This window comes from Staurois parvus, unplaced genomic scaffold (genome assembly GCF_062004578.1).
Source record: "Staurois parvus isolate SC_StPar_1 unplaced genomic scaffold, SC_StPar_1.0 ptg000665l, whole genome shotgun sequence".
NCBI classification, from domain to species: domain Eukaryota; kingdom Metazoa; phylum Chordata; class Amphibia; order Anura; family Ranidae; genus Staurois; species Staurois parvus.
The window spans coordinates 963-71,314 of NW_028318461.1; the positions used below are offsets into that span (position 1 = coordinate 963).

At 41.6% G+C, this 70,352-nt stretch overlaps 1 protein-coding gene across 1 annotated transcript; it reads right to left on the reverse strand.

The window, feature by feature from the left end:
* Positions 1-4,417: 4,417 nt before the first annotated feature.
* Positions 4,418-59,245, reverse strand: LOC149447909 (E3 ubiquitin-protein ligase UBR3-like). Its single transcript, XM_089651866.1, has 6 exons — positions 58,695-59,245; positions 40,625-40,764; positions 27,760-27,912; positions 12,313-12,447; positions 6,409-6,458; positions 4,418-4,495 (listed from the first exon to the last, which is right to left on the reverse strand). Exons 1-6 carry the CDS (start codon positions 59,120-59,122, stop codon positions 4,418-4,420), a joined length of 984 nt encoding a protein of 327 aa, XP_089507992.1. The 5' UTR covers positions 59,123-59,245.
* Between the last annotated feature and the right edge of the window lie 11,107 nt (positions 59,246-70,352).

Sequence of the window (70,352 nt, forward strand, 5' to 3'; positions counted from 1 at the left end):
TGGAAGGAAGGAAGGAAGGGAAGGAAGGGGAGGAAGGGGAGGAAGGAAGAGGTGGAAGGAAGGAAGGAAGGGGTGGGAAGGAAGGAAGGAAGGAAGGGAAGGAAGGAAGGAAGGGGTGGAAGGAAGGAAGGGGTGGAAAGAAGGAAGGAAGGGGTGGAAAGAAGGAAGGAAGGGGTGGAAAGAAGGAAGGAAGGGGTGGAAAGAAGGAAGGAAGGAAGGAAGGAAGGGGTGGAAAGAAGGAAGGAAGGGGTGGAAAGCAGGAAGGAAGGAAGGAAGGGGTGGAAAGCAGGAAGGAAGGAAGGAAGGAAGGAAGGAAGGAAGGAAGGAAGGGGTGGAAAGAAGTAAGGAAGGAAGGAAGGAAGGGGTGGAAAGAAGGAAGGAAGGAAGGGGTGGAAAGAAGGAGGAGGGGTGGAGAGTGGAAGAAGGGGGGAAGGAAGGAAGGAAGGAAGGAAGGAAGGGGTTGAAAGAAGGAAGGAAGGAAGGGGTGGAAAGAAGGAAGGAAGGAAGGAAGGAGTGGAAAGAAGGAAGGAAGGAAGGAAGGAAGGAAGGGGTGGAAAGAAGGAAGGAAGGAAGGGGTGGAAGAAGGAAGGAAGGAAGGAAGGAAGGAAGGGGTGGAAAGAAGGAAGGAAGGAAGGAAGGGGTGGAAAGAAGGAAGGAAGGGGTGGAAAGAAGGAAGGGGTGGAAGGAAGGAAGGGGTGGAAGGAAGGAAGGGGTGGAAGGAAGGAAGGGGTGGAAGGAAGGAAGGGGTGGAAGGAAGGAAGGGGTGGAAGAAAAGAAGGAAGGGAGGGGTGGAAGAAAAGATGGAAGGGAGGGGTGGAAGAAAAGAAGGAAGGGAGGGGTGGAAGAAAGTAAGAGGTAGCTCAGACTCACATGCTCATTCAGAAGCATCAGAACTGTTGGCTGCTGTGTTCAATTTCCTGCCCACACATCCTCTGCAGCTGCACGGACTGGAGTGTGGGCGGGCACAGGGGGAGGCAGAGCAGATTCAGTCTCTCCGTCTCCTCCCTCCTTCTTCAATGAAGCAGCTGAAAGCCGCAGGAGGGAGAGGAGGAGAATCAGATTCCAGCTGCTTCATTGAAAGCCATACAGGAGATCGCTGCTAGTCATCGCTGCACAGATCATACCTGATCATTCCATTTCTTTCCTGGCCCCCCCCCCCCAGCTGTGTTCTCCTCAGTGCCGAGTCTCCTATTGGTGCAGTGGATAGGGGGAGGGACTGGGGGGGCCAGGAAAGAAACGGAATGATCAGGTATGATCTGTGTAGCGGTGACAAGCAGCGATCTCCTGTATGGCTTTCAATGAAGCAGCTGGAAGCTGTTTCTCCTCCTCTCCCTCCTGAGGCCTTTAGTTGTTTCATTGAAAACCATACAGGAGATCGCTGCTAGTCACCGCCCCCCCACACACACACCCCTAGTCCCAGCACTACTTGCACCCAGCTTATTTCCACTCGCACAATTGGAAATTTCTAGGGCTGCTCTTCTGTACTCCAATATGGAATTTACAGGCAAGTTAAAATTACTCTGATTTTATTCACACAGTACAGGATACAGACAATTTACTCATAAGCCATAGGATATCACTAAGTAATGAATACAAAGGGTGGGTAAGAAACGGAACTGTGCCAATGGGTCAAAAAGACAACGGAGGATAAGGAACCAGGCTCAGAGTGCAGCTGCAAGAATCTGGCTTCCAAAAGCTGCATCCAAAAGAACATTAGACATCCAGCAGGTAAAACGCTGAGAAAGTACGAACAGAAGACAAGGTGGCCGCTTTACACATTTGGGCAACATAGGTAGGCTTGTTGCCTAAAATCCCAGGACACTCCCTCAGGTCTAGTGGAATGGGCGAACAACAGCAGAGAAAGAGGTTTTTGTTTGAGACCATAAGCACTAGCAATGAAGTTCCTGATCCAGAGTGTAATGGTGGAGATTTTGAAGCAGGGTGACCCTTGTGAGGTTCCAAGGAATAACAAGCAGAGAATATATTTTTCTAATAGAAGTAGAAGCTTTTAGGTACATTGTACTAGCTTTGTCTATGTCCAGACAATTCAGAGAAAATTCCTTTGGATTGCTTAGGAAAAAAAGCACAAAGGATGACAGGACAATGTACTCATTGAGATGAAACCTTCAAACCACCTATGGAAAATAGGATAGTCTAGGGAAGTGGTCTCTAAACTGTGGCCCAGGGGCTGGATGTGGCCCTTTGCTTGCCTTTACCTGGCCCTTGGGGCACCCTTCATCCCACTGAAACTAGACACTATTCTGCCCACTTGCACCAGCAATGGGCATAATTCCTGCTACTAAAACCAACAGCGGGATACTATTCTTCCCCCTAGTATTAAAGATGGGGCACAGTTTACTCCCACTGATGGCAAGAAAATTTCTATTCCTGCTAGCCACAGTCTGGCCCCCCAAAAGTCTGAAGGATAGGAAACTGGCCCTTTGTTTAGAAAGTTTGGCGACACCCTGGTCTAGGGCATAAAATAACTTTGTTGTTGTAAAGTACAACCCCAAATCCAAAAAAGTTGGGATACTGTAAAAAAATCTACATAAAAACAGAAAGCAGTGATTTGTAATTCTCAAACCCATAGTTTACTCACAATATAAAATAGAAAACAGATCAAATATTGAAACTGAGAAAATGTACCAGTTTAAGAAAAAATTAAGGTAATTTTGAAATTGATGACACTCTGAAAATATCTGGAAACTGATTAGACCAGTTACAAGAGTTCTGGGAAAGGAATGTTTTCCCATTCTTGCTTGATATAAGATTCTTACTGCTCAACAGTCCTGGGTTCCTCAGAAAGGAAAAGATACTCCAATCAGAATAATGTGTAGGTATAACCAATACTTTGTTTTTTGTTTTGAATAAAGTAGAACAGGGTTAAAATAGTTATTTTTGTGGTCTGTGTCCTATTGTGGAGACTTATCTTTACTTCCTGTGCTGGAAACAGGAAACGAGAGAAAAATTTCCACAAAGCAAGGGAAATTTCTCTTTTAGATAGTTGTCATTTGAATAAGTGTCTCCACTGGAAGTTTACCCCTTATCTCAGTAGTCACCATGACAAATAATGAAGGTGGATCCATCTAAGGCAGTGCTTCTCAACCTTTTTTTTTAATCAAGGCACCCTTTAAAATTCTGCACAATCTTAAGGCAGCCCATTCTAAAATGTAAAAATAGAAAACTGACAGTTTTACATAATGCAGCAACATCCACATACTTAGGACACCCAACATGAGAGTTGATTTATTCTTCCAAAGCAAACATAGCTTTGAACACTGGTACTTACTAGCATTCCTCTGTTTCTCTTCTCCCCAGTTTCTTTCCCTCACTCCGCTAATGTGACCCCAATGCTGACGGAGAGGTGCAGGGAAGGGACAAACATGGATGCTGTACAGGAGCCCAACATCCTCATCATCATCCAATTACATAATTGGCTGTTAGGATGCTGGCGGATAAAAGATTGCAATAGTGCACCATGAAAACCTGTGGCTCTGAGTAACTAAAAGGCAGGCTTCATCCATCTGCTGGCTTGTAATCAATTTTGGGCAATTTTTTTGGAATTTTTCCAAGGCACCATGAAAAGACCTGAAGGCACCCTGGTTGAAAAAGGCTGATCTAAGGGTCCTTCTCTACTCTTTTGTTTTTTGTTTTTTGTTTTTTGCCCACAGAGTTCAGTTCATTAATCTTCCACTGAGTGGATAGGTGGACATATTGCTTTGTTATAGGGATGTTATTAGTCAGCTGTGTGTTAAGAAAGAAAGTGTAGGGGTGGCAAACACCAATTTTTCTGTAGATTTTATTGATTTTTAATTATATTTTTCTAATCAGCCTCTGTTCTTTCAAACACTGTAAAGATACCTCTGAACAAGTCAATGCCCATTTCCTTAAACATTACTGCAAAACTTTAAAGGTAAACAGTGCTGTTCTAAAAATGATCTACAGCAGCCATCACACAGGTGTAATAAAACTGTCTGAATAGGTTATTCTCTAATACAAACACTAGCTGCCTGGAGTTTGCATATTATCCCTGTGCTTGCGCGGGTTTCCTCATTTATACCGGTTTCCTCCGACACTCCAAAAACATGTTGGTAGCTTAATTGGCTCCAGTCCAAATTGGCCTTACTATGTGTATTTGTGAGAAAGGGATCTTAGATTGAAAGCTCCTTGAGGGCAGGGACTGATGTAAAATGAGTATGCATGTAAAGTGATGCATACATTGATGGTGTTCTATAAATACCTGTAATAAAAACAAAATTAGGTACTTCACAAGGTACAGCGACTTGATAAGAAACCCATACTTAAAGCTTTCCAGACCGCAAAATAGAGTGCTCCAGGCTGTGTAACCCAAGACACTTGACATTCACTTGTTTGCTTTCAATGATGTACTGTTAACAAGTCAGTAGGGCCATGTGAACTAATACATACCTTTGGCGCTACTGCTTAATTTGACTCGTTTTCTTTTGCCCACAGATGGCCTATCATCCTGGTCCTCCTGCGACACACAGAAAAAAAGTTATGTAGACTTAAACACTATAAAAACTAATCTGTAACAGTATACCCAGCAAACAAACTTGGATCCTGTACAGAAGTCAGCATCTCTGGGTGTCTGTGCTAAGATTCTGTTGCTAGTGTACAATGAATGTCTATACAGTAAATGTAAAGTTAGAGGCAATTCAAATATCTCTAACTTAAAGTTAGAGATATTTGAGCTGTCACTGCTAGTGGAGCCAAAATAAATTAAAACAAAAAAAATACAAGTACATTAGGATGTGTCCCCTGTGCTGATGCCTCTTCTATTATGTGAGGTCCTCCTCCATTTAGTTTGCTTCACTTTGATACAAATTGAAAATTTTCAAAATTGTCCCAGTAGGCAAGCAGTTAAACAAGTAAGCAATGGCTTCCACTATGAATCACTGTAAGCTTCCTTTTAAATATTATGTCTCTGAGTAATTGGCATAAAAATGTACGGAAGTCAGAAGTACCCACCTCTTAAAAGAAAAAAAAGAAAAAAAAAGAAGAAGAACTTAGGAATTTTGAAGCTGGGTTTACTGTACTTTTTTTTTCTTCGTTCGACAAGCCAACTGAACCAAAAAAATAAAAACCTGACAGATCTTCATGTGTTATGCAGGGATCTCTCCCACTAAGCTATTGTACTCACTCCCCCCCCCGGTTAGAATATACTGATCAGTGCTTGCAGTCATTTGCTGCAAGCACTAACTGAATGCTGGTTTTACAGCAGGACCATTCAACAAAAGCTGATCCAAATGTCAGACAGTTCCTGATGAACCAGACAATTTTCGTAACATGTGTGCCTGGCTTTAGTCTCACAAGAGCTTGCTGCATAACTACACTGGAAGAGTGGCCACATGATCTCTGCTAAAGGGGAGGAAACATTCAAGAAAACTGACTGCCCTGAACATCACTATCACTAACAACATTCAGCTGAAAACATGTCCAATGCTCTCTGTATATGGGCACCAGTAAAGAGAAGAATTGAGGGTACCATATAAACCAGCCAAACTCTAGAATGATTTGTTTTAGCATGCACTTTGTGTCCATTGTGTAGCAGCCAAGAATTGTGTTTTACAACATAAGGCACTACTAAAAGGCAAAGTTCACCTTCGGAACATGCTACATGTTCCAACAATATTTAGGGTGCAACATGTAACATGTTCTAACTTCTGCCTCCTCTCCCTCCAATCCTGTGACACCAGGAAGAGAAAGTTTCTCCCCACACCTGCTGTCACAATTTAAAATCAGTACAGCCATGCAGGGCTCTGCCACATGACCGCATCATCCATTCACAGTTTCTTGTGTGAATGAATGCCTACAAGTACCATCATCCATTGCGGCTGACAGTTTGTGGCTCAAAATGAACTGCAAGGGCGCTGGTGAGAACTCTCGTAGTCCACCGATTCTTGCTGCTCTCAGGTAACCACCTGACTGTACAAGGTACGGGCAGACAGCTTACTGAGTTTCTGCAGGATCCAGGCATTGCATTCGCGATCTGCTGATCTTGGGTGCAATGCCTTACAGACTGCAGTACAAAACAATAAATGTAAAAGGCGAACCTAATCATTTAATGCACTTTATTGGAAGTGAACGGTCCATTTAGGTCTTTACACAGTAGCGCAGTGCCATTCAGTGTGCTGTGGGAAAAAAAACATGTGGCATTTTCCTGTGACTTACATCATACCAGCTCTGCAGTGTGAACAGTGCTCTAGTGTCTCAGTCAATGTGCTTTAGTGGTGACATGTGTTGAACCAGTGTGAATGAGCCCCAGACAATTTCAAGGGAGAAAGTAAGCATCTCAACCCTCTCTACATTTGATGCTCATTGCTGGGGAGTGTTCGGAAAAAAAACTATACAAAATAGGTTTGCTTTAATGAAATGGTAATTACTAACCTCGTCTGACGAATCAGATGCAGCTGTTGCCCCTTTTGCACCTGCAGCTTCTGCAAAACAAATTAACTGTGTGAAAAACTTGGGACACGCTTCCAAATAAGATCTGTGGCATTCAAGCACCAAGCTAAACAAATGATTATGGCAACAAAAGAGGTCATATATGAAAAAAAAAAGAATGTGATTTGTGTGACCAGTTTTAGAATCCGGTTAGCTATAAACAGATTGAATTTCATCCAATTCCTGCTGAATTGGCCAAAATTTGGGACATGGGTGACTGTAGGCACCACCCAGCTTGACAAACTTCGATTTAAAAATAGAAAGGATCTAGGTGGAAGATTTTCATACAATAGTCCAATAGTTGGGGTGTCGCAGCTGCTGGAATACAATAGCTAGCAGCAAGGATTCCTTACACAAAAGAACTATGGTTTTCTCGTAAGCCAACATCAGAAAGCAATGTTAGAAAGTATATTACGTTTTATTTACTTGTTTTTATGCATACCTTCTTTTCTCTAAGCACACCATAGCCATATACCAAGACAAAAAAAAAACAAAAACTCCCATGATGCTGTGCAAACTTTAAAACAAAACCAGCTATCAGAGAGTCATGGAGGCTACCATTACTAACCATAGCAGGGAGTTCAAGTTACCTGGATGTCATTCTGACACTTAAATGAGTTTAGTCACTGATTCTAAACAAGTATGTAGGTAGAGAGTCCTGATTTCACTTTGACTTCCCTCTGATTTACTGATCTACATACCTGTAGTTGTTCTAGATCAGCAACTCAAGAAGTACTGAAGCAAGAGAGTCAGCATGGCAGGCAGACATCTAAGCTGTTCAGAATGTGGTTATCAGTGGTAATTACAGAAGATCAATAGTCAAAGCATACACTTATTTTTTATCAGCATTGTAATAGCAATAAAAATGAATGGACAACCCAATACGCGCTTACAAAAAAATATTAAAATGTTTGGGTAAGCTGTAAAATCTTTTTTTTTTTTTTTTTGCAGTACATCATAGGACAAAGGGTAACCTCATCGCCATTATGACAGTTATGCTGCCACCTTTGGGTGACTGGACACTAGCAAAAAAAAAAAAAAAAAAAAAAAAAAAAAAAGAAGAAGGACAGGAAATCCCCTTTAGACAAGGCTTCAGTTTTTGTAGCAAGCCATACACCACAAAGTAGATTGGTGGGATCCTTGTATCCTGTGATGTACTTCAATAAAATTATTTTACAGGCAAACCAAACATCCCATTTTCTTCATCGTACCCAGGACACAGGGTATCTTCATCTCCATTATGAGAGTGATCTCCAAAAGCACTAAATAAGAGAGAACAATATGGCAACAAGCCAACTGACCCCAACTAAAACAGAATAGGTTAGAACCTCACGCAGCAGCATACAAAATACAGCGAACAAACATAGGAATGAGTGAATCAAAGATCTCTCCTGTCCCTAAGGACCCTGACTTCAACAGGCGTGACATTAAAGCCAGCACCCGTAAAAAAGAATGGAAGATCAGGCCTTGCAGCAATAGTCAGGACTATCCAGAAGGGTTGTTCACAGACATTATCACAGTTCACAAATGTTACAGTGCCGAGATTTCCTTGCCCAGGCCGAGTGATTAGAACCTCCGGAATTCCTTCCACTCAAATCCTTCACAGCCCACAAGGTAGAAGGCACAAGATTAGGGAGAACTGGTCCAACGGTCACCAGAGCATCCACTGCGAATGCTTGATAACTAGTTCTGGATACAGATCTTTCCAGCTTCACATTGAATCTGCAATCTGAAAGACCCACATCTGGGGTCCCCGTACACCACATGGTACAGAGCTCCTCGTACACCACATGGAACAAGATCAACTTCCCCTGGGCTACTCAAATTCTGGTGCCTCCCTGATGATTTATACTACACCACCACCATGGTGTTCCCTGACTGAACCCTCACAGGTAGGTCCATTCAGCTGCACTGACCAATGAAGCAGGGCAAGACTAGTCACCCTCAATTTCAGGATGTTGATGGGCAACAATCTCTCCTGCAGTGACCAAGAAATTGTCCAGGACTCCGCTCCAGCTCTCCAGGCTGGCATCTGTCATCAGGATCCTACAAGAAAGACAAATGATCTTCCTATCTCCAGAACCCATGAGGAGAACCACCAGTCCAGAGACTGTATTGTGCCAGGGAGTAATAGTATCAGGGAATCAGACGACAGTGTCCTCCTGTCCCTTGCCACAAGACATTCTGTTCGAGAGACCTGGAATAAAACTGGGCAAATGGAACTGCCTCGGAGGCAACCATTTTTCCCAGAACCCTCATGCAAAAGCAAAAATTGAGGGAATTGTGAGCATCTTGAGCAAATCCTTAGAGCAAGAAATTTGCCCGGAGGGAAGATCACTATCCTTTGAAAGGTATCCAGGGCCAGACCCAGACATTCTAACTTATGGAGTGGGATCAAGGTAGAATTCTGTAAATTCAGAACCCATCCAAACATCTCCAGACTTCGCACTGTATGAAATATGTTGCTCTCCAAAAGCAAAGCAGATTGTTCCTGCTGAAGTAAAAGTCATCCAGGCATCCTATCACAAGCATATTTGAAAAGAGCCACAGAAAGAGAATCAGAACATGGATGGACACTCTGGGAGCCATGGACAGGCCGAATAGCAGAGCCACAAACTGGAAGTGGTGATTCTCCACCGCAAACACTTTTGGGGAGCTGGAAAAATCAGAACGTGTAGGTAACCATGTTTGATAGAGAGGCCACCATACATCGAAATAGTTGAACCTTTGAGGTCCAATCTGGGACATACAGCAACCGCTTGGATTCTGAATCATGAAGAGCTTTGAGTAGAAACCATGAAACCTCTTTGTTCCCTGGAACTGAAATGATCACACCTTGAGATACATGATCACAAACTTGCAAGAGTGCAAATCTTTTGTGTGGATTAAAAGAAACATTTGAAGCATGAAGCTCAGAAGGCAGTTCTGAAATTTCAGTTGGAAGCCTGCGTGAGCCACAATGTTGCGGACCCACTCGCCAGCATTCCGAAAAGGCCGGCACACATCTGCCTCCCTCCTCCACTAATGAGTGGACATGCCCCTTCATTGTGAAGAGGCGGCTTTGGAGTTCATGTTTTTTGCAAAATTGGACTGGAAATTGGGCATAGAATCAGAGACCTGACACTAGCAAAAGGAATGCTTCTTGGAAGTAGAAGCTGCAGGTTTTTGAATGGTAGCCTTTGCCTTTTATTTAAGCTGTAATAGAGTGCTCTTATCCACAGTCACCTTCTGGATATAATCAACCAAAACAGGGTCCAACAAATGTTCCTTGTGAAAAGATAAACATTTCACATGTTTCTTGCAGGGTAATTCCTGCTGACCAACAAATCTGCCATGATCCTATGCATGTGCATGGACAAGACCCCTAGCTGAAAGTTGCTGTATGGAATCCTTCGAGAAATCCACTAAGGGAAATCCTTTCATATCACCACTAGTAGAATCCCATTTCCCCCACCCATCATGCAATGAGTTCACACCTTAAGGCTTTGGCACAGCCACAATTGCTGGCAGTAAAGCTGCCACCTACCAGAGCAAACTAGGATTTAAATAAAGCCTCCAGAAATAAGTCAAAAACATGCTGCTGCCTCCTGACTATTAAGAGCTTGTAAATGCTGGGAGGCAGAGGCGGGCATTCAAGTCATGTGACTGCTTTGATTGACTGTCACAGAAGTCACATCATCAGAAAGCTTCCAAATTGCAGGTATGCATCGGGAGCTTTCCGATACCCGCCAGTAACTGTGCTTAAAAAGCGCAGTGCGCACACTCTCAGCACAGAAAAGTGTTACGTAGGGCCACATATATACAGACTCACTCATATATGCGTACCTCTGGTGAGAAGAGGAAAAATACTGGGACCTCAACCACTGGACACATGAGGGTCTTGTTGAGAGAAAACAGTGGTGGATCCACCAAAGGCATACGAAATTTCTTAGTGAACTCATTTTTCATGGGGTATTGCAATGCAAACCTTCTTAGCAGAATGAACGACTTGTTAGGGCGAGCCCAGTCCACATACAAAACATCACCTGAGGATGTACAGGAAAAGATTGATGATATTGCCATGTCCCACAAGGCACTGCTTCTGTGACCTGTAATCCCACTAGGCAAGCTGTCCCCAGGGTCTGTACTGCTGATCATACATGCAGCAACCCCACTTTGTACAGAGTGAAAGCATGGGGCAGAAAAAAACAACTGTCTCCTGTATTTTTTTTTTGCCTTCTGGATGGGCCCCAAGCTTCACTACAAAGACCCCCCTAGGGGGTCCAATTTTCACACACACCACAGCAGGCAGCTCCCAGAGGGCCTTTAGGGACTCGACTTTACTATAGCATTCAACCAGTCTGCAGGACAATGTATAATTTTGCAGGGTTCAGTTCTGTCTACTCAAGGCTAGAACAGGGTTCAAGTACCATTCCTCTGAGTGTTGAAAAGCCGTAGACAAATAGATCTGGAAAGCGGTACTCTCCAAATCCCAAATGGAACAGTCAAACATGACCTTTTCATGCAGAGACTGCACAGACACCTAAGACACTAGCAAAGAAACTGGAGCCTTGCCTAATGGATATAGGTTAAAAGGGCAAATCCACTTTTGTGGGGGGAATAGCAAATAAGAAAATATATAATACAGCATATACTGTACAATTGCTAGACAAGCCATACTGTAATTGCAATAAAATTACCTTTCCTTTTCAATATGCAGTGCTGCAATTTTCTATAGCATGCAATGCAATATGGCAACCATTGGTGTACAGAATACCTCAAGAAATTTAATTTTCAGCTTGTGTGATTGATTTACTGATTTTGCTAGAAATCTAAACTATGATGCAAGCCAGATTTGGGCATCCTCGGCAAGGGATAATCATCTCTAAAAAAGGGCTTCAGATCCTGCAGCTTTCCTCATGATTGATAATGAAACGTAACTCCCATTCAGAATCAATTTGCACATTGACATAACCAAACAGCATTTTCTCCAGAACAGAAACAAGTAAGAATCTGCAACAAAGTTAGATGTAATCCTTGCAAGGTACATAGATCACTCAAGAGGGGAAAGTTTTTTCTTAGCAAAAGTTACTTTTTAAGCCTAGGAGGGGACTTTCTGTATTTGTGCCAGTGTCAAATCACCTGAAGGTGGCAGCAAAACCCCGTCATAATAGAGATGAAAACACCCTGTGTCCTGTGATGTACGATAAAGAAATATTTCATGCAGTGAATGCTGCCTGGCTGATGGCCATATCTTTCTAAATCAAATCAATTAGCTCTGCTCCTAAAATACAAATCAGTGCTAAAGATTTATAAATGAAAACTATAAATGTGCCAGTGCATATAAAACAAAAAGTAATTAAATCACTTAAGTGAACTGTGACTGCTGCAGCTTCTAATATGTGCTGACAGTTGCACAAATAGCTGAAAAGAGATAAATGAAGATCACACATGTCATTCCTAAAAAAAAAAAAAACCCTGTGACCACATAACATTATAATGCATTCATTAAAAATTATAACCAAAATCAGTTTGATTTTATTTAAAATTTTGATTTTATTTCATATTTGGTTATAATATTTAATGAGAACATGAGGAGGCAGATACAAAATCAGTCACCCTGCACAAGCCGAGAGCAGCAGTGACCAGTCTTTATTACAGGAAGCTCCCGCACAGAGGCAGTTACACACTAGATAACTGAACAGATCTGAAACAAAAATACACAAAGCACTCCAAGAAATAGAACACACATTCACATCTATTTAGATCATACTTGCATATTCCAGAGTTCAGCTTTAAGTCTGCGTATTTTTCTGGGTTTAATCAATACAGTGAAATGTTACTGAAGTGTATAACTATGGCAGTGACCTGATAAAGCACTTGTACTCGGTGACTGATCCGGGGCCCCGCTGGAGTGTTTTTCTTCAGGAAAGGTCAGTCCAGAGCCCTTTAGGGCAATAAGGTACTTTTCATGACTTTTTGCATATGCACTCTCTGCAGAACCTAACAAAAAACATACACATCATTTTTATTAGCAAGAAAATACATTTTACAGTTACAGAGAAACCTGTCTCAAGAGAGTAAAGGTCACAATAGTCTAAGACAGGGGTCTCCAAACTTTCCAAACAAAGGGCCAGTTTACTGTCCTCCAGGCTTTAGGGGAGCTGGACTTTGCACAGTAGAAAATGCCCCGTCAGTGAGAGCAAACAATTACCTATCACTGGTGTCAGTGAGACGAATAGTGCCAAATCTTTGGTGTCAGTGGGAGGAATAGTGCCCCATCATTGGTTTTAGTGGGAGGAATAGTGCCTGATTGTTGGCATCAGTGGGAGGAATAGCGTCCCAATATTTGGTGTCAGGGGAAGAAATGGTGTCACATAATTTTGTGTCTGTGGAAGGGATAGTACGCCCAAGGGCCAGATAAAGGCAGGCAAAAGGACCACATCCAACCCCCAGGCCACAGTTTGGAGACCACTGGTCTAAGACAATGACAGAAAAAGATATATTAATAGTAAAAAGGGATTTCTGCAAGTACTTTACAGTGAAAGATTTTTTATATAGAACCAAAAGTCTCTCTGCTCTTGGACACAAGGTATCGATTCTCTATAGTAGAACATGTTCTTCTAATTGGTTGCAGAGATATTTCTTATTTTTAGGTACACGATATTAAACATTTTAATATCTGAAAATATATTTAAAAAGCATGAATAAGTAATACATGCATTTAAATGAAAGGATATCAGACACTAGCTAACCTACATCTAGGGTAAAATACCAAGGGGAATACATTAACAGGATCTAAGACATTCTTTAGAATTCCGACATACCTCTGCATGACAAATGGGTGCTGGCAACAGATTCATGTACCTGTTGTAAGCAGGTACATGAATCTAGTTCACACAGCACAACAGACAACGCAACAGCTGAGGATTTTTAACCTAAAGTGACTAACAGGCAGGGGGCAGATTCAAAGCAAACAGAGCTTGCTATTGAATAAAGTATCCACCCACTGCCTTCTGTCAATCACAAGGAGAAAGTGGCCCCAAGGAGCAGCTAGTGTCTCACCTTTCCCATCAGGATCTACCTACTGTCAGTGTCACTGGTTACTAGGATGCTATTTGCTATGAAGCAGACAGCTTCCTTAACCAGATGGGAAAAGGAGGAAACATCTGCAAACCTGTCACCTGCGACACAGTGTACAGAGTCAGACACTCTTACAAGTGGCGTTATGAAAGACTACCTAAGTCTGCTGCTCGTTTTGGTAATGCTACCAAAATTGCCGGGATGGAGTTTAAAATATGGCACACGCTGTTGTAACCACTTTCTTCCCATAGGACGTACTGGTTTGTCCTCTGGTAGAAATGGTTCAACCAGGATGATATCTGCAGCTACAGGCATCATCCCGGTATTTATTTTTTTTTGTTCAGCCAGCGATTCCCTTGTATGTGAAAGCCATCTTAGCGACTAATCAGCCGCTGAATTGCTTTTACAGGTGGTGGGAGGGGTGGCGCCCCCCACCCCTCCCTCTGGTGGCTCTCATTTGATAGGGGAGCCCGGCACTGAAGCCATAGAGGTTTTCGGAGACCATATAGTCTCTGGTCACCTCTATGGTATTCAGAGCCAGAAGCAACCAGTATTATGTCACTTCTGGTTTTTTGTTTACAGGCTATTACTAGCTTGTACAAGCATTGGATTAGACCAATCTTGGTTTGATCTGATGCTGCTAAGGGTACAGGAGACATCTGGAGTCTGATAGACCCCAGATATGTCAGTAATGAAGATCCATCACTGCTGATTGTTGTCACATCAATAATCATTGGTGCAATGTATCTTGTCATCCTCACCATAGGAGAAGTCTGTACAAAAAAAAAAATCAATCTGTTAAAATGATTTTTTCTCTCCCCCTTCTCCTTTAGTCAACAGTGCTTCCTTGGGTGATTATGACTATAGTGTTGTCTTTGTACTCCCTATGAAGTAACTGTACTGCCCAATTCTGGAGATTTGCGGTCTCCTTAGTACAGTGTATACTGCATAATTCTTGATGTGTCTATACTAGATTGTCACATTGTATATTTTTATTCTTGTGCCACATTGATCTAATTTATTTTTTTATAATTTAAATATTTATTAATTTTCCATTTTAATTACATTTCATCATCACAATATAAATATATATATATAAAAATATATTCTATAGTATTATATTAACCAACATTTCTACTTTATATACTCTATGCTACCTTTCCCCCCCACCTCCACCCCCCACCCCGTATCCCCTCTGCCTATTCTACCTTTTCTCTGCGTCTTCTTATATCAGCAAGTGGAATTTTTCTGTTGTTATCTTTATTCTTTCCTATTCCTCATATATAATCTAGCTTTTTCCCAGTTCTCCCATTTCCCATAGTAAACCTCCATCTTATCTTCTTGGGTATGGCACAACCTTTCCATCTTTTTAATCTGCTCGACTCTTTCAATCCAGTCCTCTTCCTTTGGTGCCTCTATTCGCCGCCAGAACTTGGGTATCAGGGCTTTTGCAGCATTTATATAGTACCATATCCCTGATTTTTTATATTTATTTACCGTTATATCCGTGATGTGCAGAATACATACTTCTGGATCTAGATTTATATCTATTTCTGTCAATTTTCTTATTAAGTGGGTTATTGTTTTCCAGAATATCTGGATTTTTGGGCATCCCCACCATATATGGTATATTGTGCCTATTTCTCCACATCCCCTCCAACACAACGGTGTACTCTCTCCACACATCTTATTTTCTACTGTTGGTGAAATGTGCCATCTTGTCAAACACTTATAGTTCATCTCTACTTCTCTCATAGAGACATTTTCGTGAGTTAATCTATACATTCTCCTCTGCTTTTCCTCATCTATCACAACTCCCATATCCGTTTCCCATTTTGTTATATATGTTGGTTTCGTGTTTGTGTCTAGTTCAGTGAGTATTTTATAAACTCTAGCAATCCCGTGTTTCCCATCACCTTGTGTTCCCAATATCTTTTCGAACAAGTTCCAATTGTCTCTTGTCCTTAAAGGTCTTGGCAAACTTCCAACAAAACACCTCAATTGGAAATACCGCCATTCGTCTAATTTAGTGAAAATCTCTCCCTCTTTTTTTTTCAATTCGCCAAATGCTCCTATTTCATCTCCCACCAAAATATCTCCTAATTGCACCTTATCTTTTTTAAACCACTTCCCTCCTATTTCTTCTCTGCCTGGGGGAAAAAACTCTGTATTTTTTAGTGGAATCAGTGTGGAATTAAAAGTCCATTTCATACTTCTGTGTAAGTTATCCCAAATTTTTAAAACATTCAAAGTGTATGTATTTACATTGTCATTTAAACCCCTATACTGTGTTGGCACCCATATCATTCTTCCCAAGTCTATTCCGCTGAGTTCATTCTCTATTCTCACCCAGCTTTTTTTATTATTAAATATCCAATCTATGGTTCTTGCCAATATTACCGCTTTGTAATATCTTTTAAAGTCTGGGAGCCCTAAACCCCCTCTTTCTTTCCTCCTACTTAGCAGTTCGTATGACAGTCTTGGTTTTTTATTCCTCCATATGTATCTTGTTATCAGTTTCTTAATTATTTTAAAGAAAATCTTTGGGAGTTTAATTGGGATCATTTGATATCTATATATGATTTTTGGTACTATTACCATTTTTACCAGATTAATACGGCCCATCCATGTCGGGGTTCCTCCCTCCAATCTTTTTAATTCATCTCTAATCTCATTAATCAGTGAAATATAGTTTAGTTTATATAGATGTTTATGTGAGGCTGTAAGTTTTACTCCTAGATATTTTATATCCGTCTTTCCATTTAAAGGGAAATTCTTTTTGTATCCTTTCTTTTTCGTTTTTTTAAGATGTTTATATTTAGAATCTCCGTTTTTGTTGGATTTATCTTTAAATTTGATAGTTCTCCGTACTCCTTTAGTGACTTCATTAAGTTTGGAAGTGTTATCCTGGGGTTTCCTACATAGAACAACAAGTCGTCTGCGAAAGCAGCAACTTTATGTTCCGTATCTCCTATCAGGATTCCCTTTACGTCTCTATTCAGTCTTATTGTTGACAATAGTGGTTCTAGTGATATAACATACAGTAATGGGGACAATGGGCATCCCTGTCTTGTTCCGTTTGACATCTCAATGGGTTCTGACCTCTCCCCGTTTACCCCAATGACCACCGAGGGGTATCTGTACAGCTTTCCTATCCACTCTCTCATCCTAGGCCTGATTCCCAAGGCTTCCAGAGTATCCATCATGAATCTCCAGTTTACCCTATCAAACGCTTTTTCAGCATCTATAGACAGTAGTACCACCGGTTCTTTTCCCTTTTTACTCTTTTGGATTAACATCAATGATCGTACCCCATTATCTTTTCCCTCCCTCCCTGGAACGAAGCCCACCTGATCCTCATGTATCCATCCAGGCATTCGCTCTTTCAATCTGTTTGCTAGGACCTTTGCGTACAACTTAGTGTCTGTGTTCAATAGTGAAATAGGTCTATAGCTCGAACACTGAGAGGGATCTTTTCCCTCTTTTTGAATGAGCACGAGTTGGGCTTGTAATGATTCTCTTCTTACTTCCATCTCTCCACCTAGTGCATTCATGTAGTTTTTGAGTTTTGGTACTAAGATTTCACTAAATTTTTTATAGTATCTCACTGTATAACCATCTGGACCTGGGCTTTTCCCCGACACTGTCCCCTTCAATGCTAGTTTTATTTCTTCCTGTGAGATATCTGCATCTAGGGAGTTTAGTTGATCCTCACTTAATTTTAGTAACCCAGCCATTTCCAAATATTTCTTTCTTTTCTGATTCTTCTCACTGTCTATAGTTTCTGAACCTTCCAAGGGGCTTATATTGTACAGTTTCCTGTAATATTCTATGAAGGCTTTGGTGATATCTTTATTTGAGTGTTTCATGTTTCCTTTAGCATCTTTTATTTTTTCTATATAATTTCTATTTTTCTTTTTCCTCAGGGCTCTCATCAGATACTTTCCAGGTCTTTCTCCCCATCTATATCTCTCACTTAAAACTCTATTATATACTTTTCTCCTCTCCTCTTCTATCATTTCTTTCAGTTCTTCCTTCTGTTTTTTTAACTTCAGCTCTATTTCTTTTGTTATTCTATTCTTATGTATTTGTTCTAATTTACCTATTTCTTCTAAGAGCTCATTCATTTTCTCCCTTCTTTCTTTTTTCTTTCTTGCCCCAATCGCCATTAATATTCCTCTTATATAAGCTTTGTGAGACTCCCACACTGTGGCCGTTGACACCTCCCCTGTCTCAGTCTCCTTAAAAAAGCGTTCAATCTCCTCCCCTATTTTCTGAGCTATTTCCCTTTCCACTAAAAGTGTCTCATTCAATTTCCATCCCAGCCCTCCGCTTTTCCTTCTCCCCCATTCCATTTTCATAGTAACTGGAGCGTGATCTGATAAAGATATTGTCTCTATGTCTACCTGGGTCAGGTGGTCAATTAATTGATGTTCTATTAATATATAATCTAGTCTTGAATATCTCTTATGCATATTTGAGAAAAAAGTATAATCTCTATCTTGCGTGTGTGTAATTCTCCAGGCATCTACCAATTGACTTATGTGTAATTCTTTTTTCAATAATTTCAGGGCTTTACTTCCTTCTGTCTTTATATGGGAGGTGGCGTCCCTTTGTGGGTCCATACAAAAGTTAAAGTCCCCTGCCAGGATCAAACGTCCTTTTTTAAAGTCCATCAGCTTCCTCAACACCTTTTTCAGATACTCCTCCGGTTTTTTATTAGGACAGTAGATATTGGCCAGTGTACACTCGATCTCCTGTAACTTGCCCCTTAAAAACAAAAATCTCCCATCTGGGTCTGTTTTTCTATCTTCCAACTCGAACCTAACGTTCTTTGCCAGGCCTATTGCTACCCCTTTTGCTCTTTTAACCGGGGAGTCTGCATAATACCATGTTGGGTGGTTTCTAGACCTCAGCCTAACATTTGAACTTATCTCAAGATGTGTCTCCTGTAGAAATATCACTGAGGCATCTCTATGGTGTAATTCTTTAAATAATCTATATCTTTTCCCGGGGCAGTTCAATCCATTTATATTATATGTTATAAACTGAATCTCTTCCATCTTCCTTAAATTTCCTCTTTTCTCCTCCATCTATATTTTTCATTTCTCTCTCCTTCTCCCTTCTCACTTGCTTTTATATCATCTTTTATTTTGCAGGAAAAACAACCTCCCTCTCCCATTTCCCACCCTTCCAACCTTCCAACCCCCTCCCTCCCCCCTCCCCTCCCCCCTCTTTTTAGGCCTAACATTTGCCTACTAATCATTTATGGATTAAAAAGTCCACCTTTGATTTGATCCTTGGGCTAAGACTCCGTCCATGGACGACTTTCCCCTTGTCTAACCTCCCCATAACCTCCCAGGCCCCACCTGGATTTATCACAGGCAGAAAAAAGAAAAAAAAGAGAAAAAAATCAGAAACCATAGGAGAAGTCTGTACAAAAAAAAAAATCAATCTGTTAAAATGATTTTTTCTCTCCCCCTTCTCCTTTAGTCAACAGTGCTTCCTTGGGTGATTATGACTATAGTGTTGTCTTTGTACTCCCTATGAAGTAACTGTACTGCCCAATTCTGGAGATTTGCGGTCTCCTTAGTACAGTGTATACTGCATAATTCTTGATGTGTCTATACTAGATTGTCACATTGTATATTTTTATTCTTGTGCCACATTGATCTAATTTCTGTGTTATTTTTATTCTCAAATAAAAATAAATTGTTAAAAAAAACAAAACAAAAAAAAAAAAAACACCACAATAACTACCTGAGCTCTTGATTTAGTTTAGTGGGTGCTAGGGTCAGTGTAGGTGGCAATTAGTGGCACTGCCTCAGAAGAAGAGGGAAAAAAAAAAAGGGAAGAATGTTTTATATTTAGCACTGCTGCGACATGTGATTTACAAATCGCACATGAAGTCATAGCTAATGTATTTCTATGGCACTGTCTTAATAGGTATATAATACCTATACCTTAATATAATAAGTAGCACAATTTGAAAAAAATAGTCCCCGCATTATTTTTTCACCCCTTTAGTGAGATTCAACTCTCGGACTATAAATGGTACTGAAATCTCACCTTTGTCTATATCAGTGCTACTTTGAAGTCACGCTTTAAACGGAACCAAATTGCATCACTTTGAAATGGCTTTCGGTGTGAACAAGTGTCAGTGTAAGTGTGACACCAAGTTTAGATAGTGCAAAAAAAAAAAATGCACACAACTGTTTCTTTGCTTTTCTATGAGCACAAAGAACAAATAACGCACACATATGTGCACTGTTTCAGTTCTCTTTGTTGGTGGATCATTGTAATGGCTTAAAATGTAAGGCTAAAGTTTAAATAATTTTTTTTTTTTTTTAATATTTTGAGCCAGTTTTCCTTTCATAATAGAAAAAAAATTAGGAAAAATATTAACTAATTCCCGCTGGAGGTAAGAATATATATGCGGCTTCTTGGCAGGTGGGCTCTAACACTAAGCAGCCATGTATGTGAAATCCTTGGGCATCTGCTGGGCATAAAAGGTGTATATAGGGACCCATTTTTATATTTGTCAGGCATTGGGTCAGACCAATCTGCATGAAATGCTTAGGCTGTACTATGTCATGCAGATTATAAGAGCGGCTTATATCCCAACCACAAGTTTGCTATCCTAACTGGTCATGTTTGCTGGAGCAAGCAGCCAAAGGAGACATATAGAGGTTTTTAGCCTAGCTATATGTATTTCTAGAAAGCGCTTATTCAGCTGTGAGGAAAGCCAACAAGCAACAGTGCAGGTAACCACATAACAACCCAGATAAGTTAAAGCAGAACTCAACTGCATCTGAGCATCACAAACTGAAAACGCCATTTCATTCATTTTTTAATATTAAAAGCAAATCCCCATCAGTCCATGTCTCCATGACGAAAGTGAGGCTTTCCACCTGTTAGCTAGGTGTCTCATCACACAGCAGAAGCAAAAGAATGTTTTTCACTTCCGCATTCAACGCGAAACAGGTCATTTTCACACCTGAAAATCATGTACGGTTTCCATATTTTTGTCCAACCCCTGCATATAATGTTCTAGGGGTTTAAGTAATTTTGTTGTCAACAAATGCGCCCTATGTACATTTGACACCTGTTTGACACGTGGTAAAAAAAGCACCCCAGATGCCTAGGTTTTTTTGGCTGTTGTGAACAGGGCCTAACACAGTGCAAATGTGTGCCAGCGCATTTATGGTGCGTTACTAAAGACTTGAATGGAAGGAGTCCGTTTCAAAACTCCACAAAAAGCTTAATTTTTGAAGTGCAGCAACGCAGTGAAACACAAATGCTTCATGTGTTGATAATGTGAACAGCATTGTTATCAATTGCAGACTGCTTTACTAGGCGTTTGAGGAGAGTCAATATACTTCATCTCAAAATTCCAGATTTTGATACCAGTGTGAAAAGGGCCTTAGGCTGCTTCTGAGAGCATTCAGAATCCATCAGCTGATGCATCTGACCACCCACTGACCTGCATCTGCCTTCATCCAAGCAGGTTCTTCCTTTCCCATAGACATTTATGGTAATGTAAATCTTAATAGGACATGAACAAAAGCCATCACCACAGGTCCTATGTAGGCTCATATGAAAAGACTTGTGTCCAATCAACTGCAGCAGCAGGCACTGCAGATAAAGGGCAGCTCACAGTCCATGGGATAAACCTCCAGTGGACACATTGTAAATACAGACTTAGACTTTAGTTAGTACAGTAATAATTTTACATGGTACAAACGCTATCCAAGATGCAGTATGAGTCCTGTAGAATGACATCAGAGTATATGTTACAGGCTCAGTTTTAACGAAACACTCCAACTCATCATTTAAGGAAAAAATAATTAAGTGTCTTGATCATTTACTACACATAAAGAAAATATTGTCATGTGACACAGAGAATTAGAAAATAGTGCATTCAGATTGCCTCCTACACACAAAATCTGAGCCAGGTTTTTGCCATTTTATTCTGTACTGCAGAAGTGATCTCTCTTTACCACCCATATATTCACAGATGTATGATTCATGTTGATATAAAAAGGGAAAAGAAAGTGTACGTGTGTTCAATATATATACAACTTACCAGTTTTTATTGGAATTTAAGCAGTTCACTAGTATTCAGTTTAGCAGACCGAATGCCACAACAGAACCAGAAGACAAGTTTCTGAGAGTCAGCAGTTTGCATGGACACAAGACAGCTTCAAGTACAGTTTAACAGTTTTTGTTGACTGTTCAGCTGCTGCACTGATGAATAAAAAACAGTCTGCACTAACTACAAAACTGTAAAAGTCTTTTCACTAGAAAATTACTTCGAACCCCCAAACATTTTTTTAAGCATAGGCACTAGAGAATAAAATGAAGGGTGCTGCAATTTTTTATGTCAAATGGTATTTGCAAATTGCTTTTTCAAACACAAATTTTTTGCAAAGAAAAAAAAAAAAATTTTTCATGAATTTTAGTTTCACAAACACAATGTAATACCCGCTTTTTGGTAAAATATAAAAGATGATGTCAAGTAGATAGACACCAAACATGTCCCACTTTCAAATTGCACACTCTTGTGGAATGGTGAGACCCCAGATCTCTCCTCTGGCCTCCAAAGCTGCAGATAAAAACAAGATCGGTTTGATCTGCTGCTACACAAGCCAAATATGCCTTGTAAACAAAGGAACCAAAACCAGAAGTTACAAAATCCTCATCACTTCCAGTTTCTGACATCACACAGTAGAAGGAACAAGATAAGTTTGGAGAAGCGAATGCCGCCATTCGCATCCTTACCGGACTCCCTGATCACTCAGGAGAGCTTGGTAAAAGGGAGCGGGTGGGGGAATGGGGCCCCTTTCTACCACCTGTAAAAATAATTACTTTTACATTCAAGGTTGAGTCTGCTGGCATCATACGCTGCTGTCCAGGGAGGTTGCAGGTGAAAAACAAGGGTTTGTGAACCAGACTTCAGTGTACTAGAGGCACAGATCCATCTATCCATCAAATTCACATGCATTGTCTGCTTCTATTTGGAAGGCTGAAGCTCTAGTAAGCGTAATACTTACCTATGAATGTGAAACTGGTCCATAGAGGGTGCACACTTGTGAGAGCTTAAGTGAATAACATGAACCATCCACAAAAAAAAAAAAAAACACAAACAAAAAAAACACAAGCTCTCATGCATATAGAATGAACCAATAGAGATTACACAGACATGATTCTTTAAGTACCAAGCCCACACAAAGCAACTCCCAGCTGCCTCAGGGCAGGCGTGCATGCCGGGAAATCCGAAAATCTTTTACAGTTGAACACAACCAACAGGAAATCCAAAATCTCATTTACATGAATGTCTGAGGCATAGAAATGATAAAGGTTTCAGTAATTAAAAAAAAAAAAAATAATCCCGAATAAAATGTGAAGCATGTGGCAAACATATAAGGTATTTAATTTTTCCCAGATAGAATGTAAGGCTTTGCTTGTGGAATGTGGAAAGAAACTTGTAGAAACATCAAATCATGAACTTAATACAGTTAACGTTCACACATTAAAAACCTGAGGAGCCAAGTGCCATATCAGTTATTCATAAAACTGTCATCTAAACTCCCACAAGAATAATGAAGACTGCTGCCTTGCTGTTTACTGTGCAGTATTTATAAAGTACCGTTCACACCTTGTCTTCATTAGCAGCCTGTGGATGTTCACACTCTGCTTTTCCAACAGGCAAAACTAGACTGTGGTATTCTATCGAGGATTTCAGATCTTAAAGGATAGGTTCACCTTTTAGTAAAAAATTTGCAGTATACAAAAGGTTTTTTTATCATCATGCATAGAAAGCATGAAGATGAAAAACCTTCAGCCCTTTACAACCCCTTTAAAGTAACTGAAATGGCCCAAAATGCTTCTAAGATAACAAAGCAGGGACTTTTAAATAGATTATATATGCCTTGGTAATTCTAAGTAGAACCAGGCTCTAAATTCCAGTTTTCCTATCATTTTAAGTAGTTCGTCGTTCTTACTGGCCAAGGTGGCGAGGCTGGTGGATGCCATTATGATATGGACCCACTAACACATATGCATGCTGCAGTATTGTGCATTGCAGTAATAGTTATTGCCTAAAGCCAATGGTCTAGAGCCAGCTCATGTTCAGCCCCCTGTCAATGCACTGTAAATTGAAAGAGGCAGTACTGCCCAATAATATTATGGAATTTAAAAGACAGGGAAAAAAAAGGTTTATCAGGAGGAGGAGTAGGGCGTAATCTCAATTTATGGCTTAGGATCCATCCATTAATATTCTGGCATTTAAAAGACAGGAAAACAAAAAAAAAAAAAAGGTTTAACAGGAGGAGTCGTCGGGTTTAATCACAATTTAAGGCTTAGGATCCAAGCAGCTTCACAGGGATCTGGTAATTTATTTGAATGCAGGTACTAGGGTTACTTTAGACCAGAGGTCAGCAACCCATAGCATGCATGCCAGAAGTAGCACGCAGCTGTATTTATGATGGCACCCGAAGGGAATCATAACACGCTCTTGTCAGCGGCTGCAGCTCTAATCATGGAAAGCAGCACGGACGATTCTTACGGGCTTCAGTTCCCTCCCGCCTGACTCAACTCCAGCCCACTTACATAGAAAGCAGATTGTTCCACCAGCCTCAGTTCCCACACACCTACTTACGTAGTAACAAAAAAAAAAAAAAGGAGCAGATCGTTCCACCAGCCTCAATTCCTGCCCACCCACTTACATAGAGAGCAAAGCAGATCATTCCACTGGCCTCAGTTCCCGGCCACCCACTTCAGCTCCCACCCACCACATTCTGAGCCTGGATTGAGCTTGAAGCAACGTTGAGACGGACACATCCAGACTGCCTGTTGGGGTTCTCTGACATTGGACAGGTAATTGGGGGACTGAAGCAATCTTAACCTGAGCATTCCTGTCAGTATGTTGCTCACACCCTGAGAGCCATTTCTCTTCCTCAGGACCTGTGATAGCTGCTCTATGATTTTGGGACACCTATCGGTTTTAACAGCTATTGGGAACTACTACTTTAGACCCAAAAGAAGTTCCCAAGGAATAGTTACCAAACCATGTTTTAAAGTAGTACTAAATCTGTAGGTACCAAATCTTGTTCTAAAATAGTAGTTCCCAACAGAAGGAACTACTACTTTAGAACATGGTTTGGTAACTACCACTTTGGAACTTCCCACACTGCATTCAAACGCGCTGCGCTTGCAATCTGCATGTGGGTGCCAGTGTATTGTTAATAGCACCCAAAATGCATATTGCTAATGCAGTGCATTTGAGGACACCAAATTGCATGTTACCGCAGTACCATATGGTTTTGGTACAGTGCGTCTTTGTGCAGTCTGGTGCACTACTTTTCTGCATTGTTTATGCATTTTGCAGCCTATTCAAATAAATTAACTGTCAAAACAGGCAGGGAACTCATGAGAATTGCACTTGAACCCACGCATTCCTGTGGAACCCTATGAGAGCAGGTCCTAAATAATACAGAAGTCCTAACTACATGTCCAGTGGGAAGATTATGGCTTTTTTTTTCTGGAGCCTGTAAAAATGCATTTTAAAAAATGCACAAGTGCAGTAACTTAGCCCTGTTAATAAGTGCAAGTATTGTGCATGGCTGCTAATTAGTGCAAAATTCATACCCAACTAAAAGCCAGCTCCTACAGGGAGCGGTGTATTGCCAGGTGCTGCAGGGCTAAAAGCAGCAGCTATGACAGTGGTATCCCCAACCTCTCCTATCTTATTGCCCAGGGTGAATACAAGGTGTTCTGTGAAAGGAGATCTGAAGGGATGGTGATGCAACATGATCTCTCTTCCTTCATTCACAGAACACCATGTATTCTGTCAAAAAAGTACAAGGCTTTTTGTAAATGGGCAAGGCAATAGGGCGGGGATGCCACTGTCACAGCTGCTGCTTTTTTCCCCTACAGAACCTGAAATTACAACCCTATGTGTAGTAGCCGGGTTTAGCTAGGTATGAATTGTGCATTAAACAGCGGCCATACACACCTCTTGTATTTATTAATAGGGCTGAGTTACTGTATTTGTGCATTTTTTTAAATATTTTTCACACGCCCCATAAATAAAGCCATAATAGTTATTCTAACATAGTAGTTAACAGTAGCTTTTCTAAAATAGTAGTTAGCAATAATTACAATAAATGTTTTTCCTGGAGTTCAGCTTTAATTTAAAACAAAAAAAGTGTGCCCAAAATCCATAAATGTATCTCTTGGGGTTGATCTGGGGTCTAAAGATGCAGGAATTGAGGGTTATCTGCATTCTAAAGCTGAATGAAGGTGCAGAAATTGGGGCTGGTCTTATATGTGAAGGGGCAGGAACTGCGTCGATCTGATGAAGGTTAAGAAATCATGAGATCTGAAGGTGCAGAAATTGGGCCTGATCTGAGGTGTGACGGCATTGGAGCTAATCTTAAGCATGAAGGTGCATGCATTGGGACTCACATAAGGTCTGAAGGTGCAGGATGTGGGCTGATATGAGGTGTGAAGGTGCAGAAAATCGGGCCTAAACTAAGGTGTAAAGGTGCAGCAATCAAGCCTAAACTGAGGTGTGAAGGTGCAGAAATTGGGCCTAAACGAAGACGTGAAAGCGCAGAAATCATGCCTAAACTGAGATATGAAGGTGCACAAATCATGCCTAAACTGAGGTGTGAAGGTGTGGAAATCATGCCTAAACTGAGATGAGTAGGTACAGAAATTGGGTCTGATCTGCTGTGAGTAGGTACAGAAATTGGGTCTGATCTGCTGTGAGTAGGTATAGAAATTGGGTCTGAACTGATGTGAGTAGGTACAGAAATTGGGTCTGATCTGATGTGAGTAGGTACAGAAATTGGGTCTGATCTGATGTGAGTAGGTACAAAAATTGGGTCTGAACTGAGATGAGAAGGTACAGAAATTGGGTCTGATCTGATATGAGAAGGTACAGAAATTGGGTCTGATCTGATGTGAGTAGGTACAGAAATTGGGTCTGATCTGATGTGAGTAGGTACAGAAATTGGGTCTGATCTGATGTGAGTAGGTACAGAAATTGGGTCTGATCTGATGTGAGTAGGTACAGAAATTGGGTCTGATCTGATGTGAGTAGGTACAGAAATTGGGTCTGATCTGATGTGAGTAGGTACAGAAATTGGGTCTGATCTGATATGAGAAGGTACAGAAATTGGGTCTGATCTGATGTGAGTAGGTACAGAAATTGGGTCTGATCTGATGTGAGTAGGTACAGAAATTGGGTCTGATCTGATGTGAGTAGGTACAGAAATTGGGTCTGATCTGATGTGAGTATGTACAGAAATTGGGTCTGATCAGATATGAGAAGGTACAGAAATTGGGTCTGATCTGGAATTGTGAAGCTGCATGAACTGCTCATAGTTCTCAAGGTGTGCAAATTTGGACTGATCTGAGATCTGAAGGTTAAAAAATTGGGCCGGATCTGAGGTATGAAGGTACAGAAATTTGGTCTCATTTGAGATCTGAAGGTGTAGGAATTGGGGCTGATCTGAGATGTGAAGGTGAAGAAATTGTTGAAGGTAGACTTGGCAATGCAGTCTACAACTGGATCTTTGTGTAAGAAAATATTTTCACCTATGAAAGGAATATTGAACCAATATTGCACTCTGCTGACCTCTGATCACCACGTGTGAGTAACCATTTCTTTTTAGCACTTACCATTGATCTCTGCAAGCCTAATATGCTTTTTAGATTATTATTCAAGTTGCTTATAGTATTTATTTTATAAATATTCCTTTTCGTGATTGAGAGTGAGAAGTTGACATTTATTTTTTTCGTAGCTGGTACTTTCAATTTTGGCACAAATTGTGCTCAAAAGGTCACCTACCCCTGCTTTAGGATGTTCAGTACTTGGAAATCCTTTATTTAAAGCTCAAAAACATGGTTGGACAGAAAGACAAATCTCTGTATTCCATTTTAAAAGTTTACACAGAGCAGTCATGTGGATGACATTACTTACAGCTTTTGGTCTCCAGCCTGCTTAATGGACAGTGAAAGAGCATGGCAGCCAAATGGGGCAAACTCTCTGTCCCACTTCAGTATATTAACATGCGGCACACCCAACTGGCTTCCGCTCCTTCCCTTACCTCTCCTGCTGTGTTGGGGATTACAACAAGCAGACACCAAATCAATGAAGGTACATACACTATTTCCGTGTAAAAAAAATAAAATAAAAAATTACATACATTTTCTCAAGCTTACCAGAGCAAAGTTCTTTGTAATATTGTTGGTTGGTGAGAACCTGCATAAGAACAGATCTCATTGCACCACCCATTTTGGTTAAATCCTCCAGAAAGGAGATCTGAGGTTCCAAAGCCTGAAGGGTCTTCTGGAGGTCCTTTTCAGACGATGAATCTGGAAAAAATAACCACAAAACTTATGAAATACATGTTAAAAAAACATGTTTTTTTTCAGGTATTTACCAAAACATATTCAAGCTATAGTTATATAATGGATATGGGCTGAAAATGCACACTCTCCAGTTGAATTTGAGGGTATGTACATCCAAATTGGAGGAAGGGTTTAGGAATCACAGCTCTAAAGAGTAGCCATCCCCCCTTTTTCAAGGGACCAAAAGTAACTGGACAAAATGAATATAATCATAAATAAAATGTTCATTTTTAATATTTTGTTGAGAATCCTTTACTGGCAATGACTGCCTGAAGTCTGGAATGCATGGACATTACCAAAGACTGGGTTTCCTCCTTTCTGATGCTAGGTTCTAACTGCAGCTGTTTTCAGGTGTCCTTTGTTTGTGGGCAATTCTGCCTTTAGTTTTGCCTTCAGCAAGTGAAATGCATGCTCAAATGGGTTGAGATCAGGTGATATACTCGGCCATTGCAGAATAATCCACTTTTCCTTCGAAAGCTCCTGGGTTGCTTTTGCAGTGTGTTTTGGATTATTGTCCACCTGTACTGTGAAGCGCTGTCCAATCAACTTTGCTGCATTTGGCTGAATCTGGGCTGACAGTATATCTCTAAACACTGCAGAATTCATTCGGCTGCTCCTGTCTTCTGTCACATCATCAATAAACACCAATAACCCAGTGCCACTGGAAGCCATGCATGCCCATGCCATCACACTGCCTCCACCATGTTTTTACAGATGACGTTGTGTGCTTTGGATCATGAGCTGTTCCAAGCCTTCTCCACACTTTTTTCTTCTCGTCATTCTGGTAACGATTAATCTTATTTTCATCCGTCCAAAGAACGCTTTTCCAGAACTGGTCCGGCTTTTTTTTTTTGATGTTTTTTGGCAAAGTCTAATCTGGCTTTCTATTCTTCAGGTTTATGAATGGTTTGCACCTTGTGGTGAACCCTCTGTATTTGCTCTTGTGAAGTCTTCTCTTGATTGTAGACTTTGACAATGATACACCCACCTCCTGCAGAGTGTCCTTCACTTGTCTGGATGTTGTGAATGGGTTTTTCTTTACCACAGAGAGGATCCTGCGATCATCCACCACTGTTCTCTGCGGACGTCCATGCCTTTTTATGTTGCTGAGCTCACCAGTGTGGCGTTCTTTCCTCAGAATGTACAAAACTGTTGATTTGGCCACTCCTAATGTTGCTGCTATCTCTCTGATGGATTTGTTTCATTTTTGAAGCCTTACAATGGCCTGTTTCATTTGCATGGACAGCTCCTTTGAACGCATGATGTAGGTTCACAGCAATAGATTCCAAATGCAAATACCACACTTAGAATCAACTCCAGACTTTTTACCTTAACTGATGAAGAAATAATTGAGTAGCCCACACCTGGCCATGAAACCGCTTTTGATTCAATTGTCCAATTACTTTTGGTCCCTTGAAAAATGGGGGATGGCTACTCTTAAGAGCTGTGATTCCTAAACCCTTCCTCCAATTTGGATGTAGATACCATCAAATTAAACCCAAGAGTGTGCACTTTCAGCCAAATACACATTATAGAACTTTAGCTTGAATATGTTTTGGTAAATAAAATAAAATTGTGCCTGTTCAAATATATATATATATGGACCTAACTGTACAAACATACACACGTATATACATACGCATGGCAAACATCACAAAACAGCTAAAAACGGAACATTTTAATGCTTATGCCTTGATATAAACAATGGTTCCTTCTGCTGGCCGTGTCACTGCTGTATCATGCAGTGATGAAGAGGTCAGTAGAAAAACTAAATGCAAAGTGGAGAATTGGCATCTGACAGTTCCAGAAGTGTGTCAACTGAAGAGAATTCTCCAGGTACCATAGTCTATGAAGAGATCAAAGACTGGCAGTGTTGGCAGCAGTACAGGCATGTATAAATATCTCTTCTTTACAAGGCAACTTTTAAGAAAACTGAACTAACAGCACAAATCCTGCAACCAGCTTGTTTTAACTTAGAATCAACACCAGACTTTTTACCTTTCTTAACTAATGAAGAAATAATGGAGTAGCCCACACCTGGCCATAGCAAGCATATGCATATATATACAGTTTCACTGAAATGAAATTATTCTGTAGAGCTGCATATATGCGTACTTGTGTTTGTGCTAGGAGTGTGCTGCACAGTGTGCTCCCAATACAGAGACCAAGTTGTCACTGACAGCTCTGGGTCTGGTACTGATAGGTCAATTCTTGATCATATGATCACTGTGATAGCCTGTGATCGGCTATCACAGTGATCAGCCACTGTACAGCCTGATTTTTTTCTCCTCTTAAAAAATATTAAAGTCTTGGTTTTTTTTTTTCTTAAAAAATAACAAACATGTCATACTTACCTGCTCCGTGCAGAGCAGCCTGGATCCTCCTCTTCTCAGGTCCCCCCGCTGGTGCTCCTGGCCCCTCCCTTCTGTCGAGTGCCCCCATAGCAAACAGCTTGCTATGGAGGCACTAGAGCAGGCAAGCTCCCAAGCCGCAGTTCTTTGTGTCCATTCATACACAGAGCCGCAGCTCGGCTCCGCCTGCATTTTCTGATTGGCTCACTGGCTGTGGTTGACAGCAGCAGGAGCCAATGGCTCCTGTTGCTTCCTCAGCCAGTCAGGAATGAAAGTCCCCAGAGAACCAAGGATCTATTGGACATCGCTGATCGCTGGATCAAGAAAGGGCTCAGATGTTAGAGGGGCTGCTACACACAGGTTTTTTTACCATCATGCACAGAATGCATGAAGGTAAAAAACATTGAGACTTTAGAACCTCTTCAAGGGTTGGTTCCCAACACAAACGCAGTCCAGATGCATTCACATGCATTTCTGCATGCGCATTTCCATGCATTTTTTATGCATTCCGTAGTGTTGAGTTATGATGCATTGCAGTGTTGTTTCCCCCTATTTATGATAAGGAAAGTGACATTATTGTCAACGGACTCAGCACAGTACGACTATAAAAAAGGTTTGCGTACTAGACGCCAGTGCAATTTCAGCCCCATAGACTTCTATGTTATCTCAGAAGTTGCATTAGCATTAGATAAGAAGCTATGCTATTTCCTACAGGACTTTGATTGACCAGTGTTTTCTTCTTTAACCCTCACCTCTCCTCCCTGGTTTCCTGACTTATCTTACCAAAGTTGCATATGAATGGCTTCTGCTTATGCGATTTGTGCGATTGTTGACATAGAAATCAATGGGGCTGAAATCGCAGGGCGCCACTGAAAACAATGCGATTTCCCTTGTCATGCAATTCTGTGCTACTCAAGTCCCATCAGAAAATGCACTACTGTGAAGGGGGCCAATTGCATTCAGGTGCAACTTTGATGTGTTCCAGTACAGTTCAGTGCAGAAAAAAATGGCGCATGTCCTCATCTTTTTCCTGCACTGGTGTGAACTATGCCACTGTAATCCATATAACCCACTGTCCATGTGTTTTTGATGAATTTAAAAAAAAAAAAAAAAAAAAAAAAAAACACGCACTGGACTGCGTCTAGTGTGAACCAGCCCTGAATGCAGTTGAGGGCTGATAAAATAACTAGACCAGGGTTTGATCTATGTCAGAGCCAGGTCAATGTTACAGTCAAATCAGAGTGTTTTAGCCAGGATTAAAAAGAAAAAAAAAATTATTTTGTGTCAGAGTCTGCTAGTGTGTTTTAGGCAAGAAAAAAAAAAAAAAAAAAAAGTTCACAATTGTTTCTAAGCCCTACCACAGCTAAAAAGATTTTTTGTTTTATTATTTAGTACAATTTAACTTTCATATTCGGAAAAAAAATATCCATTAACATTAACCACCAAATAAAGGCCCACTTTGTCCTGGAAAAAAAAAAAAAGAAGGTTAATCTACTTGGATACACAAGTAGTTTTAAAATTTTATTAACACATGTCCAAGTGGCAAAAATGGTTTCAGGCACTAAAGTGTATGTTACCCCTACATTTCATATTTCTGATGTGTGTCTGTTGTACAATGTACTTGTATGAAAAAGTATCCTGTTCTATTTGTAATGCTTCCTATGTGTAAAATATCTGGTAATTCTGCCAGTCCCCATGCTTTCTCATTTCAAACTGACCATGCTAGACATTGGCTTTCAAGGCAAAAATGCCAGCAGGGGACCCGAGAAGAGGAGTATCGGAGCTGCTCTGTGCAAAACCTTTGTGTGACATGTTAGGGTTTTTTTTTTTTTTTTTTTTTTTAAACAACCTTTAGTATTGCTTTAGCTCTAGGGGATGAGGAATAAGATGTAATACTTTCCTTATGCCTTGCTCCGAAGTGAGGACCACCCACATATACAATTCAGGACTACTGGTCCTGTATTGTTCTTGATGATGTCTATGTGTGACCATAGTATGGAGAGTCTAATAAATGAGGCTTCCGGGGACCAGCAAGAGAGAATGTCACCAGCACACCAAGGATCACCAATATGGGTCCAAAAGTTTTAATGAACTATCACATAGTTACAGCAAGGCAACATTTCCGAGTCTCGTTGGACCCCTTCATCAGGCATGTGACCAAAAATGGTGTGAGGTTTCCACCCAGAACTCATTAAACTATAGGTTATTAGTTACTGAAGAGGTCAAGGTTCAGCTGTGCCAAGTGAAACGTGAACCTGCAGTGTTGGAATTACCGACACAGGATACAGAAAATCAGACCTCAGCTTTGCAGGAGATTGACAACGCGATCGCAACATACACCATAAGACAGAAGCAGTCTAAAAAGAGACAAATTTAAACAGGTAAACCAGGGTTACCAAAAAAGGTAGAATTTACCCATGGTTAACTGGGACCTCTAGGCCCAGGAGGAGATTACGTACTCGACCTCTACCACAGAAACCAACAAAAGGAAGCCCCCAGATTTCATCTGAGAGCAAGCGTCTAACCGAGAATTCTTCTACAGATAGTGAAGTCGGCACATCTGGTTGCTTCATAGCCCTTGTTCCTGAAAGTAGCACACCCCTTTTTCAAAGGGTTGCAGATGGCGAAGAACCAGGAGGGGAAACAAGCCGTGGATATCAAACACAGCAACCGCCAACACACGGGCAGAAAAGTCCAGTAGTTAAGGCACATCACAAAGGGTGAGTCTTGTCTAAAAGGACTGTCATTCTGTCCTGTGTCAAGGTTTAATGACTTCAACTTTGAAATAGAAATATTCACGTTTGAGAGGACATTGAAAATCAAATAGTTCTTTCACAAGGCATTATGAACACTCTAAATTCTCTCATCACCATCGGCCAAGCCAATGGCTGAATCTCTAATGAGAAAGCTGAATTCTTGATGGACGACCACCCAAAGCTACCTGTGATATATGGGTCACCTAAAATTTACAAGGGTACAAACCCTTTAAAATTTAGGCCAATTGTTTCTGGTACAGGGTCAATCACTCAACCTTTAGCTCAGCTACTGGACTTTCATCTTAAACCGTTGGTTCAGAACCTGCCACCATATGTCAGGGACACAGGGAATTTTTTGGATAAACTCGGGGAATTCTCGGCTTCAATGCAAATAGCAACAATGGACATTTCGTCCGTGTATAAAAACATGCCTAATAAAGCAGGTTTGGTGGCGGTTAAACATTTCTGGTTCAGATCGACGGCCCAGAATCTTCCATGTCAATACCTTATTGTTTACATTTTGTACTTTGAAAGCAATTTTTTTTGCATTTGAGGGGGCCATCTATGCCCATATACACGGCAATGCCATGGGCAGTTCTGCTGCCCCTTCCTTTGCAAATTTGTTTGTTGGGTATATGGAGGAGCACACCATTTATCCCATGTGTGTTTATTGATCATGTCAAATGCTAAGATATATTGACGATATCTTCCTTATTTGGGAAGGAAAAACATCGATTTTCTAAGAGTTTGTCGATCATCTTAACAGCATTTTTACCGGTACCATTTTCAACCCTGAGATATCCCCCAACATCATTACATATCTTGATGCGAGGATCACTAATAACCAGGGTACAATCCAGACATCTGGGTTCTCAAAACCAACAGACAGGAACACCCTACTACATTACCAGAGCGCACATTTCAAGCATCTCCGTGATAGCCTGCCTAAGAGGGTGTTACGCATTTGCTCCTGTATGAATGACAGGACAACTTGAGGCTATGTACATAAAATTTGTGGAATGAGGTTATCCTACTAGAGTACTTGACCAGGCATTAGCCAGCGCTACAGCAGATTTTGAAGGCAGCCCTAGGGCCAGCAACAGGCCGCGATTTATACACGGCTTCAATCAGTAATTTGAGTGTACTAAACAAGCGGTCATGCGTAAAATAAACATCCTTAGCGCTGATGACACTATTACCCGACAAAGAATCCACCGTTATTGGTAGTTCCCTACGTGACATATTAGTTCAAGCGGACCCTAGGATCAAGTACACTAAGGCCGTGTTCAAGTTCTCAAAAAAAACAGGGTTGTTAAAAGTGTTACACTTGGTATGAAACTCATTAATCTGTGGGGAATAATTTCACACATCGCTACAGAGGGAAACGTCACCAGATACAGGTTTGCCTGAACTGTAACACAGATTACTGCATTTATATTTTGAAATGCCCCTGCTCACTAGTTTATGTGGGTAAAAGAAAAAGGTCCCTTTAAGTGTAAGTTTCAGAAACACAGGACATTAGAACAGCTCTAGTCAAGAGTATCAAGGGTGAACAGACCGATTTGAGCAAACCTGTAGCAGTCCATTTTATTTTGGCAGGACACCAGGTACATGAACTGAGGGGCATGACCTTCGAACACATCAGTTGATCGGCAAGAGGAGGAGATCATGACAACTTCCTCCGCCATCATGAAGCTTATTGGATCCGTAACCTTGACACGACACAACCGAGGGAATCATAATATCAATACATCATATTTGTGCTTTTTGGAGAGCAGATGAACTTTGGTCAGGATGATTTCCCATGATTGAAGTGTATATAGCTTTGGTCACATGCCTGATGAAGAGACTCTGAAACATTGCCTTGCTGTAACTATGATCGTTCATTAAAACTTTTGGACCCATAGTGGTGATCCTCGGTGTGCCGGTGACATTCTCCCTTTCTAATTCTGTTTGGTTACAGCCAACAGTCGCTGCAACATCCACTTATACACACAGCCATTTGTAAACACAGGAACTTGTGCGTTTGGACTTGCTTCAGGGGACCAGCACAGACTGAAGGTGCCTGCCCAAGTGATAAGTAAGATATTACACCTTAATGCTCATCCCCTAGAATTGATAAGCATTTAAATTATATTGCCTGATGCCCGGGACATGCAGTTCTGGGTGCTGGGCAGGTGGTTTTCTTTTACTGCTAGCCCTGCTGCAGGCAAGCAGCTGGGTTTACTTTTCTTTTTTTCTTAGGCGATTCCCATTCTAAGCAGTAGTGATCGAGTCACTTCTGCAGCCAGCGGAAGGACCCCCCCCCCCTCCCCCTGAAGTCCTGCTGTGGGTCCTTGTAGAGGATGTCCACACTGCGCCACCCCAGGGAGAGTTCCATAGTGCTGGCTGGACTGAGGAGATCAGAGCCGCAGGAGGCCGGGCTTTGGGGCCAAGTCCATCTACCGAACTAGAGACCGATCTAGGAAGAGAGCCGGAAAGAGGAGGGGAAAGACCGTGCCATCCGTCAGACACACCTCCACCAGGATAACATGGCCTCACCTCCACCTCCTGGACCAGTCCTCTTGTCCGCCAGCGGTGACACCCACCCAGGGCCTGAGACACACACACACACGTAGTGACCCCTAATAGCACTTCTACTGGAAACACTGATCAATGACCCTGACCCTCCAAATCTATATGGGGGAATCCTTATGCTGCAGAGGATGAGGACACCTACCTGATACCCCTTATATAACCTCTGATTTTTTTTCTTTTTTACATTTAGCCTCTCTTTTTCTTTTGTGCCCCAGTTAACTGAACAGCCACTCTATCACTTCTGGGAGCAGCGGAAGGGGGCCCCCTCCCCCTACCACCCTTTCTGGGCTCTCCTGTCTAATCCAATCGCGAAGCCTGAGAGTGTCGCAACCAGCGGCGGCACTACACAAAACAGAGGAACCAACGTTGTTCCTCCCTCACGGTTAGCATGGCCGTTAGCTGCCAGGAAAGCAGCCAATCAGACCAATCTGTGTCCGATCGGCTGCACTGAAGCCCAGAGGCGAGATCTGGGATCTAATAGCTCCCAGATCTCTCCATTAGGAGAACCTGTCATGGCCCATGGTATCACAAGGGATGCTGCTAATCCCTTGTGATAGCTTAATGCAAAAACAGAAATTAAAGAGACAATGTGAAAAAAAAAAAAAAATTATTTAGATTTAACTAAATAAAATTAAAGCGTCCCGGCTCCCTCGAGCTTACGCTAAATGCTAAAGCATATGCAAGTTCAGCACACATATGTAAACAGTGATCGCACACTTGTGGTGTATTGTAGCGAACGTCAGAGCAAGAGCAATAATTCCAGTGCAAGACTTCTTGTGTAACTATAAATTGGTAACCTGTAAAAGGTGTTTAAAGCGTCACCTAGAGAGAATATGTACCATAGTTTGGCACCATTCCATGGGCGTACGCAATTTTAAAGTGTGACATGTTGGGTATTTACTTGGCGTAAAATCATCTTTTACATAAAAAACTGGGAAGTATATTGTGTTTGTATGCAATAAAATTCATGAAAGGGTTTTCCCCAAAAAATTGCTTTTGAAAAACCGCTGCGTAAATACCGTGAAACATGAAAAAATTGCAACATTCATCATATATACAGTATATGTTTGGTGTTCTAAGCAATTTTCTAGCACACTAAAGGCTGATTTTTACATGTAGAAGAATGTCAGAACTGGCCCAGTAGGCAAGTGGTTAACGAAACGGACACTGGAGCTTGAACTGGGTGCTCAGCATTCGCTTGTACTGAGTCCTAAGTAAATGGACTGGCGCCTGATTAACTTGCTCAGCAGATGCAGATCTACTGAGTGTTAAGAGAACCCAACACTCCCCTTTTCCTGACAAGCAACCAATTAGTGCTCCTCACACTGCAAGGTCTCTCCCCACCCTGCTAATGAAGGCGTGGTAAAAAGTTTTAAAAACATGAAAAAAGAATAACGTTGCAATAAAGTCCCTTTCATTTTTAAAAGCCCAAGGAATTCCTAAAAGCATCACTGCATCCTAATAAAAAACATCAATAAATCTTGCTATCAATACCTTATTTAAATATGGTTTTATTATTTGTTTTCTTATCAGGACAAGTAGACAGGGACCCTGATTTGGTCCCTTGGACAAGTAGGGTTTTTTTGGGTTTTTTTAATTTCCACACCCCTGTAACCCTTAGGCTGAATTCACACCTAGGCGGTTTGAATCGTGGGCAGAATCGCAGAGAATCTGCCTGCGATTTCAAAACGCTCTACTAAAATGGCAAAATGCACAGCGCAGATATTAGATGCCATTCATTGGAATGGCACCTAAGAACGTGGTGCAGTTCTGTGATTGTCGCATGATAAATTGCACTGCAATAACGGGAAACTACAACGTGCGCAGCTTGTCGCCCAAAAGAAGCTCCTGCTCCTTTTCTGGGAGACAAGTTTCGCGGCTGCGGTTTACTGTGACTTATCAAGCGACAGAACCACACCGCATTTTTAGGAGCCATTAAAACGAATGGCAGCTAAAATCCACATTGTGCGTTTTGCCATTTTAGTACAGCGCTTTCAAATCGTGAGCAGAATTGTGGCCATTCTGCCCAAGAGTCAAAACGCTTAGATGTGAATGCAGTCTAACAGTACAGGTGCCCCATTGCAAGGTAATTTTTGAAATTCAAAAGAGGTAGGCATTAATGAAAGTTTAATTCTACTTTAAGATAAAAGGTACCCGGACTCCTATAAATCTTACAAGGGTATAGTTTATGACTAAATACAAAACCTATATTGTAGTTAACATCTTATTATTAACGATGTTCATTTTCAGCTGTAAGCCTTGAAAGAATAACACGTATTCAGATGATCTATCAGGACATATCTTTAACAAGCCAAAGCAGAAACCTTACAATCTGTATATCTTCCCACAAGAAACATGTCACGCACACAGATGTCAGTGCTGGTAGAAGGCAAAGATGTTATTACTACAAGTGCACCATTTAATAAATCTCTCCATGTAATGCAAAAATAACTAGCATTTCTGCAATAGATCTCAAATGTATAGACTTAGAAATGCTTATATTATATACAGTTAGGTCTATATATATTTAGACACAGGCACACAGTTTTTTTTCAGATATTTACTAAAATATATTCAAGCTATAGTTATATAATGGATATGGGCTGAAAGAGCACACTCTCAGGTTTAATTTGAAGGTCTGTATATCCAAATTGGAATAAGGGTTTACGAATTACAGCTCTTAAGAGTAGCCATCCCCCATTTTTCAAGGGACCAAAAGTAATTGGACAATAGAATCAAAAGTGGTTTCATGGCCAGGTGTGGGCTACTCCATTATTTCTTCATCAATTAAGAAAGGTAAAAAGTCTGGAGTTGATTCATTTGGTATTTGCATTTAGAATCTATTGCTGTGAACCTACATCATGCGTTCAAAGGAGCTGTCCATGCAAGTGAAACAGGCCATTGTAAGGCTTCAAAAATGAAACAAAACCATCAGAGAGATAGCAGCAACATTAGGAGTGGCCAAATCAACAGTTTTGTACATTCTGAGGAAAGAACGCCGCACTGGTGAGCTCAGCAACATAAAAAGGCATGGACGTCCGCAGAAGACAACAGTGGTGGATGATCGCAGGATCCCCTCTATGGTAAAGAAAAACCCATTCACAACATCCAGACAAGTGAAGGACACTCTGCAGGAGGTGGGCGTATCATTGTCAAAGTCTACAATCAAGAGAAGACTTCAGGAGAGCAAATACAGAGGGTTCACCACAAGGTACAAGCCATTTATAAAGCCTGAAGAACAAAAAAGCCAGATTAGACTGCCAAAAAACATCTAAAAAAGCCAGACCAGTTCGGGAAAAGCATTCTTTGGATGGATGAAACTAAGATTAATCTGTACCAGAACGACAGGAAGAAAAAAGTGTGGAGAAGGCTTGGAACAGCTCATGATCCAAAGCACGCAATGTCCTCTAAAAAACACGGTGGAGGCAGTGTGATGGCATGGGCATGTATGGCTTCCAGTGGCACCTGGTCATTGGTGTTTATTGATGATGTGGACAAGACAGAAGCAGCCGGATGAATTCTGCAGTGTTTAGAGATATACTGTCAGACCAGATTCAGCCAAATGCAGCAAAGTTGATTGGACAGCGTTTCACAGTACAGTTGGACAATGACCCAAAACACATTGCAAAATCAACCCAGGAGCTTTTGAAGGAAAAGATGAGGAATATTCTGCAATGGCCGAGTCAATCACCTGATCTCAACCCAATTGAGCATGCATTTCACTTGCTGAAGGCAAAACTAAAAGGCAGAATTACCCACAAACAAAAAACAACCGAAGACAGCTGCAGTTAGAGCCTGGCAAAGCATAAGAAAGGTGGAAACCCAGTCTTTGGTAATGTCCATCATATGTTCCAGACTTCAGGCAGTCATTGCCAGTAAAGGATTCTCAACAAAATATTAAAAATGAACATTTTATTTATGATTATATTCATTTGTCCAATTACATTGGAGGATGGAAAATGGAGGAATGGTGTATAAAAATGGTTGCAGTTCCTAAAATTTGTACTTTAGGTTTATGTCCAACCCTTTGAATTAAAGCTGAAAGTCTGCACTTCAAATTCATTTGGATGGTTTCCTTTTAATTCATTCTGGTGGAATATAGAGCTAAAGTATGAAAATCGTGCCTATGTCCAAATATGTATGGACCTAACAGTATATGAACATAAACGCAAAATGCAGATACAGTTTGTCAAATGGAGTTTTTTTTCCTACTTACATAAGAACAAGTACATACTTACATAAAACATAAACGGGTAATTTACCTACATGCTCCCTACTTAGTCATGAAAAGAAGGTTTTTTGATGAAAGATCCCCTAAAAGTTCCAGCAATTACACCTATGTTGTAAAACTGAAAATTGTGTTACATATTTTGTTATGAAAAAAGTTCACCCAAAATAAATTGTTCGGCTTGGACTTAGGTGGTATATACCCAAGAAAGGTCTACCACTCCAACCAAAAATAAAAAAAAATACAATTTTAAGTGGACATGATTTTCAAAAACTGTATGAATTATTTCTGATGAAGTTGGACTAATGAGCCCCCAAAACACAATGGGTACTCCTGTGACGCTTACTTTCCCAAATAAAAATTAAGTGGACCTTTTAAAAAAATCATTGGTGTGCTCACTTTTTAACTGTGTTTTTGTATTACAATTATAGTGGCCTATGCTGGTTTTAACTAGCTTACATTATCCTTTATACTGGGGTCAAGTGAGCAAGCAACACTTCATTTTCAGAATAGAACAATAGGAAAAGCTATTGCTGAGGCAACCCAAAGTCACCTGTAGTCAGACAAATGCTGGCTCCTCAACTGTCTGAGCTCACATACTGTTCACATACATCACGCACAACCTCTGATTGGCAGTTTGTGTGGCAACGCAGCAGTTCTACCTTTTCCCTACTCCCTCCAAAACTAGAACGTGGCTAGATTTCAATTTTAATAAAATATATTAAAGACACAAGAATCAAAGCATTATGCACATACATAATTACCTGGCTCACTGTAGCCATCTCTTAAGTACTGAATTAGATAGAAGATGAAGCGAGGGATCACTAGCTCAGTCATCACCAGTAAATCTTGTGGCACAGAAGGAACACATGAGCTCGATTTAACTCTGTGCCGCTTGCAAAATCTGAAAAGGATAAAAAAAATTTGTAAAGAAAAAAAAAAAAAGTAAAATCGGTGCAGAAATATTTAGGTCATTAAAAGGTGGTCATAGATGGATCAACGTTCGCCTGGTTTGGCAGGACCTAGCCTAATTTCAGTGTGTGGCTGTCACTGTTTGACAAAAGTCAATCATTAGAATCACTTCTATCCAATTAAGTTGGAGAACTGTTGCTGATAAGAGTCTGCAGCTGCTGATCAGTATATTCTGACAGCGTTGAGTCCTGTTGTCAGAGTATGATGCCCCGGGCACAGGCGATTCCTCCACCCACCTCGTTTATGTGGGTAAAAGAATCTGTTCATTTTATTTGTTTATTTTTTTAGCCCACTGCCTAAAAAGGGAAAAAAAGAATTACCTATGACAAGCCTAAAGTAGTTGTAAACCTTGCTAGTACCAAACACCATGACTGAACTGACAATCAAGCTTGAATGGACTGTGATTTTGGGGTTTTTTTTAGGTTTTGTTTTTTTGCATTTATAGCACTGTTCAGCTTGATACCTGCAGGTCACACTGGAAGTGGCGTTACTGCTGAGCCTCTGCATTTCCATGGCAATGGAATACAACCAGACCCAACAGCAAACATCACTTCCTCCTTTCACCATCCAAGAGCAGGAATGGGCGATAATGGGCGGCTCTGCACAGACTATGGGAGATAAAGGCACACTGTGCTCTTGCACAGCACCTCTACATCTTTAGCAGGATGGCATAAGACGGAAACTGACCACAGTAGCATCGATTGGTAGCCATGCTACTGTGGTCAGTTTACTAGTAGAAGGAGCAGCATAGGCAGGATCAACCAGGTATCAATTTTCAGGTTTCATTTTTTCCCATCCCATTTTATTTTCATTATTAAATAACTTCTTAATTTTCATTAATTTACAAATTTAATTCTCTTCCCCTACCCTTTTATCCACACACTGTCACCTTACAACAATGGTATAATCACAATTTTGCTTAAACAATTGGTTAATTAATTGCCAATCAGCCCCTATGAAGATTAACTCCGTATGTATATACACAACTATCGGACTCCCACTTCCCCCTGCTTGATAAAGGAGCGCACTTCCACCTCTCCAGGCCAGCGCATGCTCCGAAACGCGTCGCAGTGCACCTTGGTTAACACACCCACGCCGTCGCTGCGTTCCACCCGGCTTTGAGTGAGGACGTGCACGCCGGCCGGCTCCACAGCTGTCTCCCTCCAGCCACCACGCTGCTCCAGTGGAACACTGACACACGGATACCGATGACAGCTCAGTGAACAGATGACAACCCACTCCTGTCCGATGTTACACCACACCACTTTATTTCATGCATTACTTTTACCTCATAAATGTGAGTGTTTCTACTTTTGATCTTCATTAAAGTGTTATGCTGCACTTAGAGGTGCTTCTCCTCTCAGGATCAACCAGGTAAACTAGAGTATCAGCAACCAGAAACTGCAATTTTTTTTAATTTTTACTTTTACAAAACACTTTAAGTACCAATGTCACCTGATAAATGTGTGCCAAAACATACAAATACACTATCACCGTTTACATGTGTACAACAAGAAAAAAAAAAAATTGCCATTGACCACACACATCCAACATATGTAAGTAACTCCAATGCTTTGAAGATTGTTAGTAACAACTTATGGATAAATAGAATAAAGTAACACATACAAAAGATCATAAAATACACAAAAGTATTGGGTAGGTGTTCAACTGCACCTGTACAGCAGGTGCATCTCAGATAGCCAGAGAGAAATGCGATACTCATTTTCCTATGGTTCATTATAAGCCCACAATGATGTATTCTGTTGCCTCATCTACTCTCTCAACAACAGTAAAATAATGCCAGTCAGGACAAAACTCCAAGTAAATATAACATTAGGAGATGTTGGTTTTTATATCAAGTTTTTATGCTGTTTTTCACATTCCAAAAAGAAAATAATGAACTAACCCCACTAAACCCTGGTGCTCATTATTGGGGGTCTGCAAGCTTTGAGCCAACCATCTGCTTTTAAAGAATAAGTTCATCTTTTCTAAAAAAATAAATAAATAAATGCACATCTTTTTCCAGGTAAAAAAAAATGTGCATTTACTTTTTTCACATTGCAGCCTTTAACTACTTGCCCTCCAGAGGATTTATCCCCCTTCCTGACCAGGACATTATTTGCGATAAAGCGCTGCGTTTCTTTAACTGACAATTGCGCAGTCATGCAACGCTGTACATAAATTAAATTTATGTCCTTTTCCCCCCCACAAATAGAGCTTTCTTTCGGTGGTATTTGATCACCTGTGTGTTTTTCTATTTTTTTTTGTGCTATAAACAAAAAAGACTGACAATTTTGAAAAAAAACAAAAAAAAAATATTTTTGACTTTTTGCCATAAAACATATCAAGTAAAAAAAAATGAAAATATCAAATCTCATCATAAATTTTGGCCAAAATGTATTCTTCTAAATGTCTTTGCTAAACAAAAATACCATTACATGTAAATAAATTGGTTTACATGAAAGTTATAGCGTCTACAAATGGCCACACACACACTTTTTTTTTTTCTTTTATACTAGTAATGGCAGCGATCAGAAACTTATAGCGGGACTGCAGCGGGCATTCTGACACTGGGTGGGGGAACTGACTATCTGCCACTGACATCTCAATGACACTAATACAGTGATCAGTGCTAATAAAAAGCACTGACATTGTAGTAATGACACTGGGCAGGAAGGGGTTAACATCTGGGGCAAAGGGTTAACTGTGTGCTGTGTTACTCTCCTGTCAGTGTTACTCAGCGATCGCGGGGTGCCAGCGGGGAATCTCCAGCTGGGACCCGGTGATTGACATCTGTAGCCAACAGTGGCGGTATGCACATGCCCCCTACCCTGAAATGCAAGTCACGTATATAAACGTGATTTTGCACAGCCCTGCCGCCCTGTAGCATTTCTTCTATTATAGGGCGGCAGGGAAGCGGTTAAAGCTTATCTTTAGTGCAATGCAAGGATCTTGCAGACTCCGTAATCTGTCTGTCTGTACCTCCAATATGGGCAGGCAGTTACTGAATGGCAAAAAAACAAAAATCTATGGACTATGAGAGTGCTCACCAGTGCTCTCGCAGTTAATTGAGAACTACAAGTAACTGATGGGTACTAGCACATTATGCCTTTATCTTGAAAGAGATTTTTTTTTTGTTATATCTTTACTACCGCTTTAAATACATAACTGGAATGGTTTTATTCCATTCTGAAATCTAGGTGAGGGCCTTTATTTGAATACATGTTATGCAGAATAGATGTTTGAAAGAAAAAATGGTCAAGTAGTAAGGTATATATATGCCTAGTAACATTAAACTATAGGAACGCCAATAGGCTGAGATGCTGGTCAACCGTAATGCAAGCCAGCTGTGTTCCTCTGCTTTCTACTTACTGGTATGTGGCTTCAGTGACATTCGGAAGTGTGTTGCTGGCAATTTATTCCTAAAATGTGCTATTAGTGATGATTGAAAGGTACTCTAGCATGGACTGTTCCTCACCATTGCTATGACAACACAAGCTCTTTGCTGAAGTGCACTATGGAAATGAGTTGAATTATACTGCACATAATATTCCATCATATACAATATCCATGCACCTATTACATTATACTTGATTTCATGAACAGTATAGTCAAACATTGTGGAGGGATTTACTAAAAATGGAGCAGACAGAATCTGGTTCAGCTGTGCCTAGTTACCAATCAGATTCTAACTTTAGCTGGTTCGGTCAAGCTTTGAAAATAAAAGCTAGAAGTGATTGGTTGTCATGCTGCTCTAGTCTTAGTAAATTCCCCTCAATTAATCATTTTAAAAGGTCATAATTGTCAAGATTTGCAGAAATCTACAATTTTATTAGTTATATAAAAATATTTTTCAAATCAAAAAAGTCAGCCTGCATTTTTTATGCATATATTTGAAACTAGGTAGCTCATAATCCGAGCAAGGTCCCATCTTTTGAAGTACCCAGGCAAGAGCTAAAGGTTAGGTGACTAAAGCTGGTCATACCCTACTCGAAATTCGGATGGGTTAGCAGGGACCGGACAAATTTAGATCAGTGTGTGGCAGTCCCCTCTCGATAGAAGGTCGAGAAGAATGAGCATGTGATCAATATCTATTGATCAGACAAGTTGATATTTTCCTCTCAATCAGTAGCAGCAGTCACTGATGAGTGTATTTTGAGAGCAGCGGAGCTCCTCTTGGAATAAAATGACCCGGCGAAGGAGGAGTCCTCCATCCACCTCATTTGTGTAGATGGAGAACCTGTTTTTTTTTTCCCGTTCAGCCCTCTAAAAACTAGCAGTCTATGGACAGCTTAAATCTGACCTCTTCACTGAAGTCATCATTACATCCCAGGTCAGCCATATATGTTATATTATTATGACTGGCAGAGAGACATGCAAGTATTTATCTGATCTTTTTACATTGTAGATTCTCCTCAAAGGCCTGGTTGGCATCAATAGTAGATGTTCACAAAGCATTGCTGTGCTTTAATTTAGAAGCTGCAAGAAATGTTTGTCACAATATTGATGTATGTATACCCTTTCTGCCATCTGCAACAAAAGTCAAAGGGAACACTTCCAACACTTCACACCTGCCATACAGGCAATTGCAAAGTCTTACAGACATGTTTTAGAGTTTCAGAAGCATGCGGTGGTAATTTTACTATGGTTTATAGCATATGTAAACCAAATTACGGTTTACTAGTTGCTGAAAGGCAATAAAAAAAGCCTGTCAAGTGCTTTCTGTACACGTCAAAACTTGAAAAGCATATGGGGCATTAGGCATGTTCTAATAATAGGACTGATATCAAATACCTGTGTAAACTCAGCCTAACATCAGTCAAAAAAAATTCCAAAAGTTCTGCAGCCTGAATTCAAAAGTACCAGACAGCCTGTATGGATCAAAATATAGGAGTGGACCAACTTCATCATAAATAGGTACACACTCTGGATTGATGGTTGACCATCCTGAAATAATTCTCGTATCTCAGGGGTCAGCATCTACCAGTAGATCGCGGCCAGGTGACTGGTAGACTACGGTCAGGGCTTGCCAACCTGCTATCCCAGAGCATCAAACAGAGTGCAATACAGAAGGACTATTTGCAAAGTTGGAGCTGTATTAGGGAGCAAGAGCCGCATACGCCGATGTCTCCTCTGTAGGGCTGGCACCTATGCCATGTCACGGTTAGTGGGTGTAGCACCTGCCAAGCATGACATATTCAATGAGGCTGCTCTGCAATTGCCCTGCACCCTTGTGCAGTATAGCAAACAAGGGGTTAAACAGACAGTGGTGTGTTGCTCTCACACAACCTGCTTTAAACCCTTGGACCCCACAGAAGCATGCAGTTACGGGACACTTGTAAAGTGGCCCCATTTACTTGAATGGGCCTCGACTGACAGGCAGTAGTACCCACCAAAAGCAACAGGGGTTTTAATTCCTGCTACAGCATGTGTACACCTTTCACTGTTGCACTAACAGCTAAAGAGGGTAGGGAATGGGGGCGGTAAAACTGTGACTCAACCCCATGGTTTTATCACCCCCAAACTTTACATGTGAACGAGCCCTAAGAGCTCCACTGCACTAAGGGTTCATTCACAAGTGCAGCAGACAGTGTTGCTCCTCTGCAAAGTGATCCAAGTGTGTTTGGCAAGTGGTGAGGAGGTGATATGTTGTCTCCTCAACACTTGATTTAAACCCCTGATTGCAGTACAATGGACGCAATTGAGTCAAGGTAGTACAGCAATTAGAGGTTTAAATCAGGTGTGAAGAGGTGACACTTTTTCACAGTATTTTCTATCTAAAAGCACTTTTCAAAGTTAATTTACTAATGATAGAAGGCAATACACTCTAGCACTGAATTAATAAAGGGGTATAAGCTGTTCACTTAGCAAAGTGAATTTCACTTTGCAAGGGAATGTTTCCTTCGTGAATGAGGTGAATTTATGCCAACTTCCATCATCCAATCATGTAAAAAAAAAAAAAAAAAAAAAAAAAAAAATTTTTTTTTGCTAAGTTCCTTGCATATGGTTGGATTTTTTCCTGTGCACAGTGCATTTTCAGTACATTCACAAAACGAAGATAAAACTCCCATGCAAAATAAAAATTAACTCTGCAAAGTAAACATCTTCTACTCCTTTTGGTAATTCTGGGTGTTGCCATTCATTGTCAATTGCACCCCACCTGAGATACATTGCACTACATGGCACAAATGCAACTACTCTTTGAACAATAGTGTGGGACATATATGTTTAGGCACTGTTGTGGGACTATGTTTAGGGCATTGGAGTGCACAGACCGTCCATTTAAAATGAATGGGTCACCTTACGCAAGGCACCTCAATGTACAATAAACATGCATTCTAGCACACCACATTGTGAATGGGTCCTAATGAACATGAAGGGGACACAGAACTACCATTACAGCAATATTATCCAGCTTGTAGACAGGATTTTCCAGGATTCCCAAATCCTACTCATGTAATTGGCTCACTGCCTCGCTCACAAGCCTAGTGCACGTAATAAAGAATTTCCAGCACAGTCTTTAGGTGTAGTGCACTGGGAGTGTTAACTAGTCATAGATGGATCAATTCTCAGCCAGTTCAGCAGAGATGAGATTCAATCCATCTATGGGCAGGTTGGTTGTACCAAAGTCGTTCCATCCATTGACTAGGGTGCAACCAGCATGTCAGATTTTTTACATGCTATGGTCGCTAACAGTAATCGCTGTTCTCCCGGCAGGAAAGGCATCCCACCAGTGGAACACAATGGAGCGATATTCTTTGTTGCAGCCCATGTTCACACCTGTGCGATTTCACCCGGTGCGTTATTTGGAAAGAGTCAGGGACTTTTTTGAACGCAAAAGGTTGCCTTTTGTTTCTATAGACTTCAATGGAAACACTGCAGAAAAGCATGTATTGCATTTTTGATCCACATGGTAACAAGAAAATGAAAAAAAAAAAAAAAATTAAAAATGCAAAAACGCAGCAGGCCGCAATGCAGAAGTGGCCCAAACACAACCTGTATTAGGTGTGAACCTAGCCTAAGGATGAGATTTGAGCGATCAGACACCACTGATTGCTCAGTTCTCCCTGCCGCTTGTAGCAGAGAGCGATGACTGTCAGTCACCATTGTCTGCTCTGATCCCACCCAGCACTCACTGAAGCGCTGGGCTGTGGAGGGGGCAGGAGTGGCTGGCTCAGGCTCTCAGCGGCTGAGGCAGGTTCCGGTCTAGGCTCCTGAGTGGAGCCTGACCATATATATGGTCACAATCTTTCCCCAGCCTGGATTGGCTGAGTGACGTCAGCCAACAGACTTTAGCCTGCTGTTGGCTGAAAATGGGTCGCAGGGTTGCAGAACATTCACAGAAGTACAGCCAAATGAGCTTTGGCTGTGCATCTCATTTAATAAAATACATGCAATGTATTTAGCTAACCTGGAGCAGATTTTTTTTAATACATATACAAGTGACATCTGTTCAGCATGCTTGTCTCCATAGGTGGGGCTGCTCTTTCACATCTCAGCTATACACTTTCTTTTAGTCAGGTGCAGATATAACTGCTGACTTCCCATTGTGTTTACTAAACAAGTCACAGATTCATTTCACATACTGAATGTTAACATGATAATGTGATACTTTAATGGCTTAATGCAAAGGACCTAAACATGGAATAAACTGAACAAGAAACCACGAGTGAAATATCTCTGCCTGATCCGCACATAGCCCCATGCATGGCTGCTGTCAGCTCCATGAATCAACAAGTGTTAGATCACCGTGCTGATCTCTGCGGACTATTTGTAGGACTGTTATTAATAGATGCCTATCCTCCTACTGTTGCTGTCATGAAGGTGTGGTCAGGCAGCCAGCACAGGCTTCTGTTTTATACACTAGTCAGACCTGACTTGTACAAAGCTTGGCAAACACTTCAAATCGTCACCAGTTACAAGAACAGGTGTACAATAAGAGGGCAGCTTTTTTTACGCTGAATGCTCAGCAGATCACAAGCAGGGATGTTAAAGTGAGTAAAGTTCCTGCAACAGTTCAACACTTATGTATTTATTTTATTAATAATGCATGGAAAGTCCAATTTACAATTCAAATGATTTAAACACGGAGTGCATGTCAACAAAGAAAGAAATATACAGATATGATTGCTCAGTTCTCAGGCTAGGTTCACACCTGAGCAATTTTCTGCTGGAAGCTTGTCACTCCAAAACGCTCAACAAGCCAAATCCCATTCATGTCAACAGTCCCTGTTCACATCTGAGTATTCTGTCACCTGTCGCAGAACGCCTGTCATGTCAGCTATGGCTTTTGGTTTCTCCACTTTTTGTGTCATACCAATAAAAACAAAAAATAACCATGATAATGCATAAACATTTGTAGGTGCAACAATTTTATGGGTAAAGCGGTGAGCTATCTGATAGAAATGCATGGGTGCCAATACTTTTAGCCATGATTTTATGTGAACAGCCTGCATTGGAAAGAATGTTTTTTGACATTACATGCAAATCTATACTTTTCTGAACACATTTGATCCGCATAGAATTCGCATCAGTGCGAACCGGAACTCAAATATATCCATGGGATTGATCTCTTGGCCAAAGCAGAAACGTAAGCTCCATATACACACAAACAACAAGCACACACAGCTTGACACTCATTTTGAATGGATGAATTTTAGTTTATATACATTTGGATTATATGGGACCACCAGGGTAACCCAAGCACATAGCTCTACTTCCATATGCAAAGAGGTGAGCAGGTGATGTTACCACACCCCAGTCAATCATTTGCACACAACGGAAGTATCAGATTTATGAATCCCATATTCTGTCAATAGACATTGAGAAAGCTAGATTACAGTACTATTTTCAGTGGCTAAATGTCCTCAGTCTGTTGCCCAGCATCATTCACCCACTTCCTCTAAGCCCAGGTCGTCTTGGACTCGCTACACAGGGGTGTAAAACTGGTGGCCCTCCAGCTGTTGCCAAACTACAAGTCCCATGAGGCATTGCAAGGCTGACAGTTACAAGCATGATCCCCAAAGGCAGAGGCATGATGGGACCTGTAATTTCACAACAGCTTGAGGGCTGCCAGTTTGACGCCCCTGCACTACAGCCTGTGACCGGACAGTGAAAAGAGAAGAAACACAATGATGAGCTCATCACTCTGCTTTCTTTTAGAATCAGTGTGCTTCTTGTCAGCACATGAACTGACTGGCTTCACACCGGTGCGACTTGACAGTTCTAAATCGCACATTGAAGTGCGCCAATTTGGAAAGTAGTTACAGCAACATGTTCGGTGATTTCAGGTGCAACTTGCATAGAGATCTGTGCATGAAGTCGCACAGATGTCAGGCAAGTCACCTCAAATCGCACTGACCTGCGGCTTTGTGATCATGCTACTTCAAGTGAAGTAACACGATTTCAAAGTCGCATTCAGTGTAAACCAGGGCTTAGCAGATCAGTGCTATTTGTACCGCCAATTTCACTGCAGTTTGCGACTTCATTTAACAGAAGTCAATGCAAGTCGCAATGAATCCGAAAAAAAGTAATCCAGGAACTATTTTTGAAATCGTGTTACTTCAAATAGCACTGATTGAAGTGCCATAGAAATACATTAGATGCTACTTCAGGTGTGATATGTAAAATCGCATGTGGCACTGAAGACACACTGGTGTGAAACAGGGCTTATACCAATTCTTCTGCTCACACCCAAGCCCTTTAATGATGTGTTATCGATTACAGAGCAGCAGCATTTGAAACTTTCATGCTACCTACAGTTCCATTTTAAGGCCGAACTTCAGCCATACTTAGAAATTCACCTGGCATGGGGTCACCCCTCGCACTGCAAAAGGTTAAATGCTTATTTTGCCTGGGAAGGGGGGGGGTATAGAGGCACACTCTCATAAATGTTATGCCTTAACATAGCTCATGCAGTATTTATCTCAAAAGTAGTCAACTCACTAAAAAATATGCATTTAACAAATGAGTTAAACACTTACGTTTTGCAATATTTAGCACTAGTATTATATCACAGTTTTTTGCACGCTAACACTGTACCACAGTTCTATGAATTGTACATTGTTCTATGAATGAAGACACAAAGAAATATTGTGGAACTTTGAAGACATTCTCATGCTAGGTTTACATTTTTGTGACCTGCATTCTGCATGTAGGCAGCCCACATATTTCACTGGGCAAACCTACCCAAAGAAACTCAAGGAAGGAAGTCACCACCTGCTGCACGGAGCTGCATGGTGCTGTGGTACCATGCTGTTTGGCATGTGCAAAAACATACCACGTTTGTGGATGCATGGGGTGCCACTAAGAATTATTGAGGACTCCAAGCGTCTGCTAAATAGCCACACATTTGTCAGAGTTCCCAACCTACAGTAATGTGAACCTAGCCTGCGGCCGTGTTTGCGCAGGCACAGCAGACCATTTATTTTAATGGGCTGCTGTACCAGTGGGATACACAGGAGAAGGTCCCTTAACCTTTTCTAAAACTCCAGCCACAGGGAAACCACATAATGCTAAGCATTTCCCAGCATGGGAAAATGTGCTGCAGTTTCCAATGCATTGGGGTGCCATTAAGAACTAATGGCACGCCCATGCGTCTAATTACAGCAGTGCATATTTGTCGCGGGTACAGGAAAGCGGGTGATTTACACGCACTCCCACAACTGCAAACATGTGACCCCAGGCTTAGTGTGCCTTCATTCACAGAATGATCTCCTTCTAATGAAATGCTACAATTTACGTACATTCCTGAGCTTAGGAAAGAACATTTCCACACTGATACATTGTATACATTGAACTTACTGGCCAGTGCAGATCCCCTCATTGTTATTTTGTACAATTTTCAAAATATCAGCTGCCTGTACCAGAACATAAATCATGAATGTGTTTTTTCTTTAGTGAATTTACTGTAAGGCTCCATGCACACTAATTTAAAAAAAAACTAATTTTTAGCATTTTTTGTACATTTGTGTATGTTTAGGAACATTTTGCATTTTTGAGAGTGGTTTTCTGGCAGAAAATAATAATAATAAAAAAAAAAACCACAAACCAGAAGGATTTTCTTTCTGCCTCTAAACACAGATCGTAACATATGCCTCTAAACATCCTAATGCACAGACACATAAACGATAACATTATTTGCTTCTACTTGCTCCTCTAGGAGCAACATTCTTTTAAGTCACTTTACATGGACCCTTATGATTAATCTCCATTTTCAGGGATATTTACAGTATTTACCTTAAATTTTCTATTTTTTTGATGAACTGACATTTATTATAGCATGCAATATTCCCAAAAAACACAAATATTGCATGCAATAATCATTAGTAAATCCTATGGGAAAATGTTGAGAGAGCCCAAGCAGAGCAGTTTCAGAGGACAAGTATTACAACAGGGAGGACGCCTACGGGAAAGGAAGAAGGCAAGAATTTCACTTCATTCATTGCCTTTAGACTGAACGAGTAATGCAGCCCATACACGAGTCTTTTTTTTTTCCGTTCAATCAGCAGGTTAAACAATAAAAAACTGACCCAATTCCTCTATCTACACATTTGAGGTTGATTGGGGAATCCTCCTGCTGAGATAATATTCTGACAGTGGGGAGAATTCCCTGCTGTTGGAACACACAGATCAGAACTATTGACTATAGCGCGTGGTGCTGAACGAGGGAGAACCTCACAGTATAGTCGTACAGGAGGACAGTTCTCATACATAAATCGAAATTCAGCCAGTCCCTGCTGAAGCAGACAAATTTTGATCTATGTATGGTTGGCTCAACCTCTCCTTGCAGTGTGGGAGGGGGGGTTACAGAAAGGTGAACTTTTAACAATGGCTGGTGATCAGTATAATTATATCTGGTGATCCTGCTATGATGGCTTTTGCTCAGACACATTATTATTATTATACAGGATTTATATAGTGTAAACTGTTTACGCAGCGCTTTGCAACATAAGGGCAGACAGTACAATTACAATACAAATTCATATAGGAGGATTCAGAGGGCTTCTTCCTGTTATATTGTTACATCTCTTCCAGTTTGTCCTGTTATTAAAACTTCAATGCAAAATCTGGTGCAGCTGTGCATGGTAGCCAATGAGCTTCTAACTTCAACTTCTTCAGTTAAGCTTTGACAATAAAACCTGGAAGCGGATTGGTTTCTATGCAGAGCTGAACCGTATTTTACACTCTCCTGTATTATAGAATAACCCCCATGTCTGTCACACGATTTCCATTGGGGACTATTGGTAGACCTGTTAGTACTCAAGGAGCATGCATGGTCGACCACTGGGAAGCCAATCTAGAGCAATGACATGGAGTCACCACTAAAGCATTTGCATTCAGGCAGGATGTGGCTGCAAGGAGACTAGAAGAGATCAGTAGCACTGACATAAAAAGGAAAGCAATACAGTAAAAACATTTTCAAAAAGAAAAGAACATGGCAGTTATGATACAGTTCCTGAGAAAACTAAATATTGTCCAGTTAGGGTTTACATCTACTCTAAGGCTCCATGTACACGGGACACTTCTAAACGATGGAAACGGACTGCTGGAAAACAGGTTAAAAAACATCTGTTTCGCCGCGTTTGCATGCCGCGTTTATGAGCATTTGCGTTTAGAAGCGTTTTTTAAAGATAACCTCAGAACTGCCAAAATGCCCAGAATGCACTGAAAAACAGTAAAAAAAATTAACTATTTCAGACATTTTGAGAGAAATAGAGAGAGCAGAAGCAGAGAGAGCAGTATTTGTTGAGATTAGCTGTCTTTTGTTTTGTGGTGTTTGGATGTGTTCCAGCTCATTGCTGTGCAGAAATTATTGCAGCAGTGTCTAACATATTTTCTTTCATGCGAAACCTCAAAGTATGGTGTACCAGGTCCATTTGAGTACCGGGAAAACACTTTGCATGCACTTTTCATGATGAAAAAAGGCTCTAGACCGCATCTGGAAATGGAAGAGTTAAAAGTTTTCCAAACGCAAACGCTTATAAACACGGTTAGCCGCATTTACAAGTGTTTGGTATTTGAAACGCTGATAAAATCTACTCCTGAATGCAAGTTTGGTACGTTCAAAAAAACTACTGTAAACTCAACTGCCTGTAAACGACTGTAAATGACGATGTGTACATGGACACATAGGAAAACATTAGGGAGAGTTCAGGGGCTGCTGGAAAAAAAACGCAGAAAAGCTCCTAAACGTGAGTTTATTAGCTGCAGTGTACATGGAGCCTTAGTATATAAACATCTTGAGCTTTTCTTTATGTGAAATGGAATGTGAGATTATGTTTTGTAGTCTGTTTATGTGTGAATTGTGTTTTCATAGCAAAGGTCACTTTATTCCTCACATTTCAGTTTACATAACTTCAATAACAATTATTGACAAATAATTCTTGAAGCAGACTGCAACACCCATGTGAGCCACAGGCAACACAAGATAAGATTACATTGGTATACAAACACACTGTGCGCTGTCCTACCATCACACCCACCCCTTCTATTCCTGTCCTAGAGCGGTCACATGTACACCAGACACTGACAAGCCCAGATCCTGCTTCACACGTCTGCATAAAGGAACAATATACTGGAAACTCAAGGTCTTCAAAAAGACTTTCCTTCCATATTTCAGTTTTGCAAGACTGGGCGTATATATGCACACTGGACATTTATCCCTAATGCAAGATACAGGCATTCAGGTGCAGGTGCACCGTCCAGCCCCACCAACCAGCAAAACTCATTGAGAGAATGAAATTTGCTGTGCACCGACTAGTACCAAAATTCAGAGCAGTATGAGCCCAGTGACGAATGCCCAGAATGCAGAATTTTGGTGGCATTCACCCCTGGGCACATACGGCCCTAAATCTACACACTAACTGCACTGCTCAGCCGCAGTAGATGCCAGATGCAGAATTTTATAGGTTGTAGGCAGTGGGGCTGGACAGAAGTCGCACATAAATGCTGGAGACTCAAGCACCATGGATAAATGCCCAGGATTCTTTCACACGTGGACATTTGCACTTTCACACACCCCAAACCCACAAAAAATAAAGAAACACAAAAAAAAACAAAAACACAAGGCCCTTTTACAGACGCGAGTGGTTGCCATTAATTCTTAGAGGCACCCAAGCATCTTGTAAAGGCATCAGCATTCGTGCCTGCCAAACAACATGGCCTTGGCGCGGTGCGATTCTAGAACAACCTTTGTCTTTTTGCACTTCTCATGTATAAGGCAGACAATTGAAATTAATGGGGTGCCCTAAATTACATGAGGGAGCCCCAAAACATGTGCTCTAGGATGCGAGGGTCCACCACACACACAGTACGCAGGGCGTAACCCCTCCACCTCACACACAGTGCGCGGGGCGTCACCCCCCCCTCTTCTCTCACACAGTACGCTGGGGCGTCACCCCCCCCCCCCTCTTCTCTCACACAGTACGCTGGGGCGTCATCCCCCCCCCTCTTCTCTCACACAGTACGCGGGCGTCACCCCCCCCTTCTCTCACACAGTACGCGGGGCGTCACCCCCCCTTCTCTCACACAGTACGCGGGGCGTCACCCCCCCCTTCTCTCACAGAGTACGCGGGGCGTCACACCCCCTTCTCTCACACAGTACACAGGGCGTCACCCTTCCTCTCACACAGTACGCGGGGCGTCATCCCCCTTCTCTCACACAGTACGCGGGGCGTCACACCCCCCCTCCTCTCACACAGCACGCAGGGCGTCATGGGCATCACCCCTCCACCTCACACACAGTAAGCAGGATGTCACCCCCCCTTCACCTCACACATAGTACGCGGGGTGTCACCCCCCCCCCCCCACAGTACGCGGGACGTCAGGTCCCCCATTCTCTCACACAGTATGTGGAGCATCACACCCCCCCCTCCTCCTCGTCTCACACAGCATGCAGGGCGTCACCCTGTCCTTCTCTCACACAGTACGCAAGGCGTTATGGCATCACCCCTCTCCTCTCACACTGTACGAAGGGCGTCACCCCTCCCCCCTTCGCTCACACAGTACGCAGAACATCAACCTCCTCACACATAGTACACAGAGTGTCACCCCCCCCCCCCTCCTCACACACAGTACGCAACTTGTCACCCCCCCCCCTCCTCACAGACAGTATGCAGGGTGCCGTCCCCAAGTGGTGTGTTAGGTGTACACAGTCAGATGTTGGGTGTACACAGTCAGGTGTATTTCAGGGGTGGGGTGCACACACAGCGGTGTATTCCGGGTGTTGTTAGTAAATAGTGGGGTGTACACAGTGAGGTATATTGAGATGTACACAGTGAGGTGTATTGAGATGTACACAGTGAGGTGTATTCCGGGTGTGTAGGTACATAGTGGGGTGGGGTATATTCCAGGTGTGGTGTAGGTACATAGGGGTGTATTCCGGGGTGCGGTGCACTCAGCAAGCTGTATTCTAGGTGTGGGGTGTTGTAGGTACATAGTGGGGTGTGGTGTGAGGTGCACTCAGCAAGCTGTATTTCAGGTGTAGTGTGGGGTGTTTTAGGTACATAGTGGGGTGTATTCCGGGGTGTGGTAGGCACATAGTGGGGTGTGGTGTATTCCAGGGTGTGGCGTGAGGTGCACTCAGCAAGCTGTATTCCGGGTGGGGTGTTGTAGGTACATAGTGGGGTGGGGTGTATTCCGGGGTGTGGTGTAAGGTGCACTCAGCAAGCTGTATTCCAGGTGTGGTGTAGGTACATAGTGGGGTGTATTCCGGGGTGTGGTGCGGGTTGTTGTAGGTAGATAGTGGAGTTTATTCCGGGGTGTGAGGTGCACTCAGCAAGCTGTATTCTAGGTGTGGCGTAGGGTGTTGTAGGTACATAGTGGGGCGATGGCCAGGGTGTGGTGTGTTGTAGGTACATAGTGGGGTGTATTCCAGGGTGTGGTGTGTTGTGTTGTAGGTACATAGTGGGGTGTATTCCAAGTGTGGTGTTGTAGGTACATAGTGGGGTGTATTCCAAGTGTGGTGTTGTAGGTACATAGTGGGGTGTATTCCAGGGTGTTGTAGGTACATAGTGGGGTGTGATGTGAGGGGCACGTAGCAAGCTGTATTCTAGGTGTGGCACAGGGTGTTGTAGGTACATAGTGGGGTGTGAGGTGTTGTAAGTAAATAGTGGGGTGTGTTGTAGGTACATAGTTGGGTGTATTCCAGGGTGTTGTAGGTACATAGTGTGGTGTGAGGGGCACTTAGCAAGCTGTATTCTAGGTGTGGCGTACGGTGTTGTAGGTACATAGTGGGGTGTATACCGGGGTGTTGAAGGTACATAGTGGGGTGGGATGTATTCCGGGGTGTGGTGTAAGGTGCACTCAGCAAGCTGTATTCCAGGTGTGGTGTAGGTACATAGTGGGGTGTATTCCGGGGTGTGGTGCGGGTTGTTGTAGGTACATAGTGGGGTGTATTCCAGGGTGTGAGGTGCACTCAGCAAGCTGTATTCTAGGTGAGGCGTAGGGTGTTGTAGGTATATAGTGGGGTGTATGCCAGGGTGTGGTGTGTTGTAGATACATAGTGGGGTGTATTCCAGGGTGTGAGGTGTTGTAGGTACATAGTGGGGTGTATTCCAAGTGTGGTGTTGTAGGTACATAGTGGGGTGTATTCCAGGGTGTTGTAGGTACATAGTGGGGTGTGATGTGAGGGGCACTTAGCAAGCTGTATTCTAGGTATGGCAAAGGGTGTTGTAGGTACATAGTGGGGTGTATACCGGGGTGTGAGGTGTTGTAAGTAAATAGTGGGGTGTATTCCAGGGTGTGTTGTAGGTACATAGTAGGGTGTATTCCAGGGTGTTGTAGGTACATAGTGGGGTGTGATGTGAGGAGTACTTAGCAAGCTGTATTCTAGGTGTGGCGAGGGTGTTGTAGGTACATAGTGGGGTGTATACCGGGGTGTGGGGTGTTGAAGGTACATAGTGGGGTGTATACCGGGGTGTGGGGTGTTGAAGGTACATAGTGGGGTGTATACCGGGGTGTGGGGTGTCTTCCAGGGTGTGGTGTGTTGAAGGTACATAGTGGGGTGTATTCCGGGGTGTTTTAGGTACATAGTGGGGTGTATTCCGGGGTGTGGGGTGTTGAAGGTACATAGTGGGGTGTATTCCAGGGTGTGGGGTGTTGTAGGTACATAGTGGGGTGTATTCCAGGGTGTGGGGTGTTGTAGGTACATAGTGGGGTGTATTCCAGGGGTTGGGGTGGGGTGTTGAAGGTACATAGTGGGGTGTATTCCGGGGTGTAGTGTGGGGTGTTTTAGGTACATAGTGGGGTGTATTCCAGGGTGTTTTAGATACATAGTGGGGTGTATTCCGGGGTGTGGGGTGTTGAAAGTACATAGTGGGGTGTATTCCAGGGTGTGGGATGTTGTAGGTACATAGTGGGGTGTATTCCAAGGTGTGGGGTGTTGAAGGTACATAGTGGGGTGTATTCCAGGGTGTGGGATGTTGTAGGTACATAGTGGGGTGTATTCCAGGGTGTGGGGTGTTGTAGGTACATAGTGGGGTGTATTCCAAGGTGTGGGGTGTTGAAGGTACATAGTGGGGTGTATTCCGGGGTGTGGTGTGGGGTGTTGAAAGTATACAGTGAGGTGTATTCCAGGGTGTTGTAGGTACATAGTGGGGTGTGGTGTATACCAGGGTGTGGTGTGAGGTGCACTCAGCAAGCTGTATTCCAGGTGTGGTTACACAGTGGGATGTGTTCCAGGTGTGGGGTGCAAACTGAGGTATATTCTGGGCGTTGTGTGGTGTATTGTCAGTAAATAGTGGGGTGCACACAGTGAGGTGTATTCTGAATGTGTTATGCATACAGTGGGGTGTATTCCGGGTGTTGAGGTGTACACAGTGGGGTGTATTCCAGGTGCAGGATGTACTGGGGCGCACTCACCCGCTCTCCCTCATGACGTTGCTGTCCCCGCAGTCACACGCCCCCCCGGCCTGGCTCCGGAACATGTTGAAGTCGTGGCCGGCATGCTCGCCCTGGTTGAAGCACTCGGCACACAGGGACATGCACGGGGAGATGCCGCAGGTCCGGCAGCGATAGGCCACGAAGTTGGCGGTCCAGACCAGGCCGCACAGGGTGGCGTTGTCATAGGAACGGACCGCCTGACAGAAGTCCTCGAACTTGTCCCCTCCGGCCAGCAGTGAGCGGCACCAGTCCAGGGCCTCCCCGGCCGGCCGCTCCACACTCAGCACCCAGTCCAGCAGCTCGTTCAGCTGATCCCGGCTCCGCTCCCCCCGGCTCAGCTCTCCCTTCAACCTGGCCGCCGTGGCCTCCTTATCCCGGCTGAGTGGCGGCGGAGACTGAGCCGCCATAATGACTCCTCCGAGCTCCTCACCGCTCCGCTTTACTTTTGTTATCTTCCATACACGGGGCTCCGCCACATCTCGCGAGAACTGCGCCGCCTCCTGTCACTTCTCAGCCCTGCACTGACAGCACCGGGGAAGGGGCAATGACATCACGTGATACACTGACAGCACATGACACGCTGACAGCACATGGGGACACTGGCAGATCTATACTGACATCACATGGGTACACTCAGCCCCGCTCTGCCAGCACTTGAAGACACCGACTACACATGGATACACTGACAATATAAGGGTACATTGACAACACATGGGTACACTGACAACACATGGGTACAGTGACAACACATGGGTACATTGACAACACATGGGTACACTGACAACACATGGGTACACTGACATGGGTACAGTGACAACACATGGGTACATTGACAACACATTGGTACATTGACAACACATGGGTACACTGACAACACATGGGTACACTCAGCCCCGCTCTGCCAGCACTTGAAGACACCGACTGCACATGGATACACTGACAATATATGGGTACATTGACAACACGTGGGTACACTGACAACACATGGGTACAGTGACAACACATCGGTACATTGACAACATATGGGTACACTGACAACACATGGGTACACTCAGCCCCGCTCTGCCAGCACTTGAAGACACCGACTGCACATGAATACACTGACATGGGTATATTGACAACACATGGGTACACTGACAACACATGGGTACACTGACAACACATGGGTACACTGACAACTCATGGGTACATTGACAACACATGGGTACACTGACAACACATGGGTACACTGACAACACATGGTTACATTGACAACACATTGGTACAGTGACAACACGTGGGTACACTGACAGTTCCAGACTGTGTTCTGCTTCATTTCCATCAGACACTGACAGCCCACACTGTGCTGTGCTTCATATACATGTACACATGTGCGGCTCGATTCGTTCAGATGTAAAATTCAGACACATTTTTTGTTATTCAGAAATTCATATACAATAGTAACAAATTTAACCTCTTGGCGCCAGCCGCACGCAAATGTGCAGCCTCCCGAAGTGTGGGCCTTGACGCCGAGTGGTTACACATTTGTGTGCAAGTAAGAAAAACAAATGTGCTGAGAGCACACGCCCTGCGCGCTTTCAGCACACATGTCCAGTACTCACGGAAAGGTCCCAATCTCTTATTTCAATATGTGACGGCAAATCACGGCAGTCACATGACCCTAAAACTCCACCCCGCCTCCCAGCTTCTGAAACCCTTAAAGGGCCGGGAGGTGCCGGCGCCAAGGGGTTAAACAAATCCAAATAAAACAAAATTACAGCCTAAATCATTTCTGAATTCGAAGACAAATTCGAAATAAAAACATATTGCTGAATATTGCTGATTTCCTTCAAAGACTATGTGTATTGGTGTTAGAATATAGGCATCTTTTGAATTTCAAAAAGAATAGAATATAAAATAAAGGAATAGAATAGAAAAAATAGAATATATCTAAATAAAATAAAATAGAAAATAGCCATCTTCCAAAATTCAAATTTTGAAAAGAATAGGATAAAACATAATAGACTAGAAAAGAATAGAAAAGACTAGAGTAAAACAGAATAGAAAATAATAGAATAAAATAGAAGAGAAAATATGAGAATAGAAAAGAACAGAATAGAAATAGAAAAAAATAGACTAGAATAAAATAGGATATAGCCACCTTCCAAAATTCAAATTTTGAAAAGAATAGGATAAAACATAATAGAATAGAACAGAATAGAAAAGACTAGCGTAAAACAGAATAGAATAGAAAATAATAGAATAAAATAGAAGAGAAAATATGGGAATAGAAAAGAACAGAATATAAATAGAAAAAAATAGTCTAAAATAAAAACGGATATAGCCACCTTCCAAAATTCAAATTTCGAAAATAACAGAATAAAAAAGAAAAGAATACAGTAAAATAGAATAGAAAACAAAAGAATAGAATAAAATAGAATATAAAATAAAAGAATACACTAGAATAAAATAGAATATAACCATTTTTCGAATTTCGTATATCATTAATTAGAATGCCAAATCAATACTTTTTGACTCACTTGAATTGAATTTGAATTCATAAATAAAACAAAGCTAAACAAATTCCAAAAACAAATAAACAAATTTAACTAATCAAAATTATTTAAATAACAAATCGAAATGAGAAGAAAAATGAATTCTGCATATGTCTATATACATATACACAAAGCACACTGACACAATTCAGCATTGAAGTGTCTTGTAATTCTTTTACATTTTTCGTAACTCCACCATAGACAGACATCTGCAGAAATGAGTGTGTTCTGTAAATTTCCTCCAACATTGCTCCTAATTCTTCTTGCCAGAGGACGCCATTATGTTAAAGCCCAGAGCAGTCACTTCCTTATTGGAAACTGTCGCCCTCTCCTTGGTCTCAAAAACTATGTCACTTTCTTAATTAAAATTTGTACCTTTCCAGCCTTGTATGTCTTGGCTCAGATAGGGAGGAAGGCTGACAGAAGCTTTACTGTGCTGAAGTTCACATTCTTCCTATGGAGAAAGGAGAGCATATCAGGGAGCTAAGATAATACACTATCCTTGTAAGTTTGTTACATAGTTAGTCTGGCTGAAAAAAGATGAAAGTCCATCCAGTTCAACCATAAAAAAAAAGTTATAATCCTATACCCACAGTTGATCCAGAGGACGGCAAAAAACCCAGCAAAGCATGATCTAATTTGCTCCTGCAGGGAAAAAAAATCCTTCCTGATCCCCCGAGAGGCAATCGGATATTCCCTGGATCAACTATACCTATAAATGTTAGTATCCAGTTAAATTCTGTGTATCTGGGAAAGAATCCAGGCCTTTTTTAACCACTTCAAGTTTGGACACTTTCACCCCCTTCAAGTCCAGGCCAATCTTCTGCTTTCAGTGCTATCACACTTTGAATGAGAATTGCGTGGTCATGCAACACTGTACCCATATTACATTTTTAGCATATTTTGAGACAGATAAATCTTTATTTTAATGGTATTTATTCACTACTGGAATTTTGTTTTTTGCTATATAAATGAAAAAGACGAAAAATGAAAAAAAAAGTTTTCTTATAAAATTTTCCAAGTAAATTATCTTTTTTCATAAATCTTGGCCAAAATGCATTCATCTATCTTTTTAGTAAAAAAATAAATAACCCAAATTAGTTTATAACCATAAATTATAATTTTTTTTATTTTTTTACTTTTTATATTATTTGTTTTTTGGTTTTTATTTTACATATTGTCACCCGAGCAGTAAAGTGTCACTTGTGGGGGGTGATGAAGATTTGTTTTTTCTTTTTTTACACTGATTGCTTTTACAACCAAAAAGGCTGTAAAAGCAATAACTTCTCTCTGGCTGCATTCCTGCAGCCATTGAGAAATACTGTGCGAACTGTGATTGGTCCCAGCTTGTCACATGGTACAAGGCTGTTGTGAGTAGCCTTCTACCATGTGACCTCTGTGATCATTCACAGATTTCACAAGTAGTAAGCAATGATGTCAGGAAGTGACATCTTGTTTACTACTATTCATGTGATCACTGATTGGCCAATCTGTGATTACATGAATCGGGACCTCACACAGAGGTCCCGTTCAGCGACCTGTGTTCCGCTTTGTCCTCCATACACAGCGAGCACCGATCACGGTGCCATGTGCTCCCAGGGAGCGCGCTCAGGAAATGGTTGCAGAGGACGTTTAGAAAAGTCCACCTGCATCGGCAGCGCTCCCGTCCAGCCGTTTGTCAGCATGGACTGGACAGGAAGAGGTTAAGCAATCCACTGAGCTGTCCAGAACCAACTCTTGAGGGAGTCTATTCCACATTTTCACAGCTCTCACTGTGAACAAACCTTTCCATGTTTTGAGATTAAATCTCTTTTCCTCCAGACGTAAAGAGTGCCCCCTTGTCCTCTGTGATGACCTCAGGGTGAATAACTCTACACCGAGTTCACTATATGAACCACTGATGTATTTATACATGTTGATCATATCCCCCCTTAATCTCCTCTTCTCAAGAGAGAATAAATTCAGTTCCTCTAATCTTTCCTCATAGCTGAGCTCCTCCATGCCTCTTATCAGTTTGGTTGCCCTTCTCTGTACTTTCTCCAGTTCCCCAATGTTCTTTTTGTGAATTGGTGGCCAAACTGAACTGCATATTCCAGATGAGGTCTTACTAATGATTTGTACTAGGGTAATATGATATCTCTCTCTCTGTAGTCTAGACCAGTGTTTTTCAACCTTTTTTGTGCAAAGGCACACTTTTTTCATGAAAAAAATCACGAGGCACACCACCATTAGAAAATGTTAAAAAAATTTACCTCTGTGCCTATATTGACTATATATAAAGTAATTCTCTTGAATAGGAATCAAACACAAATAAATTATTTTATAATTACTTTATTAGGAAATAATAAAGTATTTTATAATTGGACCCGGGGGCCGGACCAAGAGTAGATGAATGATGTGTATGTGTCATCCATAGTAAGTATAGTAATATTCCCCCATAGTAAGCATAGTAATTCATCCCCCATATAGTAATTCATCCCCCATAGTAATTCATCCCCCATATAGTAATTCATCCCCCATAGTAATTAATCCCCCATATAGTAATTCATCCCCCATAGTAATTCATCCCCCATATAGTAATTCATCCCCCATAGTAATTCATCCCCCATAGTAATTAATCCCCCATATAGTAATTCATCCCCCATAGTAATTCATCCCCCATAGTAATTAATCTCCCATATAGTAATTCATCCCCCATAGTAATTAATCCCCCATATAGTAATTCATCCCCCATATAGTAATTCATCCCCCATAGTAATTCATCCCCCATATAGTAATTCATCCCCCATAGTAATTCATCCCCCATAGTAATTCATCCCCCATATAGTAATTCATCCCCCATAGTAATTCATCCCCCATATAGTAATTAATCCCCCATATAGTAATTCATCCCCCATAGTAATTCATCCCCCATAGTAATTCATCCCCCCTATAGTAATTCATCCCCCCTATAGTAATTCAGCCCCCATATAGTAATTCATCCCCCATAGTAATTCATCCCCCATAGTAATTCATCCCCCATAGTAATTCATCCCCCATATTAATTCATCCCCCATATTAAGTCCCCAAGCCCCCCCTGTGTCAATTCACTTACCTTTACTCCGCGCGTTCCTCTCGCCGTTCCGGTGTAGCATGAAAATCTGTCTCCTATGAGGATCTGTCCCCCTCGACGTATCTGCGCATGTGCCAGTTTCAGGCATTAGCAGCCGATCGGCGATCTCCGGCACATGCACAGATACGTCGAGGGGGACAGATCATCCTGACAGTATCACGCTCCGCGGGCCGGATTAAAAGGTCCGCCGGGCCGTAGTTTGCCCATTGCTGGTCTAATGATTGGTCTATTTGTGAGCCGAGGCCACATGTTACGGATGAAATTGCAATTTTTCCCACGGCACACCAGACAATATCTCACGGCACACTAGTGTGCCGCGGCACAGTGGTTGAAAAACGCTGGTCTAGACCTCTTTTAATACAAGAGAGGATTTTGCTCGCTTTAGAAACCGCAGCTTGGCATTGCATGCCATTATTAAGCTTGTGATCTACCAGAACTCCCAGATCCTTCTCCACTATTGATTGTCCCAGTTAAACCCCCCCCCCCCCTTAGTATGTGAGATGCATGCATATTCTTAGCCCCCAAGTGCAGAATCTTACATTTATCAACAATAAACCTCATTTGCCAAACAGTGCATTGAGGTCGGCTTGTAAGTTGGAGACATCCTGTAAGGACATTATTCCACTGCACAGCTTGGTGTCATCTGCAGGGACTGAAATGGTATTTTTAATCCCAGACCCTATATTGTTTATAAATATATTATAAAGTAAGGATCCCAACACTGAACCTTGGGGTACACCACTGACAACCCTAGACCATTCAGAGTATGAATCATTAACCACTACTCTCTGAATACGATCTTTTAGCCAGTTTTCTATCCATGTACATACGGATTTTTCCAAGCCTGTAGAGTTTACCTTACACATTAGCCGTGTGTGGGGAACTGTGTCAAACGCTTTTGCAAAATCCAAGTATACCACGTCCACCGCCACCCCTCTGTCCAAGGTTTTGCTCACCTCCTCATAAAAAGAAATCAGATTTGTTTGACAACTTCTGTCTTTCATGAATCCATGCTGTCTGTTGCTTAAAATATTTTTTCCAGCAAGAACTCATCTATGTGGTCTTTTATTAACCGCTTCGGCACCGCCCTATAACAGAAATACTGCTACAGGGCAGCACGGCTGTTCAAAATCACATATATATGTGATTTACGCTCCTTCGGTTTTCGCTGGCCGGGATGGGGGCATGCACGTGCCCCTGCCGCCCCGTGGGTGCTGTGATTTGATCCCCAAGGGATCAATCATCCGATTTAGGCCAGTGATGGTCGGCCTAAGTCGGATGATCGATCCCTGTCCTATCGATTCCTGTGAAGCAAAGACAAAAAAGAAGCGCACCAACCTTGCGTATTACCTCAGTAAACCAATTTTATTGAATACAAAAATATACTCACAAACAAAGAAGTATTTCAAGCATGTCAGTTCTCAAAGGAACTATGAAATGGTAAGACCTGCGCAAGTCCCATCATAGGGGTGGACACTCAGGGATCAGCTATACATACTTATAGTAGGGCCAATTTTGACAGGAGCCAATTCACCTACCAGCATGTCTTTGGAGTGTGGGAGGAAACCCACGCAAGCACAGGGAGAACATGCAAACTCCATGCAGGAGGCACCATGGTTGGGAATCAAACCCATCACCCATTTACCGCAAGGCAGATGTGCTAACCACTAAGCCACTGTGCCGCCCAGGGATCAGCTATACATACATATTAGTATGTGTATGTATAGCTGATCCCTGAGTGTCCACCCCTATGATGGGACTCGCGCAGGTCTTACCATTTCATAGTTCCTTTGAGAACTGACATGCTTGAAATACTTATTTGTTTGTGAGTATATTTTTGTATTCAATAAAATTGGTTTACTGAGATAATGCGCAAGGTTGGTGCGCTTCTTTTTTGTCTTTGCTTCACAGTATTGGTCGGGCTTCCCCAGCCTTGTTTGGAGCTGCACAACCCCATATGCAAAGGTGGTCGTATTTTTTCAAGTTCTGGTTCCATCTATCCACCGCCTTTGGGTCTTAGAGTGTAGGAGAGTTTGTTTCTATCGATTCCTGTACCTGTGTTTACAGCTGTACAGGAAGTGATGACATCTTCTCTCTGGGCACATTCTGTCCCAGAGAGAAAAGAATCAAGACACAGTGTGTAAAAGCAGCACACTTTTCACAGAACACTTTAGGACACATTTAACCCCTTGATCGAATCCCCCCCCCCCCCCAACCAAGTTAATCCCTTCACTGCCCTGTCATCAGTGTCATTAGTACAGTGTACAGATTTTTTGCTGATTACTGTATCAGTGTGGCCAGCAACTTCAAGTAGCGTTAGTGACACTCCAAGATAGCATCAGATTGCCCGTCAGTACACCAGTAAGCACATTTAACCCCTTGATTGCTAGGAACACACTCGCATACACAATAAACCTCCATTGCTAGTATAGTGTCCAAATGGATCAATATCTTTGATCAGATCAGCACTATACCAGCATTCACATTAGTATAGTGTCCCCAAAAATGCAGCGTTAGCGGGATCAGCCCCGACACCTGCCGGCACCTGCGTTTAGCCTCTACGCTTACCCCCCTTCTCCCCCAGCAAGTTCAGTGTCAGTAGATCACTGTCACTTGAGACATTACACGCAAAACCGCAGTGTTCAAAGAATCAGGTCTGATCTCTCTTAGCACCTGCCAGTGAAATTTTATGTAGCGGTTCAAACAGTCCTTGACAGGCAGGTGCTCTTTTTCCCGTGAGTTGCACTAGGTACCTATAAATTTAGTGTCCAAAATGTACAACGAAAGGTACTCTAGTGAAGAGGCCTACAGGAGCATGTCAGGTGAGAGCGAAGGGGAAGACTCACCGACACAATCAGCCTCAGAATACGAACCTGTAGACAGCAGCGGCACCCTGACAGATAGCTCAGACGATGGAGAAGAGGTCCCTGCTAAGGTCAGGCATAACCGACCCCATTCCCAGGTTACTTCATCCAGTTGCTTTGTAATGCACAAAAGCATTATATAGAGCCAATTGAAATAAATAAACAGACACTTTTTTTGTACCAGCGTCTGGCTTTTCAGGAAACCAAGTCGTTGAAGTCCACCCCTCCCATGTTAAGGTTATAGTCGTGGACACAGAGGGGCTTCTCAACAACACCAGCTGCCATGGCAATTTGGCTGGTCGTGTCCGCGTGAATGGAAGACAGGACGAAAACATCCAATTTGTCCTTCCACTTCACTGCAAGCAATTCCTCATTTCTCAAGCAGGCTTTTTCCCCCTTTCTAAGACAGGTATTTACAAGCCGTTGGGGGAAGCCCGGTAATTAGGTCGCATGGTGCCACATGCACCAATTCCAAGATTGTACAAATGTCTAGTGACACGCGTGAATAAAAATTGTCCAATCACAGCAGGTCACATGACAGTTGTATACAATGGATGGCTTCCTTTCATGCCATCTATTGTTTACAAGTGTGTCTACTGTAGCTGTGAATGGTCACATCGATCACATGCACAAGCTGGGCCAATCACAGCCCAGCTGTGTCATGTGATTAGCTGTGGCCAAATCACAGCTAATCACAAAAAAAACCCCTGAATGAATCGATTTCATTCAGGTAAATGCTTGCTTATAGCAAAGTAATTCTTTGCTATAAGCAAATTGTGTAAAAGAAATAAAATACTGATGCCTTCCCCAAAGTAATACAATGTTACTATGGTAACATTATACTACTTTGGTCATAGTGAAATATGAAAAAAATCTTAAAAAAAGAGAAAAAATGTAATAAAAAATAAAAAATAATTAAAAAAAATAATAAAAATTATCTTTTTTTTTTGTACTGTCACCAGTCAGTGTCCCTGATCACCACCATGCCAGTTATATAATGATGCTGTACTGCACTGGTGACAGTATGTAAAAAAAAAATAGTGAAAATATTTTTTTTAATTTCTTCATTTTCTGAAAAATTTACAAAAAAATGACAACTTCAAAAAACTCACCATGCCTCTTATGAAATACGTCAGGCTGTCTACTTTGCAAAAAGGGGTCATTTGGGAGATATCTGTACTGTTTTGACATTCTTGGACCTCAAGAAATTAGATTGGCTGTCAGTACTTCAGGATTGATCAATTTTCAGATATATACCATAGTTTGTGAACTCTATAACTTTCCTACAGACTAAATAATAAATACTAATTTGGGTAATTTTCACCAAAGAAATGTAGTAGAATACATCTTGGCCTAAATTTATGAAGAGCAATTATCTATTTGCAAACTTTTATAACAGAAACAAAGAAAAACGTGTTTTTTTTTTTCAAAATTTTCAGTCTTTTTTTGTTAATTTAGCAAAAAAATAAAAGCCCCAGTGGTGATTAAATACCACCAAAAGAAAGCTCTAGTTGTGTGAAGAAAATGATAAAATTTTAGTTTGGGTACAGTGTTGTATGACCGCACAATTGTTATTCAAAGTGTGACAGCGCTGAAACCTGAAAATTAGCCTGGGCAGGAAGGGGGTAAAAGTGCCCTGTATGGGAGTGGTTAAAAAATCAAAATAACTTTAAAGAAAAAAAAAAAAAAGCACCCTCGCCCCCCCTCACCTGCGTGCACGAGCATTGACCCTGTGCCAGTATGTTAACAGCGTTGCACCATGCATGTGAGGTATCGCTGCAATTCTAGCACTAGACCTCCTCTGTAAATCTAAAATGGTAGCTTGTAAAAGCTTTTAAAGCGTTGCCTATGAATATTAAAAATGTATGCAGTTTGTCGCCATTGCACGGGGCATGCACAGTTTTAAAGTATGTCATGTTTGGTATCTGTTTACTCAGCATACCATCATCTTTTATACCTTACCAAATAATTGGCCAATATATTGTATTTTGTGCATTAAAAGTAAAAAAAGTGTTTTTTGTTCAAACAATTTGCGTTTGAAAATTTGCTGCACGAGTACTATGTAACATAAAAAATTGCAGCACCCACCATTTTATTCACTAGGGTGTCTGCTTTAAAAAAATATATAATGTTTCGGGATTGAAAGTCATTTCCTAGCACAAAATACAGATTTTTTTCATGTGAACAAAAAGTGTCAGAAAAGGCTTGGTCTTCAGGTGGTCAGGTGAGTGATGTGTGGCATAAACTTCTAATGCTAGGCATAAAATGCCCTCACACCCCAAAATGACCCATTTTTGGAAAGTAGACACCCCAAACTATTTGCTGAGTGGCATGTTGAGTCAATAGAATAATTTATTTTTTTACCACAAGTTTTTGGACAAAAATATAATATTTTTTTTTTTACACAAAATTGTTACTTAAATGATTTATTGCTCACACATGCCATGGGTATATGTGGAATTACTCCCCAAAATACATTCGGCTACTTCTTCTGAGTATACGGGATACCACATTTGAGAGACTTTTTGGCAGTCTAGCCAAGTACAGGACCCCAAAATCCAATAAGCACCTTCAGGCTTGTTTTCCTCATTACATATCCTGACTACCACAAGTTTTTAAAAAATTAAGAAAGAAAGCAAAAACATATTTTTTCTTTTTTTTTTTTATAATTCAAAACCTTGTGAGAGAAAAACGTAGATCTGCAAAATACTCACCATGCCTCTTTTTAAATTCCTTAGGGTGCCTACTTTCCAAAAAGGGGTTATTTTGGGGGGGGGGGGGGGGTTGGTGTTATCCTGGCATTTCAGGGCCTCTGAAACTGTGATAGGTAGTGAGGAAGTGAAATGAGGAAGTTACGCACCTTCAGGCTTTCAAAGCGGTCATTGAATTTCAGGCTCTTGTATGTGGCTAGGTTCCCAAAAAGTCTCACACATGTGGTATCTCTATACTCGGTAGAAGTAGCAGAATGTATTTTGGGGTGTAATTCCACATATACCCATTGCTTGTGTGCGCAATATATCATTTAAGTGACAACTTTGTGTAAAAACAAAAATGTTTTTGTCATTTTCCAAAAACTTGTGGAAAAAAAAAGAAATCTTCCATGGACTCAATATGCCTCCCAGCAGAT

Bases quoted from the DNA above. Each gene is read 5' to 3' on its own strand.
- LOC149447909 (XM_089651866.1), bottom strand. From the start codon at position 59,122: ATGGCGGCTCAGTCTCCGCCGCCACTCAGCCGGGATAAGGAGGCCACG. The intron at 40,765-58,694 runs GTGAGTGCGCCC...TATCCTTTTCAG, and splicing joins AACGTCATGAGGGAGAGCGG to ATTTTGCAAGCGGCACAGAG. The intron at 12,448-27,759 runs GTAAGCTTGAGA...GTTTTTTGTTAG, and splicing joins TTACAAAGAACTTTGCTCTG to GTTCTGCAGAGAGTGCATAT.